Source organism: Scyliorhinus torazame, chromosome 30, assembly GCF_047496885.1.
Source record: "Scyliorhinus torazame isolate Kashiwa2021f chromosome 30, sScyTor2.1, whole genome shotgun sequence".
NCBI lineage: Eukaryota > Metazoa > Chordata > Chondrichthyes > Carcharhiniformes > Scyliorhinidae > Scyliorhinus > Scyliorhinus torazame.
Window position 1 is genome coordinate 34,351,520 of NC_092736.1, and position 72,089 is coordinate 34,423,608.

A 72,089-nucleotide genomic window follows, 5' to 3' on the forward strand; every position below is an offset into this window, starting at 1 on the left:
GACAAGTGGCCTGGTTGTTAAATACAGAATTCAGGGGTAAAACCATTCTTAATTGGCTTTTTTTAACTGCTTTAATTTCGTGCACAACAGGTTCACAGGGATCCCCCCCCCCCCCCCCCCCACCCCCCCCAAACAATCACCCCCTTCCGCAACCCCACAGAAACCCAGAAGAGGGCCGGGAGGTGCTGTGACCTTGACCCAATCTCAATTTCAGTGGCTTGATTCACCACGGGGGCACAAGCCCTTTGTCTGGGAAAACCGCCCCTATGGTGATGATCCAAAATGGAAAAGGTTCAGGGTGTAACAGGTTTTAAGCAGGAAGAGAAGGGAAGCAAGAGCGGAAAGAATGAAAGGGAAGTTCTGCAATACAGTGGCAAGAAAAAGAGATTATACAGCTCTGGAGCTGCGGGTGGACTCACTTTGGAGCAACCACGATACTGAGGACGTCGTGGATAGCACGTTTAGCGAGTTGGTCACACCGCAGGTGAAAGGTACTGAGGGAGATAGTAAATGGGTGACCAAAAGACAGAGCAAGAGTAGGAAGGCAGTGCAGGTGTCCTCTGCGGTCATCTCCCTGCAAAACAGATATACCGCTTTGGATACTGTTGAGGGAGACGGCTCACCAGGGGAAGGCAGCAGCAGCCAGGTTCATGGCACCGTGGCTGGCTCTGCTGCGCAGCTGGGCAGGAAGACGAATGGCAGGTCTATAGTGACAGGGGACTCGATCGTAAGGGGAATAGACAGGCGGTTCTGCGGACGCAATCGAGACTCCAGGATGGTATGTTGCCTCCCTGGTGCAAGGGTCAAGGATGTCTCGGAGCGGCTGCAGGACATTCTGGGGGGGGGGGGGGGCTGAACAGCCAGCTGTCGTGGTGCACATAGGCACCAACAATATAGGTAAAAAACTGGACACGGTCCTACAAGCTGAATTCAGGGAGTTAGGAGTTAAACTAAAAAATAGGACCTCAAAGGTAGTAATCTCAGGATTGCTACCAGTGCCACGAGCTAGTCAGAGTAGGAATGTCAGGATAGAGAGGATGAATACGTGGCTCGAGAGATGGTGCAAGAGGGAGGCTTTGGAGCGGGTGCAGAGGAGATTTACCAGGATGTTGCCTGGTATGAAGGGAAAATCTTATGAGGAAAGGCTGATGGACTTGAGGTTGTTTTCGTTGGAGAGAAGAAGGTTAAGAGCAGACTTAATAGAGGCATACAAAATGATCAGGGGGTTGGATAGGGTGGACAGTGAGAGCCTTCTCCCGCGGATGGAAATGGCTGGCACGAGGGGACATAGCTTTAAACTAAGGGGTAATAGATATAGGACAGAGGTCAGAGGTAGGTTCTTTACGCAAAGAGTGGTGAGGCCGTGGAATGCCCTACCTGCTACAGTAGTGAACTCGCCAACATTGAAGGCATTTAAAAGTTTATTGGATAAACATATGGATGATAATGGCATAGTGTAGGTTAGATGGCTTTTGTTTCGGTGCAACATCGTGGGCCGAAGGGCCTGTACTGCGCTGTATTGTTCTATGTTCTATGTTCTATGATTCAAATTCCTGGGGCATTGGAACCGGTTCTGGGGAAGGTGGGACCAGTACAAACCGGACGGTCTGCACCTGGGCAGGACTGGAACCGATGTCCTAGGGGGGTGTTTGCTAGAGCTGTTGGGGAGGGTTTAAACTAATGTGGCAGGGGGATGGGAACCGATGCAGGAAGTTGGAAGGTAGTAAAACAGGGACAGAAACAAAAGGCAGTAAGGGGGAAAGTGTAAGGCAGAGAAGCTATAGTCAAAAATCAAAAAGGGCGACAGTACAAGGTACAGTGACTGAGGGGAGCTCAGTGAATAGGACCAGTAATACTAAAAGGAATAAAATGGGAAATAAAACATTAATGGTAAGCGACGCAGCAGGTTGTTACAAGATATGGGTTCAACGACAAGGAAAATTAGGAGAAAAGTTAAGAGGAAATATAACTTAGGAGAGGTTACTGATCGAGGTGTTAAGATTCAAAACAGAGGTAAAAAAGCCAACATACTTTACCTGAATGCTCGTAGTATTCGGAATAAGGTAAATGAGTTGATGGTGCAAATCATCGTGAATGACTATGATTTAGTGGCCATTACTGAAACATGCTTAAAGGATGGTCACGAGTGGGAGTTAAATATCCAAGGCTATCAAACTATTCGGAAGGATAGAGTGGATGGTAAGGGAGGTGGTGCAGCTCTGTTATTTAAGGATGACATCCGGGCAATAGTAAGGGATGACATCGGTGCTATGGAGGATAAGATTGAATCCATTTGGGTGGAAATCAGGAATAGTAAGGTGAAAAAGTCACTGATAGGAGTAGTCTATAGGCCACCAAATAGTAACATTATGGTGGGGCAGGCAATACGGCAGCACGGTAGCATTGTGGGTAGCACAATTGCTTCACAGCTCCAGGGTCCCAGGTTCGATTCCGGCTTGGGTCACTGTCTGTGCGGAGTCTGCACGTCCTCCCCGTGTCTGCGTGGGTTTCCTCCGGGTGCTCCGGTTTCCTCCCACAGTCCAAAGATGTGCAGGGTAGGTGGATTGGCCATGATAAATTGCCCTTAGTGTCCAAAATTGCCCTTAGTGTTGGGTGGGGTTACTGGGTTATGGGGATAGGGTGGAGCCGTTGACCTTGGGTAGGGTGCTCTTTCCAAGAGCCGGTACAGACTCGATGGGCCGAATGGCCTCCTTCTGCACTGTAAATTCTATGATAAACAAAGAAATAACGGATGCATGTAGAAATGGTACAGCAGTTATCATGGGGGATTTTAATCTACATGTCGATTGGTTTAACGAGGTTGGTCAAGGAAGCCTTGAGGAGGAGTTTATAGAATGTATCCGCAATAGTTTCCCAGAACAGTGTGTAATGGAACCTACGAGGGAACAAGCGGTCCTAGATCTGGTCCTGTGTAATGAGACAGGATTGATTCATGATCTCATAGTTAGGGATCCTCTCGGAAGGAGCGATCACAATATGGTGGAATTTAAAATACAGATGGAGGGTGAGAAGGTAAAATCAAACACTAGAACAAATAACAAAGAACAAAGAAAATTTACATCACAGGAACAGGCCCTTCGGCCCTCCCAGCCTGCGCCGATCCAGATCCTTTGTCTAAACCTGTTGCCTATTTTCCAAGGATCTACTTCCCTCTGTTCCCCGCCCATTCATATATCTGTCTAGATGCATCTTAAATGATGCTATCATGCCCGCCTCTACCACCTCCGCTGGCAAAGCGTTCCAGGCACCCACCACCCTCTGCGTAAAAAACTTTCCACGCACATCTCCCTTAAACTTTCCCCCTCTCACCTTGAAATTGTGACCCCTTGTAATTGACACCCCCACTCTTTGAAAAAGCTTGTTGCTATCCACCCTGTCCATACCTCTCATAATTTTGTAGACCTCAATCAGGTCCCCCCTCAACCTCGGTCTTTCCAACGAAAACAATCCTAATCTACTCAACCTTCCTTCATAGCTAGCACCCTCCATACCAGGCAACATCCTGGTGAACCTCCTCTGCACCCTCTCTAAAGCATCCACATCCTTCTGGTAATGTGGCGACCAGAACTGCACGCAGTATTCCAAATGTGGCCTAACCAAAGTCCTATCCAAAAAGTACCATGACCTGCCGACTCTTGTACACAATACCCCGTCCGATGAAGGCAAGCATGCTGTATGCCTTCTTGACCACTCTATCGACCTGCGTTGCCACCTTCAGGATACAATGGACCTGTACTCCCAGATCTCTCTGTACATCAATTTTCCCCAGGACTCTTCCATTGACCGTATAGTCTGCTCTTGAATTGGATCTTCCAAAATGCATCACCTCGCATTTGCCTGGATTGAACTCCAACTGCCATTTCTCTGCCCAACTCTCCAATCTATCTATAAAAAAAATGAAAATCGATTATTGTCACAAGTAGGCTTCAATGAAGTCACTGTGAAAAGCCCCTAGTCGCCACATTCCGGCGCCTGTTCGGGGAGGCTGTTACGGGAATTGAACCGTGCTGCTGGCCTGCCTTGGTCTGCTTTCAAAACCAGCGATTTAGCCCTGTGCTAAACAGCCCCTATATTTTGCTGTATTCTCTGACAGTCCTCCTCGCTATCTGCAACTCCACCAATCTTAGTATCATCTGCAAACTTGCTAATCAGACCACCTATACCTTCGCCCAGATCATTTATGTCTATCACAAACAACAGTGGTCCGAGCACGGATCACAGTGGAACACCACTAGTCATCTTTCTCCATTTTGAGACACTACCTTCCACCACTACTCTCTGTCTCCTGTTGCCCAGCCAGTTCTTTATCCATCTAGCTAGTACACCCTGAACCCCATACGACTTCACTTTTTCCATCAACCTGCCATGGGAAACTTTATCAAACCCCTCACTGAAGTCCATGTATATGACATCTACTGCCCTTCCCATCCGGACCTGGGGACTTGTCCACATTAATGCCTTTTAGAATACCCAAAATCTCCCCCTTCCTTATGCCGACTTAACTTAGAGTATATAACCATTCACTTCCGGGTGCGGCTATGCAGGGCTAGGTCGCATATTCGGCAGCTCCTGCTTGGAACAGACTTTTGGGCTCTTTTACAGGGCCCCCACGGCATTTGTTTGAAATTTCCCGGTGTGGGAAGAAGGCTGCAGCATTCCCCTGACAGTGTCCCCCAGGAATGTTGTGTCTTTTGGTTACCAGACCCGGCAGAAACAGTAAAAGATTTGGCTTGAGCTGCAGCATTAGACAAAAGCCTCTTCCAGCATGCAGGCGGGGGAAGGACAAGCTTAAAGCTGCAATCTGACTTGACTCTATCAAAGGTGAATTCTAGCAGCAGAGGGAACAACTGTGAAAAGATCTACCAAGGCCATTGAAGAAGCAGGGACGAGGCTTCCAGTGGCGGCCATGGAGGAGTACAAAGAACAAAGAACAAAGAAATGTACAGCACAGAAACAGGCCCTTCGTCCCTCCAAGCCCGTGCCGACCATGCTGCCCGACTAAACTACAATCTTCTACACTTCCTGGGACCGTATCCCTGTATTCCCATCCTATTCATGTATTTGTCAAGATGCCCCTTAAATGTCACTATCGTCCCTGCTTCCACTACCTCCTCCGGTAGCGAGTTCCAGGCACCCACTACCCTCTGCGTAAAAAACTTGCCTCGTACATCTACTCTAAACCTTGCCCCTCTCACCTTAAACCTATGCCCCCTAGTAATTGACCCCTCTACCCCGGGGAAAAGCCTCTGACTATCCACTCTGTCTATGCCCCTCATAATTTTGTATACCTCTATCAGGTCTCCCCTCAACCTCCTTCGTTCCAGTGAGAACAAACCGAGTTTATTCAACCGCTCCTCATAGCTTATGCCCTCCATACCAGGCAACATTCTGGTAAATCTCTTCTGCACCCTCTCTAAAGCCTCCACATCCTTCTGGTAGTGTGGCGACCAGAATTGAACACTATACTCCAAGTGTGGCCTAACTAACTAAGGTTCTATACAGTAGGTCGCGCATTCGGCAGCTCCCGCCTGGAACCGACTCTCAGACCTTTTTCAGGAGTTTCCATAGACTTTTTGGGGCAGACTGGTGAAGCGAACACTGCCAAAAGGATTCCCTCTCGACGTCCGGTTGTGGCTATGCGGAGCTAAGTCGCACGATTTAGCAGCTCATGGGGAAGGGAAGAGAGAGGTCCCCCTCCAACTACTATGAAACGGACCAGAATTGTAACGGCCAAAGGAGCGGCACTGGAGCAACGGGAGAAGCGAGGGAAAGAAAACAAAATGGCGGCGGCCAGAGACAAAGGGGAGCTGCAGGAGTTCATCAAGCGCTGCTTCGAGGAGCAGCACGAGGAGATGCGCAAGGAGATGTTGGCACCCATGCTTTCGGCAATTGAAGGACTCGGGATCACCCAGAAGGCCCACGAAGCTAAGATCCAGGAGGTACAGAAAAGAATCAGTCAGAACGAGGACGAGCTCGTGGGCCTGGCGGTGAGAGTGGAGCAGAACGAGGCGCTACACAAGAGGTGGGCGGGAAGACTCGAAGACCTGGAGAACAGGTCGAGGAGAAAGAATCTGCGAATCCTGGGTCTCCCTGAGGGAGTGGAGGGGGCTGATGCCGGGGCATACGCGAGCACGATGCTCGAGGCGATGATGGGCACGAAGGCCCCTTCGAGGCCGCTGGAGTTGGACGGGGCACATCGGGTGCTGGCGAAGAAGCCCCAGGCAAATGAGCCGCCAAGGGCAATGGTGGTGAGGTTCCACCGGTTCACGGACAGAGAGTGGGTCCTGAGATGGGCCAAGAAGGAGCGGAGCAGTAAGTGGGACAATGCAGAGATCCGAATATACCCGGACTGGAGCACGGAGGTTGCAAAGCGGAGAGCGGGTTTCAACCGGGCCAAAGCGGCGTTGTACCGGAAAGAAGTGAAATTCGGAATGCTGCAGCCAGTGCGACTGTGGGTCACATACAAGGGCCAACACTATTACTTCGAAATGCCAGAATAGGCGTGGGCCTTTGTACAAGCCGAAGGTTGGACTCTAATTGAGGGTTTGTGAGGGTGGGGGGGATGTTTTGGGGATTGATGTGTGATGGTTGTTGTATATAGGGGGTCAATCACGCGCAGGAAATGTTACATGGGCTGGGGGAGAGAGACAAGGCCGCGACAGGAGCTGCGCCAGAGGGGGCGGAGCGGGCTTTGGAAAGCGCGCGGGAAGAAAGGCGGGAAGGGGAACGAAGGAATGCATATGGATTGGGAGACTCCCACGCGGGGAGGTCAATGGGACGGCGGGGGAAGCCGGGGTCAGCAGGCGTCAGCTGACTTACGGGAGTGACATGGGGGGAGCAAAAAAGCTAGACAGGGGTCTAGCGGGGGAGAGGGGAGGGGGGGAAGGGGGGGGGAAAAGGGTTGCTGCTGCACTGGCCGAAAGGGAATGGGACACAGAAGAGGTGGTCGGGACGGGGATCCCCCCTTTGGGGGACTGGAGGGTGAGGGAGGCGTGGACGCGGGACTGGCCCAGAAAAGGAGATGGCTAGTCGGCGGTTGGGAGGGGGGGGTGAGAGCCCCTCCAATCCGGCTGATAACGTGGAATGTGAGGGGCCTGAATGGGCCGGTGAAGAGGGCTCGAGTGTTCGCGCACTTAAAGGGACTGAAGGCGGACGTGGCCATGCTCCAAGAGACACACCTGAAGGTGGTGGACCAGGTCAGGTTAAGAAAGGGATGGGTAGGACAGGTATTCCACTCGGGGCTGGACGCGAAGAATAGAGGGGTGGCAATATTGTTGGAAAAGCAGGTGTCATTTGAGGCTAAGACTATTGTAGCGGACAATGGAGGGCGATATGTAATGGTGAGCGGTAGGCTGCAAGGGACGTGGGTGGCGTTGGTAAACGTATACGCCCCGAACTGGGATGATGCAGGATTCATGAAGCGCATGTTGGGGCGCATTCCGGACCTGGAGATAGGAGGCCTGATAATGGGAGGGGACTTCAATACAGTGTTGGATCCAGCACTGGACCGCTCCAAATCAAGGACTGGAAAGAGGCCGGCGGCGGCCAAGGTGCTTAGGGGGTTTATGGATCAGATGGGGGGAGTGGACCCATGGCGGTTTGCAAGGCCGCAAGCCAGGGAATTTTCTTTCTTCTCCCATTACACAAAGCCTACTCCCGGATAGATTTCTTTGTTCTGGGTAGGGTGCTCATCCCGAGGGTGGAGGGGACGGAGTATTCGGCTATAGCCGTTTCGGACCATGCCCCGCACTGGGTGGAACTGGAGCTGGGAGAGGAGAGGGACCAACGCTCGCTGTGGCGGCTGGATGTGGGACTGCTGGCGGACGAGGTGGTGTGTGGGAAGGTGAGGGGGTGTATCGAAAGGTACTTGGAGGCCAACGACAACGGGGAGGTGCGGGTGGGGGTGGTATGGGAGGCGTTGAAGGCGGTGATCAGGGGAGAGCTAATCTCCATTAGGGCTCATAGGGAGAAGACAGTGGGTATGGAAAGAGAGAGGTTAGTGGGGGAGATTTTGAGAGTGGACAGGAGATACGCAGAGGCCCCGGAGGAAAGATTACTTGGGGAAAGACGACGGCTCCAGACGGAGTTTGACCTGTTGACCACAGGGAAGGCGGAGGCACAGTGGAGGAAAGCGCAGGGGGCGACCTACGAGTATGGGGAAAAGGCTAGTCGGATGCTGGCACACCAGCTCCGTAAGAGGATGGCAGCGAGGGAAATAGGGGGAGTCAAAGATGGAAGGGGAGCCACGGTTCGGATTGCGACGAAAATAAACAAGGTATTTAAGGCCTTTTATGAAGAGCTGTACAGATCCCAGCCCCCAGCGGGGGAAGAGGGGATGAGACGATTCCTAGATCAGCTGAGATTCCCGAGGGTGGAGGAGCAAGAGGTGGCTGGTTTGGGGGCACCAATTGGGTTGGAGGAGCTGAGCAAGGGTTTGGGGAGCATGCAGGCGGGGAAGGCCCCGGGACCGGACGGATTCCCGGTGGAGTTCTACAGGAAGTACGTAGACTTGTTGGCCCCGCTACTGGTGAGGACCTTTAATGAGGCAAGAGAGGAGGGGACCCTGCCCCCGACAATGTCGGAAGCGACAATTTCTTTGATCCTAAAGCGGGACAAGGACCCACTGCAATGTGGATCGTACAGGCCGAACTCGCTCCTCAATGTGGATGCAAAGTTGCTGGCAAAAGTGCTGGCCACGAGGATCGAGGACTGTGTCCCGGGGGTAATCCACGAGGACCAGACGGGATTTGTAAAGGGCAGGCAGCTAAACACCAATGTGCGGCGGCTCTTAAACGTGATAATGATGCCATTGGAGGGGGGAGAGGCGGAGATAGTGGCAGCTATGGACGCGGAGAAGGCCTTTGACCGAGGAGAGTGGGAGTACCTCTGGGAGGTGCTGCGTAAGTTTGGGTTCGGGGTAGGGTTTATCAATTGGGCTAAGCTCCTTTACAGAGCCCCGATGTTGAGTGTAGTGATGAACCGGCGGAGGTCGGAGTACTTTCGACTGTACCGAGGGACGAGGCAGGGGTGCCCCCTGTCCCCCCTGTTGTTCGCATTGGTGACCGAACCATTGGCCATGTCACTGAGGGAGTCTAATAAATGGAGGTGGTTGGTCCGAGGGGGAGAAAAGCATCGGGTGTCGCTATATGCGGATGACCTGTTGCTGTACGTGGCGGATCCAATGGAGGGGATGGTGGAGGTCATGCAGACTCTAAGGGAGTTTGGGGAGTTTTCGGGCTATAAGCTCAATGTAGGGAAGAGTGAGCTCTTTGTATTACAGGTGGGAGACCAAGAAAGAGGGATAGGGGACCTACCGCTGAGGAGGGCGGAGGGGAGCTTTCGGTATCTGGGGACCCAGATAGCCAGGAGTTGGGGGACCCTACATAAACTGAATCTGACGAGGTTGGTGGAGCAAATGGAGGAGGATTTCAAAAGATGGGACATGTTACCGCTCTTGCTGGTGGGTAGAGTGCAGTCGGTCAAAATTGTGGTCCTTCCGAGGTTTCTGTTTGTGTTTCAGTGCCTTCCCATCGTGATCACTAAGGCCTTTTTTAAGAGAGTAGGCAGGAGTATTATGGGGTTTGTGTGGGCGAATAAGACCCCGAGAGTAAGGAGAGGGTTCCTGGAACGCAGTAGGGACCGAGGAGGGTTGGCGCTGCCAAACCTGGGGAGCTACTACTGGGCAGCAAATGTGGCGATGATCCGCAAGTGGGTTATGGATGGAGAGGGGGCGGCATGGAAGAGGATGGAGATGGCGTCCTGTAAAGGAACGAGCCTGGGGGCATTGGTGACGGCACCGCTGCTGCTCTCGCCGACAAAGTATACCACGGGCCCGGTGGTGGCGGCAACGCTAAGGATCTGGGGCCAGTGGAGACGGCACCGGGGTGCAATGGGAGCATCGGTGTGGTCCCCGATCAGGGGTAACCACCGGTTTGTCCCGGGGAAGATGGACGGGGGGTTCCAGAGCTGGCATCGGGCGGGGATTGGAAGAATGGGGGTAACTCGAACTTCTCCTCCAGTGCCCCTAGGCTCGCAAACGTCCCGTCGATGAACAGGTCCCCCATTCTTCCAATCCCCGCCCGATGCCAGCTCTGGAACCCCCCGTCCATCTTCCCCGGAACAAACTGGTGGTTACCCCTGATCGGGGACCACACCGATGCTCCCATTGCACCCCGGTGCCGTCTCCACTGGCCCCAGATCCTTAGCATTGCCGCCACCACCGGGCCCGTGGTATACTTTGTCGGCGAGAGCAGCAGCGGTGCCGTCACCAACGCCCCCAGGCTCGTTCCTTTACAGGACGCCATCTCCATCCTCTTCCATGCCGCCCCCTCTCCATCCATAACCCACTTGCGGATCATCGCCACATTTGCTGCCCAGTAGTAGCTCCCCAGGTTTGGCAGCGCCAACCCTCCTCGGTCCCTACTGCGTTCCAGGAACCCTCTCCTTACTCTCGGGGTCTTATTCGCCCACACAAACCCCATAATACTCCTGCCTACTCTCTTAAAAAAGGCCTTAGTGATCACGATGGGAAGGCACTGAAACACAAACAGAAACCTCGGAAGGACCACCATTTTGACCGACTGCACTCTACCCGCCAGCGAGAGCGGTAACATGTCCCATCTTTTGAAATCCTCCTCCATTTGCTCCACCAACCTCGTCAGATTCAGTTTATGCAGGTGAGGGCTTTTGTGAGGCGACAGGTGAGGGAATTCCCATTGCTCCCGGCACAAGAAGTTCAAGATAGGGTGATCTCGGGTGTATGGGTCGGGGAGGGCAAGGTGTCGGAAATACACCAGGAGATGAAAGTAGAGGGGGAAGCGCTGGTAGAAGAGTTGAAGGGTAAATGGGAGGAGGAGCTGGGGGAGGAGATCGAGGAAGGTCTGTGGGCTGATGCCCTAGATAGGGTTAATTCCTCCTCCTCCTGTGCCAGGCTCAGCCTGATACAATTTAAGGTGGTCCACAGAGCGCACTTGACGGGGGCGAGGTTGAGTAGGTTCTTTGGGGTGGAGGGCAGATGTGGAAGGTGCTCAGGGAGCCCGGCAAACCATGTCCATATGTTTTGGTCATGCCCGGCACTGGAGGGGTTCTGGAGGGGAGTGGCGGGAGCAATATCTCAGGTGGTGAAAGTCCGGATCAAGCCAAGCTGGGGGCTAGCGATATTTGGAGTAGTGGACGAACCGGGAGTGCAGGAGGCGAAAGAGGCCGGCATTCTGGCCTTTGCGTCCCTAGTAGCCCAGCGAAGGACCTTGCTAATGTGGAAGGAGGCGAAGCCCCCCAGACTGGAGGCCTGGATAAATGGTATGGCTGGGTTCATAAAGTTGGAGAGGATTAAGTTCGCCTTGAGAGGGTCTGCGCAGGGGTTCTACAGGCGGTGGCAATCATTCCTAACGCGGAGCGTTAGAGAAAGGTCGGTCAGCAGCAGCAGAAACCTTGGGGGGGGGGGGGGGGCGGTGGAGGGGACGTCCTGGGAGGGGGGGGCGGAGGAGGGGGGGGGGGAAGGGAGGAGTGCCTGGGAGGGTGGATGAGCAAGAGATAACATGAAGGGTTGGGGAAACTGGCACGTACGGGTGAGGGCCAGTGTACAAAGCTGTGTAAATATATCATTTTGCCATGTATATATCTTGCTCTGCGCGATTTCTCGTTTTTGTTTGTTACGACGGGGGGGGGGGGGGGGGGGGGGTTATTGTTTGTAAGGGAGAAAAATTGTGTTAAAAAACTTTAATAAATATATATTTTTTTTAAAAAGAGAGTATATAACCATCCATCCCTAACCTCAACATCCGTCATGTCCCTCTCCTTGGTGAATACCGATGCAAAGTACCCATTAAGAATCTCACCCATTTCCTCCGACTCCACGCATAAATTCCCTCTTTTGTCTTTGAGTGGGCCAATCCTTTCTCTAATTACCCTCTTGCTCCTTATATACGAATAAAAGGCTTTGGGATTTTCCTTAACCCTGTTAGCCAAAGATATTTCATGACTCCTTTTAGCTTTTTTATTGCGCCTTTGAGATTTGTCCTAGGTTCCCGATATTCCTCCAAAGCTTCATCAGTTTTAAGTCGCCTAGATCTTATGTATGCTTCCTTTTTCATCTTAGCTAGCCTCACAATTCCACCCTGTGGTAGTATGCATTAGGGGTCATGTGGGACTGTGAAGCCGTGATGTCATTGGCTGACAGATCCCGGGTCCTGGTTGGCTGTTGATCTCTAGCTCCGCCCTGAAGGCGGAGTATAAGAACCAGGAGTTCTCCCCCGCAGGCCAGTCTGTTGCTGAACTGCGGGGAACAAGTCACGCTTAATAAAGCCTCATCGACTTCATCTCTATTCGTCTCTCGTGAGTCTTTGTGCGCTACACACCCGTCATCCATGGTTCCCTAATCTTGCCATTTGTATCCCTCATTTTCACAGGGACATATCTGTCCTGCACTCTAATCAACCTTTCCTTAAAAGACTCCCACATTTCAAATGTGGATTTACCCTTAAAGAGCTGCTCCCAATCCACATTCCCTAGCTCCTGCCGAATTTTGTTATACTTGGCCTTTCCCCAATTTAGCACTCTTCCTTTAGGACCACTCTCGCCTTTGTCCATGAGTATTCTAAAACTTACGGAATTGTGATCGCTATTCCCAAAGTAATCACCAACTGAAACTTCAACCACCTGGCCGGGATCATTCCCCAATACCAGGTCCAGTATGGCCCCTTCCCGAGTTGGACTATTTACATACTGCTCTAAAAAACTCTCCTGGATGCTCCTTACAAATTCTGCTCCATCTACGCCTCCAACACTACATGAGTCCCATTCAATGTTGGGGAAGTTAAAATCTCCCATCACGCCCACCCTATTGATTCTACATTTTTCTATAATCTCTCTACATATTTGTACCTCTACTTCACGCTCGCTTTTGGGAGGCCTGTAGTAAAGTCCCAACAATGTTACTGCACCCTTCCTATTTCTTAGCTCTACCAATATTGCCTCAGTGCTCGAATCCTCCATCGTGCCCTCCTTAATCACAGCTGTGATATCATCTCTGACCAGTAATGCAACTCCTCCACCCCTTTTACCTCCCTCTCTATCCCTCCTGAAGCATCTATACCCTGGGATATTTAGTTGCCAGTCTTGCCCTTCCCTCAACCAAGTCTCAGTAACACCAATAACATCATATTCCCAGGTACTAATCCAAGCCCTAAGTTCATCTGCCTTACCTGCTACACTTCTTGCAAATGCACCTCAGACCACCTGTCCCTTTGCGTTCATCATCTCTTCCCTGTCTACTCTTTCCCTTAGTCGCATTGAGTTTATTATCTAGTACCTTACTGGCTTTAGTTGATGCCTCTTTACCGACCTCTAACTTCCTAAACTGGTTCCCATCCCCCTGTACATTAGTTTAAAACCTCCCCAACAGTGTTAGCAAAAGCACCCCCTCGGACATTGGTTCCAGTCCTGCCCAGGTGTCGACCATCCGATTTGTAATGGTCCCACCGCCCCCAGAACCGGTTCCAATGTCCCAAAAATCTGAACCCCTCCCTCCTGCACCATCTCTCAAGCCACATATTCATTCTGACTATTCTTGAATTTCTACTCTGACTGTCTCGTGGCACTGGTAGCAATCCTGAGATTACTACCTTTGAGGTCCTATTTTTTAACCAATCTCCTAACTCCCTAAATTCTGATTGTAGGACCTCATCCCGTTTTTTACCTATATCGTTGGTGCCTATATGCACCACAACAACTGGCTGTTCACCCTCCCTCTTCAGTATGTCCTGCAGCCGATCTGAGACATCCCTGATTCGTGCACCCGGGAGGCAACATACCATTCGGGAGTCTCATTTTCGACCACAGAAACGCCTGTCTACTCCCCTTACGATTGAATCCCCTATGACTATAGCCCTGCCAGTCTTTTTCCCGCCCTTCTTTGCAGCAGAGCCAGCCACGGTGCCATGAGCCTGGCTACTACTGCCTTCCCCTGGTGAGTCATCTCCCCCAACAGTATCCAAAACGGGATACCTGTTTTGGAGGGAGATGACCGCAGGGGACACCTGCACTGCCTTCCTGCTCTTTCTCTGCCTTTTGGTCACCCATTCCCTGTTTCCCTCACCAATCCTAATCTGCGGTGTGACCAACTCACTGAACGTGCTATCCACGACCTCCTCAGCATTGCGGATGCTCCAAAGAGAGTCCATCCGCAGCTCCAGAGCCGTCATGCGGTCTAACAGGAGCTGCAGCTGGACACACTTATAGAACATAGAACATAGAACAATACAGCGCAGTACAGGCCCTTCGGCCCACGATGTTGCACCGAAACAAAAGCCATCTAACCTACACTATGCCATTATCATCCATATGTTTATCCAATAAACTTTTAAATGCCCTCAATGTTGGCGAGTTCACTACTGTAGCAGGTAGGGCATTCCACGGCCTCACTACTCTTTGCGTAAAGAACCTACCTCTGACCTCTGTCCTATATCTATTACCCCTCAGTTTAAAGTTATGTCCCCTCGTGCCAGCCATATCCATCCGCGGGAGAAGGCTCTCACTGTCCACCCTATCCAACCCCCTGATCATTTTGTATGCCTCTATTAAGTCTCCTCTTGACCTTCTTCTCTCCAACGAAAACAACCTCAAGTCCGTCAGCCTTTCCTCATATTCCTCACTTCCCGCACATGAAGGAGTCAGGGACATCGGCCGCGTCCCTGAACTCCCACATTGAGCACGAGGAGCATAACACGGGTCTGGGATCTCCTGCCATTTTTACACTTTACCTTATCTGATTACAAATATAATATCAAATAATGAATAAGTAAAAGGAATAAAGATTTTACTTCCCAATCACAATACTTACCAACACACGAAGAATTAAATTTCTCCCAGCTACTGCGAATTGGAGCACTTTCCTTACCAGCCAATCAGGTCACTGCTTTGTTGTGATGTCACTCTTCAAGGTAAGTTTTTAAAGAGGAAAACTTATCTTCCCGACAGACCCCTGGCCACTGCTCCCGCCGAAAATCTGAAGGCCGCTTCTCCGGCCGCTCTCCTCGCGCTCTTTCACTGAGTCCCCGCCGCTCTCTTCGCGCTCTTTCACTGCAGGCTGTGATGTCACGGTTCAACTTGATGTGTTGGGCATTTTGAAAAACTTGAGGATAGACAAGTCCCCCGGGCCTGACGGGATATATCCAAGGATTCTATGGGAAGCAAGAGATGAAATTCTTGAGCCGTTGGCAATGATCTTTTCGTCCTCACTGTCAACAGGGGTGGTACCAGGGGATTGGAGAGTGGCGAATGTCGTGCCCCTGTTCAAAAAAGGGACTAGGGATAACCCTGGGAATTACATGCCAGTTAGTCTTACTTCGGTGGTAGGCAAAGTAATGGAAAGGGTACTGAAGTAGGATTTCTGAGCATCTGGAAAGACACTGCTTGATTAGGGATAGTCAGCATGGATTTGTGAGGGGTAGGTCTTGCCTTACAAGTCTTATTGAATTCTTTGAGGAGGTGACCAAGCATGTGGATGAAGGTAAAGCAGTGGATGTAGTGTACATGGATTTTAGTAAGGCATTTGATAAAGTTCCCCATGGTAGGCTTCTGCAGAAAGTAAGGAGGCATGGGATAGTGGGAAATTTGGCCAGTTGGATCACGAACTGGCTAACCGATAGAAGTCAGAGAGTGGTGGTGGATGGCAAATATTCAGCCTGGATCCCAGTTACCAGTGGCGTACCGCAGGGATCAGTTCTGGGTCCTCTGCTGTTTGTGATTTTCATTCATGACTTGGATGAGGGAGTTGAAGGGTGGGTCAGTAAATTTGCAGACGATACGAAGATTGGTGGAGTTGTGGATAGTAAGGAGGGCTGTTGTCGGCTGCAAAGAGACATAGATAGGATGCAGAGCTGGGCTGAGAAGTGGCAGATGGAGTTTAACCCTGAAAAGTGTGAGGTTGTCCATTTTGGAAGGACAAATATGAATGCGGAATACAGGGTTAACGGTAGAGTTCTTGGCAATGTGGAGGAGCAGAGATATCTTCGGGTCTATGTTCATACATCTTTGAAAGTTGCCACTCAAGTGGATAGAGCTGTGAAGAAGGCCTATGGTGTGCTCGCATTCATTAACAGAGGGATTGAATTTAAGAGCCGTGAGGTGATGATGCAGCTGTACAAAACTTTGGTAAGGCCTCATTTGGAGTACTGTGTACAGTTCTGGTGACCTCATTTTAGGAAGGATGTGGAAGCTTTGGAAAAGGTGCAAAGAAGATTTACCAGGATGTTACCTGGAATGGAGAGTAGGTCTTACGAGGAAAGGTTGAGGGTGCTAGGCCTTTTCTCATTAGAACGGAGAAGGAAGAGGGGCAACTTGATAGAGGTTTATAAGATGATCAGGGGAATAGATAGAGTAGACAGTCAGAGACTTTTTCCCCGGGTGGAACAAACCATTACAAGGGGACATAAATTTAAGGTGAAAGGTGGAAGATATAGAACATATAGAACATAGAACAATACAGCGCAGTACAGGCCCTTCGGCCCACGATGTTGCACCGAAACAAAAGCCATCTAACCTACACTATACCATTATCATCCATATGTTTATCCAATAAACTTTTAAATGCCCTCAATGTTGGCGAGTTCACTACTGTAGCAGGTAGGGCATTCCACGGCCTCACTACTCTTTGCGTAAAGAACCTACCCCTGACCTCTGTCCTATATCAATTACCCCTCAGTTTAAGGCTATGTCCCCTCGTGCTAGCCATTTCCATCCGCGGGAGAAGGCTCTCACTGTCCACCCTAATAGGAGGGATATCAGAGGTAGGTTCTTTACCCAGAGAGTAGTGGGGCACGGAATGCACTGCCTATGGATGTAGTTGAGTCGGAAACATTAGGGACCTTCAAGCAGCTATTGGATAGGTACATGGATTATGGTAGAATGATATAGTGTAGATTTATTTGTTCTTGAGGGCAGCACGGTAGCATTGTGGATAGCACAATTGCTTCACAGCTCCAGGGTCCCATGTTCGATTCCGGCTTGGGTCACTGTCTGTGCGGAGTCTGCACATTCTCCCCGTGTGTGCGTGGGTTTCCTCCGGGTGCTCCGGTTTCCTCCCACAGTCCAAAGATGTGCAGGTTAGGTGGATTGGCCATGATAAATTGCCCTTAGTGTCCAAAATTGCCCTTAGTGTTGGGTGGGGTTACTGGGTTATGGGGATAGGGTGGAGGTGTTGACCTTGGGTAGGGTGCTCTTTCCAAGAGCCGGTGCAGACTCGATGGGCCGAATGGCCTCCTTCTGCACTGTAAATTCTATGATAAACTAATGAATGAAAAACTTCAACAACACCAAAAATGACCCTCCCCCACCCCACGCCACTCCCCAACCACCCTCCATGCCACCCCAACATGTCCGACCGCCCCCCACCCTACCCACCCGACCCTTCCAAACTCCCCCACCACTAAACCTTCTAACACCCCCTCCCCTCCAAATTACCCCAATCCCACCCCTCCAACCTCCCTTAACCATTAACCAACCCCCTCTTGCACACAACACACCACCAAACTAGAGATTCCACGTCCTATTTTCAAGCTGGAACACCCCCTGTTGCTGCACTGCTGCTGTCGACCTTTGGGCAGCTTTATGGTTTTCTTGGTGGTGGTGGTGGTGGGGGGGGGGGGGGGGGGGGGGGGCTTTAAAAAAATATCAGAGCAATAAGGCTGCCCGAAGGTCAGAAGCAGCAACCATGGCAGCACAGTGAGCCTGACAGGCCGGCTTTAACAAAATCACAACTCCCAGGCTTCCGATTATTTTAAAGCCTCTCTCTGCTCAGGATGGGGAAAATAAATTCTGAGCATATAGGGGCTAAGTTTACACCAAAGGACTGAGGCTGGGGCCTGGGTATTCGGGCCTCGGGCCTGTTGCTGGGGCCTGGGCCCTGGTGCTGGGGCCTCGGGCCTGTTGCTGTGGCCTGGCACCTGGTGATGGGGCCTCAGGCCTGGTGCGGGGGCCTCGGGCCTGTTGCTGTGGCCTCGGGCCTGTTGCTGGGGCCTAGGGCCTGTTGCTGTGCCCTGGCGCCTGGTGATGGGACCTGGGCCCTGCTGATGGGGCTTCAGGCCTGGTGCTGTGGCCTTGGGCCTGTTGCTGGGGCCTCGGGCCTGTTGCTGTGGCCTGGCGCCTGGAGATGGGACCTGGGCCCTGTTGCTGGGGCCTCGGGCCTGTTGCTGTGGCCTGGCGCCTGGTGACGGGACCTGGGCCCTGCTGATGGGGCCTCAGGCCTGGTGCTGTGGCCTGGTGCTTGGGCCTAGGGCCTGTTGCTGTGTGCTGGGGCCTGGTGCTGGGGCTAGGTGGGGGGAGGGGAGCCTGGTGTTGGGGTTGTGGTGGGTGGTGGGGATGTGTTTGGGGCTTGAGGTTAGGATTTGCTCTCTTCCCTACATGATCCCTGATCCAATATTTTTAACGTATTTCCAATATCCTGAGGTTATTGGATGCTGATACCTCCTGTCAAACCTGCTCACCTCTCACCTGATGGAGTGGGGAACAGGGAGATGAAAGGGTTCCAGGAGATTTGCCGCCAAACCCATGCCTGTCATCTGGAACACATTCCAGCAGGAACGCCTGACTTGGATCCTCACCGTAAACAACACCTCAGTCTTAAGGAATATTAATCCCTGGCCAGGTAGCCAGGGCTCGTCAAAGCATTTTCAGCTGTTTAATTGGGTCCTTAACGGCTAAGAGTTGAGCTGATTGCCTCTGCTGCCCCTTTCAATGGCCCTCTGTGCACAGACTCAAGTGTGACACCAGGAAAGAGCTAAATGCTGCGGAGGATTAACAAGCTCACTAATAACCCGCAGTGAAACATGAAGAGACACAGATCAGTTACCTCCTCGACATTGCTGAGACAGTCATTTCAAGCTTCTGGAGTTTTATTAATAGATCGAGGCATCAAATGATGCTTTGATGCCAAGATATCGCTCCCTCTGATGCTTCCCAGTTTCCCTGCAGTGGGTATGTTTCAATTTATTGAGGACTTTTTGATGTCTGTTTCTTGTTTTGCTTCCATGGTGTGTAGAATAATTTGCCTCCGACTTGCTGTGCCTTTATCTTGAACAAACGTCTATACCACCTCCATAAAATTAAGTGGCCCTTATGAGGTGAACGTGTTGACAGGTGAGATGTTCAAAGTGTATCTAACATCACAAAGAGCTGAGTAACAAACACTGAGAGATCTGCTGCATAGAATTTGATTAGAAATATTCCTGTCACTGCCTGCTTGGAGCCAGAGAATTCCTGCCGTGCAGAAGGAGGCCATTCGGCCCATCGAGTCTGCACCACTCTCCAAAACAGCACCCTACCCAGGCCCACTCCCCCGCCCCATCCCCGTGCATGGATCATGGCCAATTCACCTAACCTGCCATCTTTAGACTGGGTCAAAGCCGGGGTACCCGGACAAATCCCACGTTATGAGTTCATTTGATATGTGTGCGGCCCACAAAGGTATCTTCTCTAAACATGTCCCGCGGGGTCAGTGTAAAGATGCACTTTCAGAGACGCCATCAATGAACACAAAAGGTATTTATTTATAAGATGTCCGCACCTAGCTGCTTACGTGCCTCCTTACCTAGCAGAGCTCCACCTCCTGCTGTGATTACCCACTCTGAGTCCCAATTGGTTACCCAAGTCAGGTGACCCTTACTCTGCTGTGTTACCCTTAAAGGGACAATGACTCAGTCAGACTGAAGAAATATATTGGATCTGCCACACCGCAGCTTAGCCAGTGGAGCTTTAAAGGCTGCAGCAGTGAGGGCCTGTGCATGGGGGCTAGGGATAGGCCTGGGTGTGGGGGTGGGAGCTGGGGGGCATGGTCTGTGTTGGGGCTAGGGATAGGCCTGGGTGTGGGGGTGGGAGCTGGGGGGCATGGTCTGTGTTGGGGCTAGGGATAGGCCTGAGTGTGGGGGTGGGAGCATGGTGTGTGCATGGGGGCTAGGGCTAGGGATGGGCTGGGGGCTAGGAGTGGGGGTAAGATCTGGGGACCAGTGTGGAGGCTGAGTCTGGCGTCTGGAGGTGGGTTTTAGGTTTGGGGCTATGGTCTGGGGATGGAGCTAGGGGCTTGTGTTGGCACCTAGGGATGGGTCTGGGTTGGGGCTGGTGATGGGGCTAGGGTCTGGGGGGTGGCTGGAGTGGGGCGAGGTTGGCACCTGGGGTTGGGGCAGGGGCTGTAGGTGGGTGGATAGTTACTGGGATTGGTGGGGGGAACATTCGGCCCATCGAGTCTGCACCGACCCACTTAAGCCCTCACATCCACCCTATCCACGTAACCCAATAACCCCTCCTAACCTTTTTGGACACTAAGGGCAATTCAGCATGGCAAATCCACCTAACCTGCATGCCTTTGGACTGTGGGAGAAAACCGGAGCACCCGGAGGAAACCCACGCACACACGGGGAGAACGTGCAGACTCCGCACAGACAGTGACCCAGTGGAGAATCGAACCTGGGACCCTGGCGCTGTGAAGCCACAGTGCTAACCACTATGCTACCGTGCTGCCCATAAGGACTGAGAGTGCGGAATGGGGGTTGAGAGTGGGGGGGGGGGGGGGTAGAGTCCATTGGTGGGGTGGGGTTGGGCCTATTTCTTTACACCAATATGCGGGTCTGTCTGCTCTGTGGAGCTGCCACACTTGATGTATGATCTCCCTGTGCATTGTGTCTTGTGCCACCGATACAGGGGCCCAGTGGGAGGCTGTGATAATGAGACTATTGGCACCATCCTTGAAGACACAGCAGGGCCAATTTGAGGAGATTTAAGGTCTATTTATAGGGTGTCATGCTCGTCTGCAACACTCGATATTAAATTCCCCAGGATGGTACTTTCTTCGCACTCGATCCAGTGGAGGAAGAGGAAAGAAAAATTCAATTAACAATTGGTTAATGTAACCCAGTCAGAACGGAACAATACACTGACTATTCGTAACCTGTTCGTTCAAGATCTAATCATTCCAATTGGCAATTATTCAAATCTACCAATCTCTCACATTCTGGCAAAGTTGTCTTTGGAAAAAAAAAGCCACAAAAATTTGATTAAATATTAAGTAAAGGAAAGTCCCAGATATAGACATTTTCAGCTTCCCAGCTTTGCTGCAGGAATCCATTCAGTGAAGCGAAGATGAACATCCCCAGTAAATCATCCCGACTTTTTGGCACCTTCTAACAATTCCATCTTCAAACACAGTAGTGGGAGGTGAAGCAGTAATTTGTCAAACTCGGCAGCAAGTTGGTAATGATCGTGTGAAACTCAAAGGGCCGCACTCAGTGGAACTGAGAAATCCGCTGGGCTGTGCTGTCAGGTTAATGGAGATGGACTTGTCGGTGCCTGTGACCACTGCTGTAGCTGCCAGAGGTGGGCCCGACGCAGGAGCAATAGAAAAAGCGAAGGCTTGTCAGATATTCATCCTGTGTAACACTGAGTGACAGAGACATCACATTATTGTAATAAGTAAAGACGTACTTCTGTGGTAATCTTCACAGGACCTCCCGAAGCACTTTACGGCGCATTAGGCACTCTGAGAATGTGGTCACCGCTGTAATGTAGGAGACCCAGCAGCTAACTTTCACCCAGTGACATTTTGTAAACAGCAAGCGGTGTGATGTATGACCGGATAATGGCCATCCATTTTATCTGATCTCTTACAGTACAACGTTCCCCCAAATCAGCCAAATCGACACAAAAGATCGCGGAAGTTTAATGGAGAATTTGTCACAAATCAAGTTTAATCATTGGAGGGGCGGCATTGGTTAGCTCTGCTGCCTCGTGGTGCCAAGGTCCCAAGTTCGATCCCGGCCCCAGATTACTGTCCATGTGGAGTTTGCACATTCTTTCCGTGTCTGCCTGGGGCTCACCCCCGCAACATAAAGAGCACACTAAATTGCGCCTTAATTGGAAGAAAAGAATTGGGTATTCTAAATTTTTTTTAAAAAGTTTAATCATTGGGAGCTTCCACTATTCGCAAAGAGCCTATGAGGAAGCTACAAAAAGTTAACTGATAGGCTCGGGGGGCGTGGGGGGTGGGTGGGGGGTGGGGGGGCTAGGCCACGTTTTGAAGGCTTTGAAATATAATTCTTTATAAGTTGCCAAGAGGTTGACCAGTGTAACTAACGGGTCATTTTGTAGAGACTTTTAAAGCCATTTTCACTTTTTAAATTTCAAATCGAGTTACTCACAGGTGATGGGCTAGTTGTTCGGGTTTAAGTCGCTTATTTTTTTTTTTGCGACAAGCCCATTACAACTGCACCACATCATTATTCTTAAGTATATCAAGGAATATTTTTAAACTAACATTCTTTTAAAATGCATTCTAACATTTCCACCATCGCACGAGTTCATGGCAGATTCAAAATGTGCAAATGAGTGGAAAATTACTTTTTTAAAAAGATTTTCTAAAACTGTTTTGAGCACAATTTGTGTCCAGGTCACCGTCTGACCCCAGAGTAGTAGCTCTACCCTCATGTGCTGTTGACGGAGGTAGGAATATTGAGCGGAACAACAGGAAGAAATCTCGTGCTATTCTTCGAAATGGGATCTTCCATGTTGCTAGGAAAATAAAGGTATTTTTAAGGGATTTATATTTGTATTGGTAAACATTAGAAATAAGGTATAGTTTTAAGTGGGATTCATGTAATGTTTCTGTGCCTAGAAGGTGTTTGTATGTGTGGGGGTTGGTTAGGTTCCAACTGTGTTTCTATTGTGCTTAGAGAGGGCTATGGCATAAAGAATAAATAGTAGTAGCAGGAGTGTTGCTTAGCAACAGGAGCCCATTTCCCAGAGGGAAGGATATTCCCTTGTTCTAAGTTTTAACTGGAAGCCAGGGCTCCCCTTGCTCACTCTCTACAGGACCAACATTCACTCTGCTCACTCTTTTCCTTTTTAAATGCCTTTGGAAACTCTTGCTCCTCGTTTTTACATTTTGCGCTAGTTTCCTCTCCTACTCTAATTTCTCTCTCCTAATTAGCCCTTGAGCCATTCTCTGCTGTTCTTTATATTCTAATCAAAATCATCTGACTTGCCACTCATCTTTGTGCGGTTAAATGCTTTTTCTTAAGTTTTATGCTTTCCTTAACTTTGTTAGTTTATCACAGCTAGTGGGTCCTCCCCTTAGAATATTTCTTTACAGTAAGAATATACTTACTCAGATCATTCTGAAATATTCCCTTAAATGTCTATCATTGCTTCTCTATTGATCTATCCACTAGCCTAGTATCCCAGTTCATTTTACCTAGCTCAGCTTTCATGCCCACATAGTTGACCTTATTTAAGTTTGAGATGCTAGACTTAGACCCACACTTCTCCCCTTCAAGCTGGATGTGAACTTCAATGATATTGTGGTCGCTGCTACCTGGGGGGGGGGTGCCTTTACTTTGAGATCATTAATTAATCCTGTCACTTTACACAATACCAAGTCTAATATAACCGTCTCGGAGTGGGAAGTCCATCACCATCTGCTTCTGTCTTTCCCTCACCCACAGGAGACCTGAAGTCTCAGATTCTACCTGCCTGTTTATATATGGACACATGAATTGTACACGTGATATCACTGTGAACAGAAGAGGCCTGGGATAATTCACGGGAAAATCTCAGCCAGGAACTCATATCGAACCAATCGGCTACAGTGCTCTATGCACTCAAATATGTGGCAGCATTCAGCCACATCGGATAATCAATGCTGATTACTTTTGAAAGCATTTGCAACATTTTCTCATTTCCCTCAAGCAAACTGGACCAAGGATTAAAGAATCAATTTTATACTATCAACATTACATTGTTGACAGAAAGCTGGTGGTGCATAATGGAAACGGCCTCAATCCACTCCTTTAAACTGGGGCCTCCGTCTCCTCATGAGGCCATTCTCACTGGGCCGAGAAGCCATGGTAAGAAGGGGCCCAGTTAGGTACGTTTTTATATTCCTCGGAGAAGCAAGACTCACATTGTAATGTTCTTGTCGGATGGCCTGATTTATATTACAAGAACACTTGTTGTTAAAGCTATAAGAACATAAGAACATAAGAACTAGGAGCAGGAGTAGGCCATCTGGCCCCTCGAGCCTGCTCCGCCATTCAATGAGATCATGGCTGATCTTTTGTGGACTCAGCTCCACTTTCCCGCCCGAACACCATAACCCTTAATCCCTTTATTCTTCAAAAAACTAACTATCTTTATCTTAAAAACATTTAATGAAGGAGCCTCTACTGCTTCACTGGGCAAGGAATTCCATAGATTCACAACCCTTTGGGTGAAGAAGTTCCTCCTAAACTCAGTCCTAAATCTACTTCCCCTTATTTTGAGGCTATGCCCCCTAGTTCTGCTTTCACCCGCCAATGGAAACAACCTGCCCGCATCTATCCTATCGATTCCCTTCATAATTTTATATGTTTCTATAAGATCCCCCCTCATCCTTCTAAATTCCAACGAGTACAGTCCCAGTCTACTCAACCTCTCCTCGTAATCCAACCCCTTCAGCTCTGGGATTAACCTAGTGAATCTCCTCTGCACACACTCCAGTGCCAGTACGTCCTTTCTCAAGTAAGGAGACCAAAACTGAACACAATACTCCAGGTGTGGCCTCACTAACACCTTATACAATTGCAGCATAACCTCCCTAGTCTTAAACACATCCCTCCAGCAATGAAGGACAAAATTCCATTTGCCTTCTTAATCATCTGTTGCACCTGAAAACCAACTTTCTGCGACTCATGCACGAGCACACCCAGGTCTCTCTGCACAGCAGCATGTTTTAATATTCTATCATTTAAATAATAATCCCTTTTGCCGTTATTCTGACCAAAATGGATAACCTCACATTTGTCAACATTGTATTCCATCTGCCAGACCCTAGCCCATTCACTTAGCCTGTCCAAATCCCTCTGCAGACTTCCAGTATCCTCTGCACTTTTTGCTTTACCACTTATCTTAGTGTCGTCTGCAAACTTGGACATTGCCCTTGGTCCCCAACTCCAAATCATCTATGTAAATTGTGAACAGTTGTGGGCCCAACACTGATCCCTGAGGGACACCACTAGCTACTGATTGCCAACCAGAGAAACGCCCATTAATTCCCACTCTTTGCTTTCTATTAATTAACCAATCCTCTATCCATGCTCCTACTTTCCCCTTAATGCCATGCATCTTTATCTTATGCAACAACCTTTTGTGTGGCACCTTGTCAAAGGCTTTCTGGAAATCCAGATATACCACATCCATTGGCTCCCCGTTATCTACCGCACTGTTAATGTCCTCAAAAAATTCCACTAAATTAGTTAGGCATGACCTGCCCTTTATGAACCCATGCTGCGTCTGTCCAATGGGACAATTTCCATCCAGATGCCTCGCTATTTCTTCCTTGATGATAGATTCCAGCATCTTCCCTACTACCGAAGTTAAGCTCACTGGCCTATAATTACCCACTTTCTGCCTACCTCCTTTTTTAAACAGTGGTGTCAGGTTTGCTAATTTCCAATCCGCCGGGACCACCCCAGAGTCTAGTGAATTTTGGTAAATTATCACGAGTGCATTTGCAATTTCCCTAGCCATCTCTTTTAGCACTCTGGGATGCATTCCATCAGGGCCAGGAGACTTGTCTACCTTCAGCCCCATTAGCTTGCCCTTCACTACCTCCTTGGTGATATCAATCCTCTCAAGGTCCTCACCTGTCATAGCCTCATTTCCATCAGTCACTGGCATGTTATTTGTGTCTTACACTGTGAAGACCGACCAAAAAAACCTGTTCAGTTCCTCAGCCATTTCCTCATCTCCCATTATTAAATCTCCCTTCTCATCCTCTAAAGGACCAATATTTACCTTAGCCACTCTTTTTTGTTTTATATATTTGTAGAAACTTTTACTATCTGTTTTTATATTCTGAGCAAGTTTACTCTCATAATCTATCTTACTCTTCTTTATAGCTTTTTTAGTAGCTTTCTGTTGCCCCCTAAAGATTTCCCAGTCCTCTATTCTCCCACTGATCTTTGCTACTTTGTATGTTTTTTCCTTCAATTTGATACTCTCCCTTATTTCCTTAGATATCCACGGTCGATTGTCCCTCTTTTTACCGTCCTTCCTTTTTGTTGGTATAAACCTTTGCTGGGCACTGTGAAAAATCACTTGGAAGGTTCTCCACTGTTCCTCAACTGTTTCACCATAAAGTCTTTGCTCCCAGTCTACCTTAGCTAGTTCTTCTCTCATCCGATTGTAATCTCCTTTGTTTAAGCACAAAACACTAGTGCTTGATTTTACCTTCTCACCCTCCATCTGTATTTTCAATTCCACCATATTGTGATCGCTCCTTCCGAGAGGATCCCTAACTATGAGATCCTGAATCAATCCTGTCTCATTACACAGGACCAGATCTAGGACCGCTTGTTCCCTCGTAGGTTCCATTACATACTGTTCGAGGAAACTATCGCGGATACATTCTATAAACTCCTCCTCAAGGCTGCCTTGACCGACCTGGTTAAACCAATCAACATGTAGATTAAAATCCCCCATGATAACTGCTGTACCATTTCTACATGCATCTGTTATTTCTTTGTTTATAGCCTGCCCCACCATAATGTTACTATTTGGTGGCCTATCGACTACTCCTATCAGTGACTTTTTCGCCTTACTATTCCTGATTTCCACCCAAATGGATTCAACCTTATCCTCCATAGCACCGATGTCATCCCTTACTGTTTCCCGGATGTCATCCTTAAATAACAGAGCTACACCACCTCCCTTACCATCCACTCTGTCCTTCCGGAAAGTTTGATACCCTCGGATATTTAACTCCCAGTCGTGACCATCCTTTAACCATGTTTCAGTAATGGCCACTAAATCATAGTCATTCACGATGATTTGCGCCATCAACTCATTTACCTTATTCCGAATACTACGAGCATTCAGGTAAAGTACACTTATGTTGGCTTTTTTACCTCTGTTCTTAATCTTAACACCTCGATCAGTAACCTCTCCTAAGTTATATTTCCTCTTAACCTTTCTCCTAATTTTCCTTGTCGTTGAACCCACATCTTCCTGTAACAACCTGCCGCATCGCTTACCATTAATGTTTTCACTTCCCGTTTTATTTCTTTTAGTATTCCTGGTCCTATTCACTGAGCTCCCCTCAGTCACTGTACCTTGTACTGTCGCCCTTTTTGATTTTTGACTATGGCTTCTCTGCCTTACACTTTCCCTCTTACTGCCTTTTATTTCTGTCCCTGTTTTACTACCTTCCAACTTCCTGTATCGGTTCCCATCCCCCTGCCACATTAGTTTAAACTCTCCCCAACAGCTCTCGCAAACATCTAGGACATCGGTTCCAGTCGTGCCCAGGTGCAGACCGTCCGGTTTGTACTGGTCCCACCTCCCCCAGAATCGGTTCCAATGTCCCAGGAATTTGAATCCCTCCCTCTTGCACCATCTCTCGAGCCACGTATTCATCCTCTCTATCCTGACATTCCTACTCTGACTAGCTCGTGGCACTGGTAGCAATCCTGAGATTACTACCTTTGAGGTCCTACTTTTTAGTTTAACTCCTAGCTCCCTAAATTCAGCTTGTAGGACCTCGTCCCGTTTTTTACCTATATCGTTGGTGCCTACGTGCACCACGACAGCTGGCTGTTCACCCTCCCCCCCCAGAATGTCCTGCAGCCGCTCCGAGACATCCTTGACCCTTGCACCAGGGAGGCAACATACCCTGGAGTCTCGATTTCGTCCGCAGAACCGCCTGTCTATTCCCCTTACAATTGAGTCCCCTATCACTATAGCCCTGCCATTCTTCTTCCTGCCCAGCTGCGCAGCAGAACCAGCCACGGTGCCATGAACCTGGCTGCTGCCGCCTTCCCCTGGTGAGCCATCTCCCTCAACAGTATCCAAAGCGGTATATCTGTTTTGCAGGGAGATGACCGCAGAGGACACCTGCAATGCCTTCCTACTCTTGCTCTGTCTTTTGGTCACCCATTTACTATCTCCCTCAGTGCCTTTCACCTGCGGTGTGACCAACTCGCTAAACGTGCTATCCACGACGTCCTCAGCATCGCGGACGCTCCAAAGTGAGTCCATCCGCAGCTCCAGAGCCGTCAAGCGGTCTAACAGGAGCTGCAACTGGACACACTTCTTGCACGTGAAGGAGCCAGGGACTGGACGTGTCCCTGAGCTCCCACATCGCACACGAGGAGCATGACACGGGTCTGAGATCTGATGCCATGTCTTAAACCTTCGGTTAACTTGAACAATTTCAATTTCCCCCCCAAAAAATTTAACTAAATAAATAAACAATGAAGAAAAAAAAAATATATATATATATACCAATGAAAAGAAACAGAAAAACAGAAACACTACTTACCAGTCACAAAAAGCACTTCCGCCCCACCCAGCTTTGAATTCCCACCTCGATTCAAATTCCCAAACTCACTCTTTGCTGTCTCACTCCTGGCTGTCTTCTCTGTCTCACTGGGAGAACTCACCTGTAGCTGATTGATGATTGATTAACATTAACTGTGGGTCAAATATACACAAGCAACAGACGAATAACAGTATGAACATGCACAAATCACTATCTCTCTCCCAGCTCTCCAGTCAGTCTGAGGTCACCTGACTCCAACATTCACTTATATACTAATGAGACTCCTAGTCTCCACGGTAGGCTATTGCAGAAAATACGGAGGCTGGGGATTGAGGGTGATTTAGAGATGTGGATCAGAAATTGGCTAGCTGAAAGAAGACAGAGGGTGGTGGTTGATGGGAAATGTTCAGAATGGAGTACAGTCACAAGTGGAGTACCACAAGGATCTGTTCTGGGGCCGTTGCTGTTTGTCATTTTTATCAATGACCTAGAGGAAGGCGCAGAAGGGTGGGTGAGTAAATTTGCAGACGATACTAAAGTCGGTGGTGTTGTCGATAGTGTGGAAGGATGTAGCAGGTTACAGAGGGATATAGATAAGCTGCAGAGCTGGGCTGAGAGGTGGCAAATGGAGTTTAATGTAGAGAAGTGTGAGGTGATTCACTTTGGAAGGAATAACAGGAATGCGGAATATTTGGCTAATGGTAAAGTTCTTGAAAGTGTGGATGAGCAGAGGGATCTAGGTGTCCATGTACATAGATCCCTGAAAGTTGCCACCCAGGTTGATAGGGTTGTGAAGAAGGCCTACGGAGTGTTGGTCTTTATTGGTAGAGGGATTGAGTTCCGGAGTCGGGAGGTCATGTTGCAGCTGTACAGAACTCTGGTACGGCCGCATTTGGAGTATTGCGTACAGTTCTGGTCACCGCATTATAGGAGGGACGTGGAGGCTTTGGAGCGGGTGCAGAGGAGATTTACCAGGATGTTGCCTGGTATGGAGGGAAAATCTTATGAGTAAAGGCTGATGGACTTGAGGTTGTTTTCGTTGGAGAGAAGAAGGTTACGAGGAGACTTAATAGAGGCATACAAAATGATCAGGGGGTTGGATAGGGTGGACAGTGAGAGCCTTCTCCCGCGGATGGAAATGGCTGGCACGAGGGGACATAACTTTAAACTAAGGGGTAATAGATATAGGACAGAGGTCAGAGGTGGGTTCTTTACGCAAAGAGTAGTGAGGCTGTGGAATGCCCTACCTGCTACAGTAGTGAACTCGCCAACATTGAGGGCATTTAAAAGTTTATTGGATAAACATATGGATGATAATGGCATAGTGTAGGTTAGATGGCTTTTGTTTCGGTGCAACATCGTGGGCCGAAGGGCCTGTACTGCGCTGTATCGTTCTATGTTCTATGTTCTAGTGGTCAGTCAGTGAATTACAACACAACCACAATATCACTACACATATCGTTAGGCTTCATCAACCCTGAGCTTCCTTCCTTCCTTCCCCAAATCAGGATTCCTCTTGTACCCATTCCCCTTGTGGCTAGAACTCCCCTTGGAGATAAGGACCGGAATTCCCTAGCTGTTCGGATTCACCCCCACCAGCGGGTTTCCCGGTGACGTGGGGCGGTTTCGATGCGAGATTTCCTTGATAAGCGGCGGGAAGATAGAATCCCGCCGCCGGCGAATGGCGCGTCGGCGAGAAACACGCGGCTGGGGGACCGGAGAATCGTGCCCAGGATTTGAGCCCATTGTTTATGTGACTGTTCCACAGGATGTGGAAGCAGCGAGGGGGGCCTTGCTATCAATTTTGCCACAGGTGAACAATGAGCAGCAACCAAAGGCCTAGCTGGGAGCTCCTATATCAATGCTGCTGACACATTGCAACTGAGGGCTAACACATCAGTCAAACATCCCTGTCATTGTACTGGCTGGAGATTAGCATGGACCAGCCAATCACAAACCAGAAAGGCTTTGGGGGTCGTGGCAGATCCAGCAACATGAGGTGACGTTTCCCTTTCACTTGCATCGTGGGATTCTGGATAGACACATAGAAAATAGGAGCAGGAGCCGGCCATTCAGCCCTTCGAGCCTGCTCCGCTATTCATCACGATCATGGCTGATCATCCAATCAAATAGCCTAATCACACCCTCTCCCCATATCCTGTGGCCTCTTCGCCCCAAGTGCTATATCTAACATGAAATGAAATGAAATGAAAATCGCTTATTGTCACAAGTCGGCTTCAAATGAAGTTACTGTGAAAAGCCCCTAGTCGCCACATTCCGGCGCCTGCTCGGGGAGGCTGGTACGGGAATGGAGCCGTGCTGCTGGCCTGCCTTGGTCTGCTTTCAAAGCCAGCGATTTAGCCCTGTGCTAAACAGCCCACGGAGCTGTAGGAAACACTGAACGTACCAAGATGATGATATGTTGGAGCAAGAGTTCTTGAGGATTCACACCATTAATTACCCTGGCTGAGCTTGGCTGCTATATTCTGGATGGAGGATTGCAACAGGCACTGTAACCGTTTGGCGGCTGCAGTTTCCTGGCATAACCAGCGGCCAAGGCCCCCCGTGAGGAATTACCGATATTGATTTCTTCATTTGCTGTCTGGTTGATTCTGCCAGCACCATCTTGAAGAGGAGGAGGTGGGTGCTATGTCAAGGCAGGGAGAAGAATACCATTTTTACAAACGTTGATGAAACTAAGAAATATTAAACGGAGTCTGGAATATAGCGCCGATTGAGCAGGCCTGGCACACTGCAGCGAAATGTCCCTTCTTGCCACAGGCCTTGCAGAGCGCGCTCCGCGCCGGGCAGCGCTACCGGGAGTGTTTTGTCTATCCGCAGAAGTAGCACTTGGGTCTCCCGGGGTTGGCTGGCTGCCGCGCGGCGCAGGCGTGGGGTTGGCTGAGGACGGTCGCTGATGGGGTCCACGATGGGGTGGCCGCTGGAGGGGTCCATGATGCACAGGGGGGATGGGCCGTGCGGTCGGGGGGCATAAGCCTGTACTTTGCCTGAGGCGACCGTGAGCGAGAGCGCTAGTTTCTTGGTCGCCGCGAGGTCAAGCGTGGCCCCTTCTAAGAGGCGCTGGAGGATGTAGTCAGACCCTATGCCCGTAACGAATGCGTCTCTCATTGGCAGGTTTGAATATTCAGTTGCGAAACGTCCTGGCAGTCACAGTCTCTCACCAGGGCGAGCAGGGCACGCCGGAAATCTTCCACAGACTCACCGGGAAGTTGGTGCCGCGTGGACAGGAGCTGCCTGGCGTAGATCTTGTTGGTCTGCTGAGCGTAATTCTCCTTCAGTAGCGCCATGGCCTCTGCGTAGGTCCTTGCGTCCTGGGCGAGGGGAAAAACGTTGGAGCTCAGCCGCGTGTACAGAATCTGGAGCTTCTGTGTTTCTGGGATTGGGTCTGTCGCAGATCCGATGTAAGCTTCAAAGCAAGCTAGCCAATGTGTGAAGTCCTTTTTGGCGTTGTCTGCTTGAGGATGCAGCTGCAGGCGATCCGGCTTGATGCGGAGATCCATCTCTGAAAAATCTCTGTGTAATAAATTGATGCACTATCAATTACGATGAGACGAGAGTAGAATGTAATCGAGGCTTTATTACACAGAGATGTGTGGCCTCCTACAGCAGCTTACAAAATGGCTGCTGTTCGGAGAGCACACACATTTATACTCCGTCTCCTGGGCGGAGCCAGCAGGCAGGGATCTACTCGGTACCTGTAGTACAGGGGCCTTACCGTAATACCCATATATACAATATAATGCAACAGTGGTGACTACCACCCCCCCCCCCCAACATACCCCCTCCCCCGCCCTCACCCCCCCACACCCCCCGGCCCGCTGTCTGATGATACATGTCAACTTGAGTCTTACAGGACCAGCTGGAGATGGGGCCAGTCCATCCGGAGCCCCCCGCCCTCAGCCCGTGCCGGAGCCGGTTCCCCTCAGGCGGCCAAGCACTAATGGGGAGAGCAGCTGAACACCAGCCCTCGGCCCGAGACCCAGGACACCCCGGGGCTCGGGTCGGAGGAGGACACTGACTTTCCGTCACAGCTGTCTCCACCACCCTCCACCATCCCGGAGACTATAACCTCGGTCAGGTACATTAGTGAAGAGGCTCCTGGGACTTCCGGTGCCGACTAGTGAGTGAGTGGTCGCTTATTTGGTAGCTCCCACTCATGGTGGACCTTTGAGATCTTTTCCTGACTTATGAGGGATTTGATCGGCAAAATAGGAGATTGGAGAGGTCGAGGAGAAGAATCCAGTTTATGGATTCGTGAACCAGAAGTGGGTCTGAAAAGGAGAGATCGTTGGTCAAAGAAGGGGGTGGAGTCTGCAGCCACAGGAAAACATGGCGGAGGCTCGGGGACTGGGTTTGCCGGCCCAGTGGTCAATGGGGCAGCTGGTGAACTTCCTCCCGGAAAGCTTTGCTAAGCAAAGACAAGAGTACCTGGACCCGATTAAGATGGGGATTGATCATATGGAGCAGAGATTGGAAGCCTAGGACCAGGCGATCCAGAGGGTGGGCCGGTGCAGACTCAGGGGGCCGAATGGTCTCCTTCTGCATTGTAAATTCCATGATAATCTATGATTAATCTAGGACAAAGGTTCGGCACAACATCGTGGGCTGAAGGGCCTGTTCTGTGCTGTATTTTTCTATGTTCTATGTTCTATGTTCATCCAAATATGGTAAGGCGCTGCTCCCTTAAGGTACACCCTACCAATCAAAGTATCTCCCTGGCCTCCGGATCCCATCGCGTCGTGATCCGGGGGTACTGCACGGTCACGCTAACAGTCCAAGGCGTAGAGTTCCACGGTTTTCGCCTCTACGGCCTCCCTAACCACTGCGCTGCACTTATCCTTGGCCTGGATTTTCAGTGCAACCTCCAGAGCCTGACCCTTAAATTCGGCGGACCCTTACCACCCCTCACTGTGTGCGGCCTCGCGACCCCAAAGGTCGATCGTCCTTCCCTCTTTGCCAATCTAACTCCAGATTGCAAACCCGTCGCCACCAGGAGCAGACGGTACAGCACCCAGGATAAGGCCTTCATCAGGTCCGAGGTCCAGCGGTTGCTTCAGGAGGGAGTCATCGAGGCCAGCAACAGCCCCTGGAGAGCTCTAGTGGTTAAGTCTGGGGAGAAAAACCGAATGGTCGTGGACTACATCCAGACCATCAACAGGCACACACAGCTTGACGCGTACCCCCTCCCACGCATATCTGACATGGTTAACCAGATTGCACAGTACCGGGTCTTCTCAACGGTGGACCTTAAATCCGCCTACCACCAGCTCCCCGTCCGTAACTCGGACCATCCATACACCGCCTTCGAGGCAGATGGCCGTCTATATCACTTCCTTAGGGTCCCCTTCGGCGTCACCAATGGGGTTTCGGTCTTCCAAAGGGAGATGGGCTGAATGGTCGACCGGTACGGTTTGCGGGCCACGTTTTCATACCTAGACAATGTGACCATCAACGGCCACGATCAGCAGGACCACGATGCCAGCCTCGCTAAATTTCTCCGCACTGCCACTCTCCTCAACCTCACGTATAACAAGAAGTGTGTGTTCCGTGCAAACCGCTGCGCCATCCTCGGCTACGTGGTCCAGAACGGAGTTCTGGGGCCCGATCCCGACCGCATGCGCCCTCTCATGGAGCTTCCCCTCCCCCACTGCCCCAAGGCCCTCAAACGCTGCCTGGGGCTCTTCTCGTATTACGCTCAGTGGGTCCCAAACTTTGCTGACAAGGCCCGCCCACTCATACAGTCCACTCATTTCCCCCTGACAGCAGAGGCCCAACAGGCCTTCGCCCGGATCAGAGCTGATATTGCCAAAGCTGGAATGCACGCTGTAGATGAAACACTTCCTTTCCAAGTAGAAAGCGACGCATCGGACGTCGCCCTTGCCGCCACCCTCAACCAGGCAGGCAGGTCCGTGGCATTCTTTTCCCGCACCCTCCATGCCTCCGAAATTCGGCACTCATCTGTCGAAAAGGAGGCCCAGGCTATCGTTGAGGCTGTGTGACATTGGAGGCATTACCTGGCCAGCAGGAGATTCACTCTCCTCACTGACCAACGGTCGGTTGCCTTCATGTTCAACAACACACAGCAAGATCAAAAATGACAAAATCTTGCGGTGGAGAATCGAGCTCTCCACCTATAACTACGAGATTAAGAATCGCCCTGGCAAACTCAACGATCCCCCAGATGCCCTATCCCGAGGTACCTGTGCCAGCGCACAGGTAGACCGACTCCGGGCCCTGCACGACAGCCTTTGTCACCCAGGGGTCACTCGGTTGTACCACTTCATTAAGGCACAAAATTTGCCCTACTCCGTCGAGGAAGTAAAGACGATCACCAGGTCTGTGCGGAGCGCAAACCGCACTTCTACCGGCCGGACCGCGCGCACCTGGTGAAGGCCTCCCGCCCCTTTGAACGCCTCAGCGTGGATTTCAAAGGCCCCCTCCCCTCCTCCGACCCACACACATATTTCCTCAGTGTGATCGATGAGTACTCCCGGTTTCCCTTCGCCATGCCCCGACATGACGTCTGCCACCGTCATTAAAGCCCTTAATTCTATCTTCACTCTGTTCGGCTTCCCCGCCCACATCCACAGTGACAGGGGATCCTCATTCATGAGTGATGAGCTACGTCAGTTCCTGCTCAGCAGGGGTATCGCCTCCAGCAGAACGACAAGCTACAACCCCCGGGGAAACGGACAGGTATGGAGGGCCGTCCAGCTGGCCCTACGGTCCAGGAACCTCCCGGCCTCCCTCTGGCAAGAGGTCCTCCCTGATGCACTACATTCCATTCGCTCATTACTCTGCACTGCTACTAACAGTACACCGCATGAACGTTTTTTTGCCTTCCCCAGGAAATCCACATCCGGGGTATCGCTCCCAACTTGGCTCACAGCTCCAGGAACCGTGCTTCTCCGTAAACATGTGCGGCTCCACAAGGCGGATACGTTGGTGGAAAGGGTGCACCTGCTCCACGCAAACTCACAGTACGCCTACGTGGCGTTCCCCGATGACCGCCAGGATACCATCTCCCTCAGGGACCTGGCACCAGCAGGTTCCACCCCCACACCACCCCCGTCGCCCCCGGTGCCACCCTCCCCTCCCCCGCCGCCCCCATCACCCCCCCCCCAATACTGTCCATCCTCCCCTGCCCACCCCCGTTGATGAAGAGGATTTCGGCACGCTCCCGGAGTCAACTTCGACCACGACAGCACCAACATCGCCGGCTCCACTTCGTCGATCCCAGAGGACGATCAAGGCTCCGGACCGGCTGAACCTCTGACCGGCCCGCCGGATGACCAGAGACACTTTTTTACTGTTCTGTAAATATTGTATATAATTATCCACCACCCCCGCCGGACTCAATTTTAACAGGGGGTGAATGTGGTAAACCACTGTGTTCTTATATTAAGGGTTGTACGGTAGAACCTGCACTACAGGTTCACCTGGGCCCCTGCATGCTAGCTCCGCCCAGGAGCCGGGTTATAAATATGCGTGGCCTCCAGCTCGCAGCCATTTCGTCAGCTGCTGTGGGAGGCCACACATCTGATACTAATAAAGCCTCAGTTTGAATTCAACTTCGTCTCCAGCCAAATTGATCGTGCCTCAATGGGACGATAGCAAGCTGCGCATTAACCAGGGCTTGGGTGCGGAACTGGCCAAAAGAAGGGCGAGGTTCAACAAAGTTAAATCGGCCCTCTTTAAGAGGGGGGTGAAGTTCAGCATGTTGTACCCAGCTCGTTTGTGGGTCACTTACGAGGGTAAAGAACTTTATTTCGGATCGCCAGATGAGGCGATGAACTTTCTAAGGACCAGGGACTGGCAAGTGATTGAGGACGTTGCACTTCGGGGCGAGTAACTCTGTAACCATGCTGCTAAACTTCTTTTCTCTTTAGGTTCTGTGTGTATTAATATTGTACCAATTTTGGGGCCTTTGCTCCGTTTTGTATGCGGGTTAACTTTGTTCTTATTGGGGGATGGTGGGTGGAATTTTCTTCTTTGTTTGTTGGGGATTGTTACGTTTTGCATATGTATGTTCGAGCGGGGGGGGTGAAGGAGATCAGTGGGGGATAGGATGCTTGGCACCATAGGCGGGGGCTCCCAGGCTAGCTGGGCAGGCTAGCTGATGGAAGCGCACTGGGGGGCGAGCAGGTGATAAGTTTGTTGTGGGGAGTTGGGATTGCTATTGGAGAGGGGAAGGGAGGGGGGGACTGGCATTGGGAAACAAATTAGACGTCAAGGACAGTAGGCGGCCGAGGGCAGGCACGAGGAGTCATGGGATGCTAGCAGGAGGCTGATCGGGCGGGGGGGGGGGGGTGCGACCAGGCTGATCACATGGAACGTGAGAGGGTTGAATGGGCCAGTCAAGAGGGCTCGCGTGTTCGTGCATTTGAAGAGTTTGAAGGCGGACGTGGCAATGCGAGAGGGGACACACCTGAGGATAGTGGTTCAGACTAGGCTGAGGAATGGGTGGGTTGGGCAGATATTCCATTCGGGGCTAGACTCTAAAATTAGGGGGGTTGCGATCTTGATCAATAAGTGGGTGTCATTTGAGGTAGGGAGTACAGTAGCGACCTCGGCGGGGGGGGGTGTATATCATGGTGAGTGGGAAGCTGGAGGGGATGCCGGTGGTATTAGTGAATATTTACGCACCAAACTGGGATGACGCGGAGTTTATGAGGCGAGTGTTGGGAAGATTCCAGACCTGGACTCGCATAGGTTGATCATTGGGGGGGACTTCAATACGGTCATTGATCCGAGGTTGGATCGGTCGAGTTCAAGGACATGGAGGGTGCCAGCCGCGGCGAAGGAACGAAAAGGGTTTATGGAGCAGATGGGAGGGATGGATCCGTGGAGGTTCGGACGGCCAAGAGCGAAGGAGTTTTCTTTTTTCTCCCATGGTCACAAAGTGTACTCCAGGATTGATTTTTTTGTTTGGGACAGGGCTTTGCTGGTGGGGGTGATGGATGCCGAGTATTCGGCGATTGTTGTGTCGGACCATGCCCCACACTGGGTGGATTTACGGGTGAGCAAGGAGGGGGGTCAGCGTCTGCAATGGAGATTGAGTGTAGGACTCTTAGCGGATGAGGGGGTATGCGGGCGGGTGAGGGAGGCCATCCAGAACTATTTGGAGATAAATGACACGGGAGGTTTCGGCAGCAACTGTATGGGAAGCGTTGAAGACAGTAGTTAGGGGGGGGGGGGGTCGCGCTGATTTTGATACGGGCTCATAGGGAGAAGGTGTAGTGGGCAAAGGTGGATAGGCTGGTTCGGGAGATATTCCAGGTGGACAGAAGGTATTCTGAAGCCCGGAGGCGGGGTTGTTGAAGGAGCGACAGGAGCGGCAGATGGAGTTTGGGTTGTTATCCCAGTTGGGGCAGTTGAGGAAGGCGAGGGAGGCGGTTTATTAGTATGGGGAGAAGGACAGGAAGATGCTTGCACACCAGCTCAGATAAAGGGAGGCGGCCAGGGAGATAGGAAGAGTGAAGGACAGAGGGGGAAACACGGTCTTGGACCCAGCGGGGGTGAACGGGGCGTTTAAGGAGTGTTACAGTTGGCTGTATGAGTCGGAGCCCCCAGCTGGGGTGGAGGGCATGAGGCAGTTTTTGGAGGGGTTGGAGTTTCCGAAGGTGGAGGAAGGGTTGGTGGAGGGGTTGGGAGTCCCGATCGGTATTGTAGAAGTAGTCAGGCAAGGCCTCTGGACCGGACGGCTACCCAGTGGAATTTTACAAGACGTTTTCTGGGACGCTGGCCCTGCTGCTGGTGAGGGCATTTAATGGGCCAAGGGAGCGGGGTGTCCTTCCCCCAACAATGTCACAGGCTTCGATCTCATTGATCCTGAAGCGGGAGAAGGACCCAGAGCAATGCTTGTCATACAGACCAATCTCCCGACTGAATGTCGATGCCAAATTGCTGGCCAAAATTCTGGCCTTGAGGATAGAGGATTGTGTTCCGGGGGTGATAGGGGTAGACCAGACGGGGTTTGTCAAAGGCAGGCAGTTAACGGTCAACGTTAGAAGGCTCTTGAATGTAATCATGATGTCCTCCAAGGGGAGGAGGGTGGAGATGGTGGTTGTTATGGACGCGGAGAAGGCCTTCGATCGGGTGGAGTGGAATTATCTGTGGGAGATCCTGGGACAGTTTGATTTTGGGCAGGGCTTTGTTGACTGGGTTCGGTTGCTGTACCAGGCACCGGTGGCGAGTGTGCAGACGAACCGGGTCAGTTCGGACTACTTTAAACTGCACCGGAGTCAAGGCAAGGATGTTCCCTCTCCCCACTGTTGTTTGCCTTGGCTATAGAGCCATTGGCCATGGGGCTGAGAGCGTCAAAGGACTGGAAGGGGCTAGACCTGGGGTGGGAGGGGTGGAAAACAGGGTCTCGTTATATGCAGACGACCTACTCCTATATATTTCTGACCAGTTAGGGGGGATGGGGGACAGTATGTGGACCTTAGGGGAATTTGGCCGGTTCTCGGAGTACAAATTGAATCTGGGTAAAAGCGAGGTTTTTGTGATCCAGGCGAGGGGACAGGACAAGAGGTTGAGGGAGTTGCCATTCAGAGTGGTGGGAGGGAGTTTTCACTACTTGGATATTCAGGTGGCACGGGGATGGGAGCAGTTACATAAACTAAATCTGGCCAGGCTAGTTGAGCAAATGAAGGAGGGCTTTCGGAGGTGGGACTTGCCTACCCACAACTGCAGAAAAGGAGGTAGTTGAGGAGGGTTTGTCTAGTGAGTCAGTATGGGTGGAAGTCAGAAACAAGAAAGGAACAGTCACTTTATTGGGAGTTTTCTATAGATCCCCCAATAGCAGCAGAGAGATAGAGGAACAGATTGGGCGGCAGATCTTGGATAAGTGCAGAAGTGACAGAGTTGTTGTCATGGGTGACTTCAACTTCCCGAATATTGACTGGAACCTCCTTAGTGCAAATGGTTTGGATGGAGCAGATTTTGCCAGGTGTGTACAGGAAGGATTCCTGACACAATATGTAGATAGGCCGACTAGGGGGGAGGCCATATTGGACTTGGTGCTCGGCAACGAACCAGGCCAGGTGTCAGGTGTCTCGGTGGGAGAGCATTTCGGTGACAGTGACCACAACTCCTTGACCTTTACCATAGTCATGGAGAGGGATAGGAACACAGTATGGGAAGGTATTTAATTGGGGGAGGGGAAATTATACTGCTATTAGACAGGAACTGACGAGCATGAAGTGGGAACAATTGTTCTTGGGGAATTGCACAACAGTAATGTGGGGATTGTTTAAGGAGCACTTGCTGCGAGTGCTGGATAGTTTTGTCCCACTGAGACGAGGAAGGAATGGTAGGTGAAGGAGCCTTGGATGGCAAGAGAAGTGGAGCTTCTCGTCAAGAGGAAGAAGGAAGCTTACGTAAGGTTGAGGAAGCAAGGATCTGGCTCGGCTCTAGAGGGTTACAAGGTAGCCAGGAAGGAACTCAAAAATGGACTGAGGAGAGCTAGAAGGGGGCATGAAAAAGCCCTGGCGGAAAGGATTGGGGAAAACCCCAAGGCGTTCTACACTTATGTGAGAAATAAGAGGATGATTAGAGTGAGAGTAGGGCCGATCAAGGATAGTGGAGGGAACTTGTGCCTCGAGTCTGAGGAGATGGGGGAGGCCCTAAATGAATACTTTGCTTCAGTATTCACTAGAGAGGCAGCACGGTAGCATGGTGGATAGCACGATTGCTTCACAGCTCCAGGGTCCCAGGTTTGATTCCGGCTTGTGTCACTGTCTGTGCGGAGTCTGCACGTCCTCCCCGTGTGTGCGTGGGTTTCCTCCGGGTGCTCCGGTTTCCACCCACAGTCCAAAGATGTGCAGGTTAGGTGGATTGACCGTGATAAATTGCCCTTAGTGTCCAAAATTGCCCTTAGTGTTGGGTGGGGTTGCTGGATTGTGGGGATAGGGTGGAGGTGTTGACCTTGGGTGGGGTGCTCTTTCCAAGAGCCGGTGCAGACTCGATGGGCCGAATGGCCTCCTTCTGCACTGTAAATTTTATGACATCTATGAGAGAGGGACCTTGTTGCTCATGAGAACAGTGTGAACCAGGTTAATAGACTCGAACAGGTTGATATTAAGAAGGAGGATGTGCTGGAAATTTTGAAAAGCAGCAGGAGAGATAAGTCCCCTGGGCCAGACGGGATACACCCAAGGTTACTACGGGAAGCGAGGGAGGAGATTGCTGCGCCGTTGGCGATGATCTTTGCGTCCTCATAGAACATAGAACATAGAACATAGAACAATACAGCGCAGTACAGGCCCTTCGGCCCACGATGTTGCACCGAAACAAAAGCCATCTAACCTACACTATGCCATTATCATCCATATGTTTATCCAATAAACTTTTAAATGCCCTCAATGTTGGCGAGTTCACTACTGTAGCAGGTAGGGCATTCCACGGCCTCACTACTCTTTGCGTAAAGAACCTACCTCTGACCTCTGTCCTATATCTATTACCCCTCAGTTTAAAGTTATGTCCCCTCGTGCCAGCCATATCCATCCGCGGGAGAAGGCTCTCACTGTCCACCCTATCCAACCCCCTGATCATTTTGTATGCCTCTATTAAGTCTCCTCTTAACCTTCTTCTCTCCAACGAAAACAACCTCAAGTCCGTCAGCCTTTCCTCATAAGATTTTCCCTCCATACCAGGCAACATCCTGGTAAATCTCCTCTGCACCCGCTCCAAAGCTTCCACGTCCTTCCTATAATGCGGTGACCAGAACTGTACGCAATACTCCAAATGCGGCCGGACCAGAGTTCTGTACAGCTGCAACATGACCTCCCGACTCCGGAACTCAATCCCTCTACCAATAAAGGCCAACACTCCATAGGCCTTCTTCACAACCCTATCAACCTGGGTGGCAACTTTCAGGGATCTATGTACATGGACACCTAGATCCCTCTGCTCATCCACACTTTCAAGAACTTTACCATTAGCCAAATATTCCGCATTCCTGTTATTCCTTCCAAAGTGAATCACCTCACACTTCTCTACATTAAACTCCATTTGCCACCTCTCAGCCCAGCTCTGCAGCTTATCTATATCCCTCTGTAACCTGCTACATCCTTCCACACTATCGACAACACCACCGACTTTAGTATCGTCTGCAAATTTACTCACCCACCCTTCTGCGCCTTCCTCTAGGTCATTGATAAAAATGACAAACAGCAACGGCCCCAGAACAGATCCTTGTGGTACTCCACTTGTGACTGTACTCCATTCTGAACATTTCCCATCAACCACCACCCTCTGTCTTCTTTCAGCTAGCCAATTTCTGATCCACATCTCTAAATCACCCTCAATCCCCAGCCTCCGTATTTTTTGCAATAGCCTACCGTGGGGAACCTTATCAAACGCTTTGCTGAAATCCATATACACCACATCAACTGCTCTACCCTCGTCTACCTGTTCAGTCACCTTCTCAAAGAACTCAATAAGGTTTGTGAGGCATGACCTACCCTTCACAAAGCCATGCTGACTATCCCTGATCATATTATTCCTATCTAGATGATTATAAATCTTGTCCCTTATAATCCCCTCCAAGACTTTACCCACTACAGACGTGAGGCTCACCGGTCTATAGTTGCCGGGGTTGTCTCTGCTCCCCTTTTTGAACAAAGGGACCACATTTGCTGTCCTCCAGTCCTCTGGCACTATTCCTGTAGCCAATGATGACATAAAAATCAAAGCCAAAGGTCCAGCAATCTCTTCCCTGGCCTCCCATAGAATCCTAGGATAAATCCCATCAGGTCCCGGGGACTTATCTATTTTCAGCCTGTCCAGAATTGCCAACACCTCTTCCCTACGTACCTCAATGCCATCTATTCTATTAGCCTGGGGCTCAGCATTCTCCTCCACAACATTATCTTTTTCCTGAGTTTCCTGAGTTTCCTTTCACTCTCCACTGGAGTAGTACCGGATGATTGGAGGGAGGCAAATGTTATTCCCCTGTTCAAGAAAGGGAATAGGGAAATCCCTGGGAATCACAGACCCATCAGTTTTATGTCTGTGGTGAGCAAAATATTGGAAAGGATTCTGAGAGATAGGATTTATGATTATTTAGAAAAACATAGTTTGATTAAAGATAGTCAGCATGGCTTTGTGAGGGGCAGGTCATGCCTCACAATCCTCATTGAATTCTTTGAGGATGTGACGAGATACATTGATGAAGGTCGGGCAGTGGATGTGGTGTATATAAAAACATAAGAACTAGGAGCAGGAGTAGGCCATCTGGCCCGTCGAGCCTGCTCCGCCATTCAATGAGATCATGGCTGATCTTTTGTGGACTCAGCTCCACTTTCTGGCCCGAACACCATAACCCTTAATCCCTTTATTCTTCAAAAAAACTATCTTAATATGGATTTCAGTGAGGCATTTGATAAGGTTCCCCATGGTAGGCTCATTCAGAAAGTTAAGGGGCATGGGGTACAGGGAAATGTGGCTGTCTGGATACAGAATTGGCTGGCTGAAAGAAGACAGCAAGTGGTAGTGGATGGAAAGTATTCCGCCTGGAGGTCGGTGACCAGTGGTGTCCCGCAAGGATCTGTTCTGGGACCTCTGCTCTTTGAGGTTTTTATAAATGACTTGGATGAGGAAGTGGAAGGGTGGGTTAGTACGTTTGCTGATGACACGAAGGTTGGGGGAGTTGTAGATAGTGTTGAGGGCTGTTGCAGGTTACAACAGGACATTGACAGGATGCAGAGCTGGGTTGAGAAGTGGCAGATGGAGTTCAACCTGGATAAATGTGAAGTGATTCATTTTGGAAGGTCAAATTTGAATGCTGAATACAGGGTTAAAGGCAGGATTCTTGGAAGTGTGGAGGAACAGAGGGATCTTGGGGTCCCCGTACGTAGATCCCTCAAAATTGCCACCCAGGATAATAGGGTTGTTAAGAAGGCGTATGGTGTGTTGGCTTTCATTAACAGGGGGATTGAGTTTAAGAGCCGCGAGGTTTTGCTGCAGCTTTATAAACTCTAGATAGACCACACCGCCCACCGATCGGTAGGCCCCGATCGCGGGCCAGGCCACCGTGGGGACCCCCCCCGCGGTCGGATTCCCCCCCCCCCTCCAGGACGGCCCCCGCAGACACACCTGCCAGGTCCCGCCGTGTAGGGCAGCACGGTAGCATTGTGGATAGCACAACTGCTTCACAGCTCCAGGGTCCCAGGTTCGATTCCCGGCTTGGGTCACTGTCTGTGCGGAGTCTGCACATCCTCCCCGTGTGTGCGTGGGTTTCCTCCGGGTGCTCCGGTTTCCTCCCACAGTCCATAGATGTGCGGGTTAGGTGGATTGGCCATGCTAAATTGCCCATAGTGTCCAGAAAAGGTTGGGTGGGGTTACTGGGTTATGGGGATTAGGTGGGGTTACTGGGTTATGGGGATAGGGTGGAGGTGTGGACTTTGGGTAGGATGCTCTTTCCAAGAGCCGGTGCAGACTCGATGGGCCGAATGGCCTCCTTCTGCATTGTAAATTCTATGTAATCTATGTAGGACCTGAGTAACCCACGCCAGTGGGACTCGGCCGAACTCGGCGGCCACTCTGTCGGGGCCTGGAGAATCGCCGGGGGGGGGGGGGGGGGGGGGGGCTTTCAACGGCCCCCCGACCGGCGCAGCGGTGATCCCATCTGCACTGGAGAATAGGTAAGCCTGGTCAGTCACCCCTGGTATTTTCCGACTCGGTGCGGAGTCGGAGAATCCCGGCCATGTGTCCTTTTGCCCCTTTAGCTTTAAAAGAAAATGGTAACGGCGACCAAGGCAGATCCCATGGATTTCTCAGCAACTCATCTACACGTCACCTTTTCAAATGAGATCAAATACCTCTCCACTCAGTCTTCAGTGAATTTGGGGAGTGTGGAAAGACTTCAATATATCAAATTTCCATAGGCTCCCTTCCATCCAATCACTTTTCTCTAAGTTTGTGCTTTCTGAGTTATTCCTCTCTCTGAAACTTTCTTTCCTATCCTTATCTCGGTGCTCTTTTGCTAAACTCTCTCGCTCTCACTGTGGAGTTTAATCATTTTTGCGTTTCTCCGTCTCCGATTATCTCCAGCTGCTGCACCTGCAACTGAATTCTAACTAATACAACTGAATTACTGAATTAGCATCGCCTTCTTTCAAATGTTGTGCAATTACCTCAATCATTTCTGCTTTCTCAGCACCTGCTTTTAATTCGAGCTGTAATCTTTCTGCAAATGCGATTGAATCCAGCCTTGTTGCAAACCACTCGGGGATTAATCTTCCCCTTCCAGGAGAGTCACAGCAAATTCCAAAACCCTTCTGCTTGTCAAACAGTGCGTTAAAATGTTACTTTGGAAATCGTATCAACCTTAACCTCAGCAAGTAACACTGGTGGATTAAATGTCCCACATGAGTCTGCACGCTCTCCCAGTGTGTGCGTGGGTTTCCTCCGGGTGCTCCGGTTTCCTCCCACAGTCCAAAGATGTGCGGGTTAGGTGGATTGGCCATGCTAAATTGTCCTTAGTGTCCAAAACTGCCCTTAGTGTTGGGTGGGGTTACTCGGTTATGGGGATAGGGTGGAGGTGTGGGCTTGGGTAGGGTGCTCTTTCCAAGAGCCGGTGCAGACTCGATGGGCCGAATGGCCTCCTTCTGCACTGTAAATTCTATAAAATGTTGTGGTATGATGCTAGGCCAGACATCCAGATATTAGCAAGATCTGATTCGGGATCAATAACCCTTCCTGTTAAAAGTAGACAACGTTTAAAATCCAAGACACTTGCTCAGTGAACAAAATCCACAACATTCCACAGGTTTTGAACAACCCAAAATACATTTTATTGTACAGGGTCAGAAAGATAAAGCAATTTACAATATCCATCATATGCTATTTAATTTAGGGTTAATATGAGGTGTATGTGAATTAACATGTGTATTCAAACTGCACAGTAAATGGCAAATGTGACCAAGGCGGATCCCATGGATCTTTCAGCAACCCATCTCAACGTCCGTAAACATTATGAGTCAACCAATATCGTTGCAGCATTGTCACCCAGGTGACTCCAGCTTTTCACTTTCAAAGATCAACACTCTGAATTATTTCAAAACCACTCGAATGCCATCTGCCTCCATTCCTGCACATCTCTCAAGGTTTTAATCCCCTCTCACGAGATTTCATTCCCCTGGGTTTCTGAGACTGCACTGCAGCTTCCACTTAGAACATAGAACAATACAGCGCAGTACAGGCCCTTCGGCCCACGATGTTGCACCGAAACAAAAGCCATCTAACCTACACTATACCATTATCATCCATATGTTTATCCAATAAACTTTTAAATGCCCTCAATGTTGGCGAGTTCACTACTGTAGCAGGTAGGGCATTCCACGGCCTCACTACTCTTTGCGTAAAGAACCTACCCCTGACCTCTGTCCTATATCTATTACCCCTCAGTTTAAGGCTATGTCCCCTCGTGCTAGCCATTTCCATCCGCGGGAGAAGGCTCTCACTGTCCACCCTATCTATCCCTCTGATCATTTTGTATGCCTCTATTAAGTCTCCTCTTAACCTTCTTCTCTCTAACGAAAACAACCTCAAGTCCATCAGCCTTTCCTCATAAGATTTTCCCTCCATACCAGGCAACATCCTGGTAAATCTCCTCTGCACCCGTTCCAAAGCCTCCACGTCCTTCCTATAATGCGGTGACCAGAACTGTACGCAATACTCCAAATGCGGCCGTACCAGAGTTCTGTACAGCTGCAACATGACCTCCTGACTCCGGAACTCAATCCCTCTACCAATAAAGGCCAACACTCCATAGGCCTTCTTCACCACCCTATCAACCTGGGTGGCAACTTTCAGGGATCTATGTACATGGACACCTAGATCCCTCTGCTCATCCACACTTTCAAGAACTTTTCCATCAGCCAAATATTCCACATTCCTGTTTTTCCTTCCAAAGTGAATCACCTCACACTTCTCTACATTAAACTCCATTTGCCACCTCTCAGCCCAGCACTGCAGCTTATCTATATCCCTCTGTAACCTGCTACTTCCTTCCACACTATCGACAACACCACCGACTTTAGTATCGTCTGCAAATTTACTCACCCACCCTTCTGCGCCTTCCTCTAGGTCATTGATAAAAATGACAAACAGCAACGGCCCCAGAACAGATCCTTGTGGTACTCCACTTGTGACAGAACTCCATTCTGAACATTTCCCATCAACCACCACCCTCTGTCTTCTTTCAGCTAGCCAATTTCTGATCCACATCTCTAAATCACCCTCAATCCCCAGCCTCCGTATTTTCTGCAATAGCCTACCGTGGGGAACCTTATCAAACGCTTTGCTGAAATCCATATACACCACATCAACTGCTCTACCCTCGTCTACCTGTTCAGTCACCTTCTCAAAGAACTCGATAAGGTTTGTGAGGCATGACCTACCCTTCACAAAGCCATGCTGACTATCCCTGATCATATTATTCCTATCTAGATGATTATAAATCTTGTCTCTTATAATCCCCTCCAAGACTTTACCCACTACAGACGTGAGGCTCACCGGTCTATAGTTGCCGGGGTTGTCTCTGCTCCCCTTTTTGAACAAAGGGACCACATTTGCTATCCTACAGTCCTCTGGCACTATTCCTGTATCCAATGATGACATAAAAATCAAAGCCAATGGTCCAGCAATCTCTTCCCTGGCCTCCCAGAGAATCCTAGGATAAATCCCATCAGGTCCCGGGGACTTATCTATTTTCAGCCTGTCCAGAATTGCCAACACCTCTTCCCTACGTACCTCAATGCCATCTAATCTATTTACCTGGAGCTCAGCATTCTCCTCCACAACATTATCTTTTTCCTGAGTGAATACTGACGAAAAATATTCATTTAGTATCTCGCCTATCTCTTCAGACTCTACACACAACTTCCCATCCCTGTCCTTGACTGGTCCTACTCTGTCCCTAGTCATTCGCTTATTCCTGACATACCTATAGAAAGCTTTTGGGTTTTCCTTGATCCTTCCTGCCAAATACTTCTCATGTCCCCTCCTTGCTCGTCTTAGCTCTCTCTTTAGATCCTTCCTCGCTACCTTGTAACTATCCATCGCCCCAACTGAAACTTCACACCTCATCTTCACATAGGCCTCCTTCTTCCTCTTAACAAGAGATTCCACTTCTTTGGTAAACCACGGTTCCCTCGCTCGGCACCTTCCTCCCTGCCTGACCGGTACATACTTATCAAGAACACGCAGTAGCTGATCCTTGAACAAGCTCCACTTATCCAGTGTGTCCAAAACTTGCAGCCTACTTCTCCACCTTATCCCCCCCAAGTCACGTCTAATGGCATCATAATTTCCCTTCCCCCAGCTATAACTCTTGCCCTGCGGTGTATACTTATCCCTTTCCATCCTTAACGTAAATGTCACCGAATTGTGGTCACTGTCCCCAAAGTGCTCACCTACCTCCAAATCCAACACCTGGCCTGGTTCATTACCCAAAACCAAATCCAATGTGGCCTCGCCTCTTGTTGGCCTGTCAACAAACTGTGTCAGGAAACCCTCCTGCACACACTGTACAAAAAACGACCCATCTAATGTACTCGAACTATATCTTTTCCAGTCAATATTTGGAAAGTTAAAGTCTCCCATAATAACTATCCTATTACTTTCGCTCTTATCCAGGATCATCCTCGCCATCCTTTCCTCTACATCCCTAGAACTATTTGGAGGCCTATAGAAAACTCCCAACAGGGTGACCTCTCCTTTCCTGTTTCTAACCTCAGCCCATACTACCTCGGAAGATGAGTCCCCATCTAGCATCCTCTCCGCCACCGTAATACTGCTCTTGACTAGCAGCGCCACACCTCCCCCTCTTTTGCCTCCTTCTCTGAGCTTACTAAAACACCTAAACCCCGGAACCTGCAACATCCATTCCTGTCCCTGCTCTATCCATGTCTCCGAAATGGCCACAACATCGAAGTCCCAGGTACCAACCCATGCTGCCAGTTCCCCTACCTTATTTCGTATACTCCTGGCATTGAAGTAGACACACTTCAAACCACCTACCTGAACACTGGCCCCCTCCTGCGACGTCAAATCTGTGCTCCTGACCTCTATACTCTCATTCTCCCTTACCCTAAAACTACAATCCAGGTTCCCATGCCCCTGCTGCATTAGTTTAAACCCCCCCAAAGAGCACTAACAAATCTCCCCCCCCCCAGGATATTTGTGCCCCTCAGGTTCAGATGTAGACCATCCTGTCTGTAGAGGTCCCACCTTCCCCAGAAAGAGCCCCAGTTATCCAGACCAGTTATCCAGTTATCATTACTGGAGCAATGTAAAACCTTTAATTTCCAGCTGGCTTCACTGGGCTGGCAGTATCCCTGAATCGCACTCAGCTGGTGACTGACAGTTAACTGCCAAGCTTCATTTACACTCAACCCACCCAGGTTGACTCTTATTGGTCAAGGCATTTCTTTGGGAGCCAGAAAATGTCTGGTACCTATTTTGTTTGGTTGAAAATGCGCGATGCGCGGACATACTCACAGTGGTTAGCACTGTGGCTTCACAGCACCAGGGTCCCAGGTTCGATTCCCCGCTGGGTCACTGTCTGTGCGGAGTCTGCACGTTCTCCCCGTGTCTGCGTGGGTTTCCTCCGGGCGCTCCTGTTTCCTCCCACAGTCCAAAGATGTGCAGGTTAGGTGGATTGGCCATGCTAAATTGTCCTTGGTGTCCAAAAAGGTTAGCAGGGGTTATTGGGTTACGGGGGGAAGGTGGAAGTGAGGGCATAAGTGGGTCGGTGCAGACTCGATGGGCCAAATGGCCTCCTTCTGCACTGTATGTTCTATGTTCTACTCCTTCTGTCTGCAAAGGACAGAGCCCTGTGTGTGAATATTGGCCTGTAACACAGATAGCTAAACCACACTGCAAGCCTGACTGACAATCTTAAATTGGTTGTCAGTCTAATTCTTAGCACAATTAGGATTATTTAGCAAACGTTGTCCAACCGAGGAATCACATCTAATTTTGGACACTTGTGTTTTGAGTTTCACAAGCACGCGCTGATGGGGTATGGTCTGTGTTTGCGTGTTGCAAACAGCATTCGTGCTGTTTGATACGATCCGCCAGTCTTTGGGAAATTAGGGACGGGATTCTCCGACCCTCCGTGCCGGATTCGCGCCCGGTGCGCGTCGTAAATCCAGCGCAACGGCGTTTCCGCGATTCTCCCCGGACCCGCCAGTCGCACGTGCACGGTCGACACACGCCGGTCATGGCCGTTGGAACAGGCCTCCACAGCAATTCTCTGCGGTCAACCGGCCGAACACCTGCTGCTGTGGTTTACATCCCGGCGGGAGCTCGGACCCACGGCCACGATGGCAGTCCTGGTGGGCGGCAGGGAGAATCTGACTCCTGGGGGGGGGGCCTCAGCGGTGGCCAGGCCCGCGATCGGGGGCCACCGCAATCTGGGGGGGACTTAACTTCCTCCGCGCTGTGTGGCTCCGCCATGTCGGCGGTACCTGCGCCGAAGTGAGCCGCCGCGCGGACCCGCTTGCGGCTGCCGTGCACATGCGCGGCCCTGCAGTCTGGAAAGCAGGGCCCCGCTGTCAGCCAGAGGGGCGGGGTGCATGCTGGGGCTCTGCTAGCCCCTGGGAAACAGAGAATCACCCCGGACTTTCGAGGAAAATGTCCGGAGTGATTCTCGCCCATTTTCCGGTGGGCGTGGGGACTTAGTCCCCAAAAGGGAGAATCCCGCCCACAGCCTCTGTACCTGGCATCACACTGTCATTGAAATTCATATAGCACATCACTCATTTGTGTGATAGGCAGAACCTCTTTTTCGCTTGCTAGCAGTGTTCTGTTGGCTGTGAATACCACGTGTGCTACTGCTGCAGAGTAGCAGCACCAAGCAGCTACTTCACCTGTTTCTCAAACCTTTGAGATCCCTTGCCCTTGACAGGGTAATCTGAGGTAGACTGAGCACTTTCAGGACCGAAAGTGATGGCCATCGCCCATTCATGAGTTTGTGTGATATACAGAGAGCAATGATCTGATCAGTCCAGCCTGCTTTTGATGCCCTATTTCAACATCAAATTTGCATGGTGAACAAATGGCTAAGGCCTGATTTACAAGGTTGCTGATAAGGCCAATCTTATAGCGTGCGGAACTGTGGGAATCCCAATGTGTGTATTCCCAGTGAAGGTAGACCTACAGTAGACAGTAGCAAAGGCCCCCCCACCCCCCGGCAGATTCCTCAATGAGCACATCAAGGAAAGGGTGCTCATTTGACTGCTCCAATCAAACCTGCAGTGTAGCTCACTATTGTATGCTAAAAGCTACATATATGAACACACAGGGTCCTGTCCTTTACAGACAGAAAGAACATGTACACACATTGCACCTGTTTCAACTGAACAACTGTTCATTTCCCCAGGGCAATGCCTTGAGCAAACAATGTAAGCCTGTCTGATTTGAATTTAAATAACACCTGGCAGTGAATGTCAGTCATTAGTTAACTTATGCATTCTCCATGGCAATGCCTCTACCAATCAGAGTCCACTTGCCATCCAATCAGCAATCTCTTTTCGTGCAATATAAATTTTGGGGGGGATAGGTTGGAGAAGTAGGCTGCAAGTGTTGGACACACTGGATAAGTGGAGCTTGTTCAAGGATGAGCTACTGCGTGTTCTTGATAAGTATGTACCGGTCAGGCAGGGAGGAAGGTGCCGAGCGAGGGAACCGTGGTTTACCAAAGAAGTGGAATCTCTTGTTAAGAGGAAGAAGGAGGCCTATGTGAAGATGAGGTGTGAAGTTTCAGTTGGGGCGATGGATAGTTACAAGGTAGCGAGGAAGGATCTAAAGAGAGAGCTAAGACGAGCAAGGAGGGGACATGAGAAGTATTTGGCAGGAAGGATCAAGGAAAACCCAAAAGCTTTCTATAGGTATGTCAGGAATAAGCGAATGACTAGGGACAGAGTAGGACCAGTCAAGGACAGGGATGGGAAGTTGTGTGTAGAGTCTGAAGAGATAGGCGAGATACTAAATGAATATTTTTCGTCAGTATTCACTCAGGAAAAAGATAATGTTGTGGAGGAGAATGCTGAGCTCCAGGTAAATAGATTAGATGGCATTGAGGTACGTAGGGAAGAGGTGTTGGCAATTCTGGACAGGCTGAAAATAGATAAGTCCCCGGGACCTGATAGGATTTATCCTAGGATTCTCTGGGAGGCCAGGGAAGAGATTGCTGGACCATTGGCTTTGATTTTTATGTCATCATTGGATACAGGAATAGTGCCAGAGGACTGGAGGATAGCAAATGTGGTCCCTTTGTTCAAAAAGGGGAGCAGAGACAACCCCGGCAACTATAGACCGGTGAGCCTCACGTCTGTAGTGGGTAAAGTCTTGGAGGGGATTATAAGAGACAAGATTTATAATCATCTAGATAGGAATAATATGATCAGGGATAGTCAGCATGGCTTTGTGAAGGGTAGGTAGGTCATGCCTCACAAACCTTATCGAGTTCTTTGAGAAGGTGACTGAACAGGTAGACGAGGGTAGAGCAGTTGATGTGGTGTATATGGATTTCAGCAAAGCGTTTGATAAGGTTCCCCACGGTAGGCTATTGCAGAAAATACGGAGGCTGGGGATTGAGGGTGATTTAGAGATGTGGATCAGAAATTGGCTAGCTGAAAGAAGACAGAGGGTGGTGGTTGATGGGAAATGTTCAGAATGGAGTACAGTCACAAGTGGACAGCACGGTAGCATAGCGGTTAGCGCAATTGCTTCACAGCTCCAGGGTCCCAGGTTCGATTCCCGGCTGGGTCACTGTCTGTGCGGAGTCTGCACGTTCTCCCCGTGTGTGCGTGGGTTTCCTCCGGGTGCTCCGGTTTCCTCCCACAGTCCAAAGATGTGCAGGTTAGGTGGATTGGCCATGCTAAATTGCCCTTAGTGTCCAAAATTGCCCTTAGTGTTGGTTGAGTGGGGTTACTGGGTTATGGGGATAGGGTGGTGTGGGCTTGGGTGGGGTGCTCTTTCCAGGAGCCGGTGCAGACTCGATGGGCCGAATGGCCTCCTTCTGCACTGTAAATTCTATGAAGTCTATGGAGTACCACAAGGATCTGTTCTGGGGCCGTTGCTGTTTGTCATTTTTATCAATGACCTAGAGGAAGGCGCAGAAGGGTGGGTGAGTAAATTTGCAGACGATACTAAAGTCGGTGGTGTTGTCCATAGTGTGGAAGGATGTAGCAGGTTACAGAGGGATATAGATAAGCTGCAGAGCTGGGCTGAGAGGTGGCAAATGGAGTTTAATGTAGAGAAGTGTGAGGTGATTCACTTTGGAAGGAATAACAGGAATGTGGAATATTTGGCTAATGGTAAAGTTCTTGAAAGTGTGGATGAGTAGAGGGATCTAGGTGTCCATGTACATAGATCCCTGAAAGTTGCCACCCAGGTTGATAGGGTTGTGAAGAAGGCCTATGGAGTGTTGGCCTTTATTGGTAGGGGGATTGAGTTCCGGAGACAGGAGGTCATGTTGCAGCTGTACAGAACTCTGGTATGGCCGCATTTGGAGTATTGTGTACAGTTCTGGTCACCGCATTATAGGAAGGACGTGGAGGCTTTGGAGCGGGTGCAGAGGAGATTTACCAGGATGTTGCCTGGTATGGAGGGAAAATCTTATGAGGAAAGGCTGATGGACTTGAGGTTGTTTTCGTTGGAGAGAAGAAGGTTAAGAGGAGACTTAATAGAGGCATACAAAATGATCAGGGGGTTGTATAGGGTGGACAGTGAGAGCCTTCTCCCGCGGATGGAAATGGCTGGCACGAGGGGACATAACTTTAAACTGAGGAGTAATAGATATAGGACAGAGGTCAGAGGTAGGTTCTTTACGCAAAGAGTAGTGAGGCCGTGGAATGCCCTACCTGCTACAGTAGTGAACTCGCCAACATTGAGGGCATTTAAAAGTTTATTGGATAAACATATGGATGATAATGGCATAGTGTAGTGTAGGTTAGATGGCTTTTGTTTCGGTGCAACATCGTGGGCCGAAGGGCCTGTACTGCGCTGTATCGTTCTATGTTCTGTGTTCTAAATTGTTGTTCCCTTCACACTTTGTTCGAATTGTCCTGATGAGTGCACGATAAATAGCTTCTTTTTTTAGCAATGTTCCTATTCTGTATGACCAAACGAATATTGGCAGAATGATTAAAATTGCGTTGCTCAAGAGGCCATAATTACAAGAGTGACGGCCTCTTGAAGGATTGTGGGGCTGGACGAGATGACCGAGTGAGGGAGGGACAAGACCTTGTTGGGGTTTGAAAACAAAGGTAACCATTGTAGAGTTATGAAATTGCTTGTCAGTGTTTCCCCGAGCACACGGTTGATAGGAGAATGAGATTTGCAGGTTAAAGCAGAGACAATAGAGCTCTTGATGACCTCAAGTTTATTGCGTTTAGAATATGGGAGACAAGCCAGGAATGCATTGGACTCGCAAAGTGGGATAACAATGAGGGATTCAGCCGCAGGTGAGGTGAAATAGGGATAAAGTCGAACGATACAGCAGGATTTAGATTGTTTGGAGACTTGGGCGGAGAGATGGCAGATGGAGTTTAATCCGGACAAATATGAGGCAATGCATTTTGGAAGGTCTAATGCAGGTAGGGAATATACAGTGAATGGTAGAACCCTCAAGAGTATTGAAAGTCAAAGAGATCTAGGAGTACAGGTCCACAGGTCATTGAAAGGGGCAACACAGGTGGAGAAGGTAGTCAAGAAGGCATACGGCATGCTTGCCTTCATTGGCCGGGGCATTGAGTATAAAAATTGGCAAGTCATGTTGCAGCTGTATAGAACCTTAGTTAGGCCACACTTGGAGTATAGTGTTCAATTTTGGTCGCCACACTACCAGAAGGATGTGGAGGCTTTAGAGAGGGTGCAGAAGAGATTTACCAGAATGTTGCCTGGTATGGAGGGCATTAGCTATGAGGAGCGGTTGAATAAACTCGGTTTGTTCTCACTGGAATGAAGGAGGTTGAGGGGCGACCTGCTAGAGGTCTACAAAATTATGAGGGGCATAGACAGAGTGGATAGTCAGAGGCGTTTCCCTGGGGTAGAGGGATCAATTACTAGGGGGCATAGGTTTAAGGTGAGAGGGGCAAGGTTTAGAGTAGATGTACGAGGCAAGTTTTTTACGCAGAGGGTAGTGGGTGCCTGGAACTCGCTACCGGAGGAGGTGGTGGAAGCAGGGACGATAGTGACGTTTAAGGGGCATCTTGACAAATACATGAATAGGATGGGAATAGAGGGATACGGACCCAGGAAGTGTAGAAGATTGTAGTTTAGTTGGGCAGCATGGTCGGCACGGGCTTGGCGGGCCGAAGGGCCTGTTCCTGTGCTGTACATTTCTTTGTTCTTTTGATGTCATAGAGGTGGTCCTAGTGATGATGTGAATATGAGGTCAGAGCTCATCACAGGCACCAAGATTGAGAACAGACTGGGTTGAAAACACTGGGCGGGATTCTCTGGCCTGCCAGCTGCGTTTTCCTGAGCGCTGCTTCCTCGGCGGCAGCGGGATTCTCCTTACCGCCACCTGCGAATGGGATTTCCCATTGTGCCCACCCCGTGCCAATGGAGTGCGTGGCCTTGGGCCATGACCATTCACCTTTCCCGCCGGCAAATGCACCCATGCCCGCAGGTTTCCCAGCGGTGGGGGGGTGGCCTAAATGGGAAATCCCATTGACAAGCGGCGGGAAGAGAGAATCACGTCGCGAAGCGAACGGCGGGCCCCCGAGAAACACACGGCTGGCGGTCCGGAGAATCCCGCCCCTAATCTCTGTTTCCTGGCACTTGGCCAACCTCATATCAATGCTGCCACTAACCCTTCCATTCCACTGGCTTCAAATCTGCTGACAAGCTCGTAGCACTGCAACAATTACTTTTGAAAACCAGATGCACCACATCAACTGCATTGCCCTCATTAATCCTCTCTGTCACCCCACCAAAGAAAATCTCAGTCAAGTTAGTTAAACGGAAGTTACATTTATAAATCTGTGCTAGCCTTCCTTAGGAAATCCACATTTGCCTTAATGACTGTTGATTTTCCCCTCGGGTCTCGACCAATTCCCTTTTACAAGCGTCAATTGAATCTGCCTCCACCACGCCCTCAAGCAGTGCTTTCCAGATCCTCTACACCCACTGGGCAAAAACGTTTTTCCTCCAGTCACTTTTGATTCTTAACTCTGTTCCCTCTGCTTTTTGACCATTCTGCTAAATGGGAAGAGGTTCTCATCATTGATTCTGTCTGAACACCTCGTAGGTTTAAACCCCGCAGTCAAATCTGCTCTCAATCTGCACCCTGGGAAGGTAGGTGATATAAAATCTTACCCCCAGGTTCCAGCGGCCTTCATTTTCGGGAGCGAGAAAGAGAGAGAGAGCCGGGGAGCAGCTTGGGAACAGCTAAGTGATAAATATTCTGCTATTCTGAGTGATCCGACTGGGGGTGGGGTGGGGGAGTGGGGGGGGAATGAAAAGTGACTTCACAGGAAAGCTGTGACCTGATTGGCTGATAGGGAATCTGCACTAAATTAAAAAATTAAACATTGTTAAACTAATTAAACATAATTAATGAATTACTTAAGCATGATTTAGAGTATCTAAGCCAGAGATCGGAGAGTACTGTATTTAGCATTTACATTTATAGTAGAAATCTAGTGCTAGGAAACATATAGTTAACAGTAACTTTTATTTTAAATTTTAAATTTAATTTACGAATTAATTGCCGCAATGTCAATTAGAGGGGTGCAGTGCTCTGACTGTGAGATGTGGCAGGTCCGGGAGGCTTCCAGCGTCCCAGATGGCTTCATCTGCAGAAAGTGCACCCAACTGGAGCTCCTCACAGACCGCAAGGTTTGGTTGGAGCAGCAGTTGGATGCACTTAGAAGCATGCAGGTGGCGGAAAGCATCATAGATAGCAGTTATATAAATGTGGTCAAACCCAAGGTGCAGGCAGAGAAATGGGTGACCACCAGAAAGGGCAGGCGGTCAGTGCAGGAATCCCCTGTGTTTGTCCCCCTCTCGAACAGGTATACTCCTTTGGATACTGTCGGGGGGGGTAGCCTATCAGGGGAAAACAGCAGCAGCCAGAGCAGTGGCACCACGGCTGGCTCTGATGTTCAGAAGGGAGGGTCAAAGCGCAGAAGAGCAATAGTCATAGGGACTCTATAGTCAGGGGCACAGATAGGCGCTTCTGTGGACGTGAAAGAGACTCCAAGATGGTATGTTGCCTCCCTGGTGCCAGGGTCCAAGATGTCTCCGAACGGGTAGAGGGCATCCTGAAGGGGGAGGGCAAACAGGCAGAGGTCGTTGTACATATTGGTACTAACGACATAGGCTGGAAGGGGGATGAGTTCCTGCAGCAGGAGTTCAGGGAGCTAGGCAGAAAGTTAAAAGACAGGACCTCTAGGGTTGTAATCTCGGGATTACTCCCTGTGCCACGTGCCAGTGAGGCTAGAAATAGGAAGATAGAGCAGCTAAACACGCGGCTAAACAGCTGGTGCAGGAGGGAGGGTTTCCGTTATCTGGACCACTGGGAGCTCTTCCGGGGCAGGTGTGGCCTATATAAGAAGAACGGGTTGCATCTAAACCGGAGAGGCATAAATATCCTGGCCGCGAGGTTTGCTAGTGTCACACGGGAGGGTTTAAACTAGTATGGCAGGGGGGTGGGCACGGGAGCAATAGGTCAGAAGATGAAAGCATTGAGGGAGAACTAGGGAATAGGGACAGTGTGGCTCTGAGGCAGAGCAGACAGGGAGAAGTTGCTGAAAACAGCGGGACTGGTGGACTGAAGTGCATATGTTTTAATGCAAGAAATATAACAGGTAAGGCAGATGAACTTAGAGCTTGGATTAGTACTTGGAACTATGATGTTGTTGCCATTACAGAGACCTGGTTGAGGGAAGGACAGGATTGGCAGCTAAACATTCCAGGATTTTGATGTTTCAGGCGGGATAGAGGGGGATGTAAAAGGGGTGGCGGCGTTGCGCTACTGGTTAGGGAGAATATCACAGCTGTATTACGGGAGGACACCTCAGAGGGCAGTGAGGCTATATGGGTAGGGATCAGGAATAAGAAGGGTGCAGTCACAATGTTGGGGGTTTACTACAGGCCTCCCAGCAGCCAGCGGGAGATAGAGGAGCAGATAGGTAGTCAGATTTTGGAAAGGAGTAAAAGCAACAGGGTTGTTGTGATGGGAGACTTTAACTTCTCCAATATTGACTGGGACTCACTTAGTGCCAGGGGCTTAGACGGGGCAGAGTTTGTAAGGAGCATCCAGGAGGGCTTCTTAAAACAATATGTAGACAGTCCAACGAGGGAAGAGGCGGTACTGGACCTGGTATTGGGGAATGAGCCCGGCCAGGTGGTAGACGTTTCAGTAGGGGAGCATTTCGGGAACAGTGACCACAACTCAGTAAGTTTCAAAGTGCTGGTGGACAAGGATAAGAGTGGTCCTAGGATGAATGTGCTAAATTGGGGGAAGGCTAATTATAACAATATCAATAGGGGCTGGTTTAGCATAGGGCTAAATCACTGGCTTTTAAAGCAGACCAAGGCAGGCCAGCAGCACAGTTCAATTCCCATACCAGCCTCCCTGAACAGGTGCCAGAATGTGGCGACTAGGGACTTTTCACAGTAACTTCATTTGCAGCCTACTTGTGACAATAAGCGATTTTCATCAGGCGGGAACCGAAGAACCTAGATTGGAGGCGGATGTTTGAGGGTAAATCAACATCTAACGTGTGGGAGGCTTTCAAGTGTCAGTTGAAAGGAATTCAGGACCGGCATGTTCCTGTGAGGAAGAAGGATAAATATCTCAAATTTCGCGATCCTTGGATAACAAGGGATTGTAGGCCTCGTCAAAAAGAAAAAGGAGGAATTTGTCAGGGCTAAAAGGCTGGGAACAGACGAAGTCTGTGTGGAATATAAGGAAAGTAGGAAGGAACTTAAGCAAGGAGTCAGGAGGGCTAAAAGGGGTCACGAAAAGTAATTGGCAAATAGGGTTAAGGAAAATCCCAAGGCTTTTTACACGTACATAAAAAGCAAGAGGGTAGCCAGGGAAAGGGTTGGCCCACTGAAGGATAGGCAAGGGAATCTGCTTGTGGAGCCAGAGGAAATGGGCGAGGTACTAAATGAATGCTTTGCATCAGTATTCACCAAAGAGAAGAAATTGGTAGATGTTGAGTTTGGAGAAGGGTGTGTAGGTAGCCTGGGTCACATTGAGATCCAAAAAGACGAGGTGTTGGGCGTCTTGAAAAATATTAAGGTGGATAAGTCCCCAGGGCCTGATCGGATCTATCCCAGAATACTGAAGGAGGCAAGAGAGGAAATTGCTGAGGCCTTGACAGAAATCTTTGGATCCTCACTGTCTTCAGGTGATGTCCCGGAGGACTGGAGAATAGCCAATGTTGTTCCTCTGTTTAAGAAGGGTAGCAAGGATAATCCAGGGAACTACAGGCCGGTGAGCCTTACGTCAGTGGTAGGGAAATTACTGGAGAGAATTCTTCGCGACAGGATCTCCTCCCATTTGTAAGCAAGGGGGCGTATCAGCGAGAGGCAGTATGGTTTTGTGAAGGGGAGGTCGTGTCTCACTAACTTGATAGAGTTTTTCGAGGAGGTCACTAAGATGATTGATGCAGGTAGGGCAGTGGATGTTGTCTATATGGACTTCAGTAAGGCCTTTGACAAGGTCCCTCATGGCAGACTGGTACAAAAGGTGAAGTCACACGGGATCAGAGGAAGCTGGCAAGGTAGATACAGAACTGGCTAGGTCATAGAAGGCAGAGAGTAGCAATGGAAGGATGCTTTTCTGATTGGAGAACTGTGACTAGTGGTGTTCCGCACGGATCAGTGCTGGGATCTTTGCTGTTTGTAGTATATATAAATGATTTAGAGGAAAATGTAACTGGTCAGATTGGTAAGTTTGCGGACGACACAAATGTTGGTGGAATTGCCGATCGCGATGAGGACTGTCAGAGGATACAGCAGGATTTAGATCGTTTGGAGACTTGGGCGGAGAGATGGCAGATGGAGTTTAATCTGGACAAATTTGAGGTAATGCATTTTGGAAGGTCTAATGCAAGTAGGGAATATACAGTGAATGGTAGAACCCTCAAGAGTACTGACAGTCAGAGAGGTCTAGGTGTACAGGTCCACAGGTCACTGAAAGGGGCAACACAGGTGGAGAAGGTAGTCAAGAAGGCATACGGCATGCTTGCCTTCATTGGCTGGGGCATTGAGTATAAGAATTGGCAAGTCATGTTGCAGCTGTATAGAACCTTAGTTAGGCCACACTTGGAGTATAGTGTTCAATTCTGGTCGCCACACTACCAGAAGGATGTGGAGGCTTTAGAGAGGGTGCGGAAGAGATTTACCAGGATGTTGCCTGGTATGGAGGGCATTAGCTATGAGGAGAGGTTGAATAAACTTGGTTTGTTTACAGTGGAACGAAGAAGGTTGAGGGGCGACCTGATAGAGGTCTACAAAATTATGAGGGGCATAGACAGAGTGGATAGTCAGAGACTTTTTCCCTGGTAGAGGGATCAATTACTAGGGGGCATAGGTTTAAGGTGCGAGGGGCAAGGTTTAGAGTAGATGTACGAGGCAAGTTTTTTACGCAGCGGGTAGTGGGTGCCTGGAACTCGCTACCGGAGGAGGTGGTGGAAGCAGGGACGATAGTGGCGTTTAAGGGCACCTTGACAAATACATGAATAGGATGGGAATAGAGGGATACGGACCCCGGAAGTATAGAACATTTTAGTTTAGACGGGCAGCATGGTTGGCGCAGGCTTGGAGGGCCGAAGGGCCTGTTCCTGTGCTGTACCTTTCTTTGTTCTTTGTTTTGTTCTTTGTTCAACCAACCTTACAACTTTCAATAATTTGTGCACATATACCTCCATGTCTCTCTGTTTCTTTAGAATTGTATGCTTTGTTTTATATTGTCTTCCTTTAATCTTCCTACCAAAATGTATCCCTATGCATTTCTCTTCATTAAATGTCGCACTCATCCTGTCTATTGATGTTCTCTTGAGGTCTCTCACTCTGCTTCACATCGTTTACTACAGTTCTGTTTTGTGCCATCTGTAAGTTTTGGAATAGCTCCCTCCACATCCAATAATGTAGATCAGGAAAAGCACTGGTCCTATGACCATCCCATGGTCCACTCCATACTTTCCTCCAGCCTGAAAAAGAATTCCTCACTCCATGGCTGGAATTCTTCGGCCGTTATGATTCACTTTTCCTGCCGGAAAGAGCACCCACAGGTTTCCCAGCGGAGTGGGGATAGTTTCAATGGGAAATCCCATTGACAGGCAGCAGGGAGAGAGAATCCCGCCGCCAGTGAATGGCGTGCTGCCGAGGAACACGCGGCTGGGGGGGTCGGGGGAATCCCGCCCCTACTCTCTGTTTCCTGGCACTCAGCCAACCTCATGTCCACGCTGCCACTAACCCTTCCATTCCACGGGCTTCAAATCTGCTGACAAGCTTTGTGTAGTGATCTCTGTATATGCATGTACATAAGGAGTTAATGCGCAGGGTAAACAGGACCTCCTCTTGTGCAAGGCTGAGCCTGATACAGTTGATGGTGATGCACAGGGTGCATATGACTCGGGCGAGAATCAGTGGGTTCTTTCAGGGAGTAGCAGATGAGTGTGAGAGGTGTGGGCGGGGCCAGCGAATCACGCGCACATGTTCTGGGGTTGCGAAAAATTGGGAAGATTCTGGGCGGGAGTGTTTGCGGTCTTAGCCAGGACAGTGGAGGAGAAGGTGGACCCAAGCCCTTTAGTGGCGATGTTTGGGGTTTCAGAGAAGCCGGAGCTCATGGAGAGGAGGAAGGCCGATGTCTTGGCCTTCGACTCTGATTGCACGGCGGTAAATTTTGCTGGAGTGGCGGTCGGCATCGCCACCGGGGGTAGCTGCTTGGTTGGTTGACTTCCTGCAGTTGGAGAAGATAAAGTATGAGTTAAGGGGCTCTTCAAGGGGGTTTGAGGAAGGATGGGGGATGTTTGTGACCGTGTTTGAGGGGCTGTTTGTCGCGGGGGAGGGGGGGTGAAAAATCTGTGCAGACTGGATAGTTGATTGTTGGGAAGTATGTTTCCCGGGGTGTTTGTTCACTGTAACCTGTTTTGATACATGTTTGGAATAAAATACATTTTTTTAAAAAGAAAACTACCGGTAACTTAAGTAGTAACTGGAGAATGTTTAAACAGCAGTTCCAAATATATATGGAAGCTAATGATTTAAACACAGCCTCTGAAGCAAGAAGATTAGCACTGCTACTGTCCCTGGCAGGTCAGCAAGCTATGGAGATCTATAAATACTTTTATTACTTGGAAGGTGAAGACAAAATTATATTTAATGTTATAATCGCAACATTTGAAGCTCACTGCAAAATGCAGACTAATGAGATCCTGAAAAATTCAAATTTCCTCATAGGTTCCAGAGAAACGGCGAGCCAATCACTAATATTGTTACCGACCTCAAGTCACTAGCACAAGCCTGCAATTTTGCTGATTAACGAGACTCAATAATCAGGGATTATGGACTATGTGATGAAAGTTTAAGGGAATCACTTCTACAACAAAATGATTTAACTCTAAAAACTGACAGAAAAGTGCATATCGCAAGAACAAAAAAAAAATCAGTGCCTTGAGTTTTTACAACAAAAGAACGGCACGAAAATCCTCCACGGGGTTGAGGATGTTAAAATGGTATCGCAGGCAGCAAAACGGCTTCTTCAAAACGGCAGCTACCTTGCGCGCACACATTCCAGCCCGGGACATGCCCAGTTCGCTCCGAAATTCGAGACTCGAGAAATGAAGTCTGCACATGTGCGAACGTGCTCCCTGCATCAGAGAGACAACATCATGACGTGCCATCGCTGTGGCAACGCCCATTTAAAAGGGCAATGTCCTGCTTAAGGGAAAAGATGTTCAAAGTGATCCAAACTTAATCATTTTGCCTCCCAGTGTAAGTCAAAATATTACTGTCCAACACAGAAACAAGCAAACTTCAATGTTCGCAGTGTTGATAAAATGGAGAATCAAACACCCAAAGAAAATTTTTCCGACCAGGAATATTTTAATTCCTTGGAGAACACATTCTTTGTCAGAATAATAAATTCAGCCGAGGAACTTCAAGCGACGACCAAGGATCCTCAACAAATCAACGTCATTGACTCCAACAGTGTTTGTACTGTGAAAAAATCCAGAAAATGCAGCAGCCAAAAGACAAGAAAGCTGTGCTCAGATTTCTTGGATGCGTTAACTTCTCAGGCAAGTATATATCTAACTTGTCGATGAGGGTGTCAGCACTACAAAACTTGATAAGGAAGAACACAGAGTTTGAATGGACTCCACGCCACCAAGAAGAATGGGTGGATCTCAAACATCAATTAATGACAGCTCCAATTCTGACTTTCTTCGAACCAACTAGACCGACAAAGATCTCCACCGACGCCAGTCAAGATGGAATCGCTGCAGTGCTTCTTCAACAAGATGACCAATCAGACTGGGTTCCAGTTGTATTCAAGTCTAGAGCGATGACCGCCACAGAGTGCAGGTATGCACAGATGAAGAAGGACTGATAGGTATCACAAAATTTCACGACTATGTGTACGGGCTTTCCTACATTCATCGTAGAGATCATAGACCGTTGGTCAACATCATTAAAAAAACCTCAGTGATATGACTCCTCGCCTACAGCGCATGATGATGCAGCTGGGGAGGTATGTCTTCACACGAGTCTGCACTCCTGGAAAAGACCTCATCATAGCTGACACACTATCCATATCCATTGACACTGACAGCTCACCTCCTGTGTCCATTGACCATGTTGAAGCTCGAGTGCAGTTGTGCAATGCCAATTCGTCTGGCGACACAAAAAGATGCGACCTTGCTCCAGGTAATTCATAACCTTCAGCATGGCTGGCCGAAAGGACGGTGTCCGCAGTTTCAAAACATTCAAACTGAATTGACAGCGGTGGATGGACTAATGCTGAGAAATGACAGAATCGGCATACCGCTAACTCTCAGGTCAGAGATGCTCAGCGGGATTCACGAGGGTCATCTCGGAATCGAAAAACATAGATTACATTCAGTAGTATAACATACTACAAGGAATGTAATAAAACACACTGCAATAATGACTTTTGGAAACCAGATGCACCACATCAACTGCATTACCCGCCTTAATCCTTTCTGTTACCTCGTAAAAAAATCTCAGTCAGGTTAGTTAAATAGAAGTTACATTAATAAGTCTGTGTTAGATTACTTTAGCAAATCCACATTTGTCTTAGTGAAGGCTAACGCTGTCCCAGAATATCGTTTTTGAAAGCTACCGTACTTAAACTGGCGAATCTAGATTTGCTGAGCCGGTCTGGATACCCTTTTACGAACAAGGGTCTAACATTGCATTGTCCGGTCGGTCCACAGGCTTTGATGTCACTCATGGGAGAGCCTGGGTCGGTTTTCAGTTTCGGTTTCAGCCCTGCCCTGTGTCTATTGTTTTTAGTTTCATTTTCAGAGTTGAGCTGCTCTGGGTTCTGGGGCAAGGAGAGGTGTTTCTCAGACTGACTTCTGAAAGCTTCTCTCCCAAGGGCTTTGTGAATAAATCTGTAAACCGCTGAGTGTTACCACAAGTGGCTTTGGGCGGTATGTGGATTTTGCTCAATTGAAAGTTTCGAAGTAGATGGGGAAGTGAGCTCAAACTCTCCGGGCTGGATTCTCCGATCGGCGACGCCAAGATCGCGTCTGCCGATCGGCCGGGGAATGCATTTTTAGGCTTGAATCGGGGAGGGGTGGGCTCTGCCCCCTCAAAAATGACGTAATCGCTGATTACGCCGTGCGCCGTCGGGACGGTCTCAGGACGTCACCCGAGGCCCTCCCCCCGATGCTCCGCCCCAATGGTCCAAGTCCCCAAATGCGTGGGGCGCGTCTTCACACCTTTTGGGGACCTCGGGTGGTGACTGCGGACTGTGTCCAGCGGCTCCACAGTCGGGGAGGGGGGGGGGGGGTGGGAGTCGTTCCGCTGGCCGGGGGGGCTTCGGTGGGGGTGGTCTGGGGGTGGCGAGGGGGCGGGGGGGTTGCAGGCGGGCAGTTTTTGGCAGGCCGGGTTGACGCGTGGCCGGCGCCATGTTGTATGGTGTAACCGCCGCAGGCCGCTGATGTGCGCATGCGCGACCACAGACCCAGCCATTCCACGTCCGTATGGGCAGGTTACGCGGCGCACTGCGAGCCCCCCACCAGGCAGAGCATGGATGGGGGTCGGAGCCGATTTTTTGGCCATAAGACCAGATGGATCCTGCGGACGTAGCCACAGAATCGGGGAATCCAGCCCTATATTTTTTTAAGAACTGTTTAACTGTTAATTGAAAAGCTATTTTTTTCCTGGATGTTAGAGGGTTAATCCAGTATTCATAATAAAGTTTGTTTTAATACAAAAAATAGCCGTATTTGTCAGTGAAATCACTCCAGGAGTGAAGTATCCTTTCCTCACACTTTACAAATTGAAAAATTGTTAGGGTTTCTCCTCCGGGTCCTTCATATAAAATGGGGATCTGATCTGGTACTGTAACAATGGCCTTGGGCGATGGGATCAGTCCCAAAGCATTCCAGGATACTGCACTTTGATCCCACTGCATCCTGCACAAACACTGGATAAGGTAACAATTACAACAGAACTGTGTCTGCTTCCAGATTCACAGCAAACCACAAAAACCTGCAATTGAATAGGAAATATCAGATAATGGCATTTGACCTGCTAAATCTGTACCATTTTGTTTTGGGACTGTTTTCAGTGCTGGGCTGGATACTAACAGTAACTTGTGTGAGCTACACAAGATAGACAGTCAATCACTGGGTTGGACGTTACCAGATTTTCGACACAATGCTCTGCCCGTGTTCTCTTTGACCTTTCCATTCCATCAATAAGATACTTTCACAGATAGAGATGCTGAACTCATGTGGGTCAAACACTGGCTATATAAATCCTTCTAGCCTCGGGTGAAGGCAGACGTTGTCTTGCAGCTCAGGCTGGCCCTGGACGCCACAGAGAGAGCGGTGGGTGCGGGGGATGGTGGCATCCGTGCCAGCCTCCGTGGTCTACAGAGTTGGCTGAGCTTCCCATTGGCTGGAGGGGTAATCTCCAGTGTGGTGGCCAGTTGGTTCCTGATGGCAGTGCTGGAACAGCCCCCTTGCCAGCTGGATAACGCGCCGCGGATGGTTGAGCAGAGTTGATGCCCAGTCAGAGCAGGGAGGCTTCAAATCGGACTCAGTCCATTTATTACTTTTTAAACAAAAGTCACCACATTACCAGCAACGTAGAAGGAAAATGCAGAAGACAGAAATTTCCCGGAGCAAACGGCAGAATCTATTGGAAAACATGGTCATGTTGAGCACCATTATCATAGAACAGTACAGCACAGAACAGGCCCTTCGGCCCTCGATGTTGTGCCGAGCTTTGTCCGAAACCAAGATCAAGCTGTCCCACTCCCTGTCACTCTGGTTCGCTCCATGTGCCTATCCAATAACCGCTTGAAAGTTCCTAAAGTGTCCGACTCCACTATCACAGCAGGCAGTCCATTCCACACCCTAACCACTCTCTGAGTAAAGAACCTACCTCGGACATCTCTCCTATATCTCCCGCCCCTGAATCTTATAGTTATGCCCCCTTGTAACAGCTACATCCACCCGAGGAAATAGTCTCTGAACGTCCACTCTATCTATCCCCCCTCATCATCTCATGAACCTCTATAATGTCACCTCTCATCCTCCTCCGCTCCAAAGAGAAAAGCCCTAGCCCCCTCAACCTTTCCTCATAAGACCTATCCTGCAAACCAGGCAGCATCCTGGTAAATCTCCTTTGCACCCTTTCCAATGCTTCCACATCCTTCCTATAATGAGGTGACCAGAACTGCACACAATACTCCAAATGTGGTCTCACCAGGGTCCTGTACAGTTGCAGCATAACCCCGCGGCTCTTAAACTCAAGCCCCCTGTTAATAAACGCAACACACTATAGGCCTTCTTCATGGCTCTATCCACTTGAGTGGCAACCTTCAGAGATCTGTGGACATGAACCCCAAGACCTCTCTGTTCCTCCACATTCCTCAGAACCCTGCCGTTGACCCTGTAATCCGCATTCAATTTTTTTCTACCAAAATGAATCACCTCGCACTTATCAGGGTTAAACTCCATCTGCCATTTTTCCAATCTGCCATTATGTCCCCGGTATTTGTAATAGTTGCACAACACTCTGAAAACCTTGGGTGAAACATTGGGTGGTACTGTAGTGAATTGGTTCACTATTATTGTGGCTGGGCTGCTAATCCCGAGGGAGAGAAAATGGAAAAGGAGGGGACTTTAATCACTTCACTTCCATCAGTCCTCCTGTTGCTGAGCACCAGGCCCCAACAATGAAGAATTGACATCCACATCTTCCCTCACATCTGACAAAGAGGCGCATGTAAAATAAAAACAAAGAGAAAGAAAAATTAATGCAGGAAATAAAAGAATCTAAGTGCCACGAGGAACAAATGAGGTCATTCAGTTCTTCAGCCATCTCACCATTCAACTAGATCATAACTTAATTCTATCGACCTGCCTTAATTCTGCCATGCTTAATATCGCCAATAATATTTCAGAAATATAGCTTTCCACTACCCTAATTTGTTCCAATAAGAGGACACTAAGGAGGGACAGTAACCAGACGTGCACTGATTTCAGATTATCAGCAAAATATCAGAACAGGAAAGACGAGAATTCCTTTCAAACTTAGTGAATTGTTATTTTTAAATTTTTTATTCTCCTTTTTCACATTTTTTCCCAAATTTACACCCACCAACAATGAACCATAATTAGTAACGAATATGTCAATCCCCATATCAATAACAACGATCCCATCCTCCCACCAAACCCCCCAAACAGAGTTGTTATCTCTGGGTTGTTGCCCGTGCCACGTGATAGTGAGATGAGGAATAGGGAGAGAGAGCAATTAAACACGTGGCTACAGGGATGGTGTAAGCGGGAGGGATTCAGATTTCTGGATAACTGGGGCTCTTTCTGGGGAAGGTGGGACCTCTACAGACAGGATGGTCTACATCTGTACCTGAGGGGCACAAATATCCTGGGGGGGGGGAGATTTGTTAGTGCTCTTTGGGGGGGTTTAAACTAATGCAGCAGGGGCATGGGAACCTGGATTGTAGTTTTAGGGTACGGGAGAATGAGAGTATAGAGGTCAGGAGCACAGATTTGACGTTGCAGGAGGGGGCCAGTGTTCAGGTAGGTGGTTTGAAGTGTGTCTACTTCAATGCCATTAGACATGACTTGGGGGGGATAGGTTGGAGAAGTAGGCTGCAAGTGTTGGGCATACTGGATAAGTGGAGCTTGTTCAAGGATCAGCTACTGCGTGTTCTTGATAAGTACGTACCGGTCAGGCAGGGAGGAAGGCGTAGAGCGAGGGAACTGTGGTTTACCAAATCTCTTGTTAAGAGGAAGAAGGAGGCCTATGTGAAGATGAGGTGTGAAGTTTCAGTTGGGGCGGTGGATAGTTACAAGGTAGCGAGGAAGGATCTAAAGAGAGAGCTAAGAAGAGCAAGGAGGGGACATGAGAAGTATTTGGCAGGTAGGATCAAGGAAAACCCAAAAGCTTTCTATAGGTATGTCAGGAATAAGCGAATGACTCGGGTAAGAGTAGGATCAGTCAAGGACAGGGATGGGAAGTTGTGTGTGGAGTCTGAAGAGATAGGCGAGATACTAAATGAATATTTTTCGTCAGTATTCACTCAGGAAAAAGAGAATGTTGTGGAGGAGAATGCTGAGCCCCAGGCTAATAGAATAGATGGCATTGAGGTACGTAGGGAAGAGGCGTTGGCAATTCTGGACAGGCTGAAAATAGATAAGTCCCCGGGGCCTGATGGGATTTATCCTAGGATTCTCTGGGAGGCCAGGGAAGAGATTGCTGGACCTTTGGCTTTGATTTTTATGTCATCATTGGCTACAGGAATAGTGCCAGAGGACTGGAGGATAGCAAATGTGGTCCCTTTGTTCAAAAAGGGGAGCAGAGACAACCCCGGCAACTATAGACCGGTGAGCCTCACGTCTGTAGTGGGTAAAGTCTTGGAGGGGATTATAAGAGACAAGATTTATAATCATCTAGATAGGAATAATATGATCAGGGATAGTCAGCATGGCTTTGTGAAGGGTAGGTCATGCCTCACAAACCTTATCGAGTTCTTTGAGAAGGTGACTGAACAGGTAGACGAGGGTAGAGCAGTTGATGTGGTGTATATGGATTTCAGTAAAGCGCTTGATAAGGTTCCCCACGGTAGGCTATTGCAGAAAATACGGAGGCTGGGGATTGAGGGTGATTTAGAGATGTGGATCAGAAATTGGCTAGCTGAAAGAAGACAGAGGGTGGTGGTTGATGGGAAATGTTCAGAATGGAGTTCAGTTACAAGTGGCGTACCACAAGGATCTGTTCTGGGGCCGTTGCTGTTTGTCATTTTTATCAATGACCTAGAGGAAGGCGCAGAAGGGTGGGTGAGTAAATTTGCAGACGACACTAAAGTCGGTGGTGTTGTCGACAGTGTGGAAGGATGTAGCAGGTTACAGAGGGACATAGATAAGTTGCAGAGCTGGGCTGAGAGGTGGCAAATGGAGTTTAATGTAGAGAAGTGTGAGGTGATTCACTTTGGAAGGAATAACAGGAATGCGGAATATTTGGCTAATGGTTACGTTCTTGGAAGTGTGGATGAGCAGAGGGATCTAGGTGTCCATGTGCATAGATCCCTGAAAGTTGCCACCCAGGTTGATAGGGTTGTGAAGAAGGCCTATGGAGTGTTGGCCTTTATTGGTAGAGGAATTGAGTTCCGGAGTCAGGAGGTCATGTTGCAGCTGTACAAAACTCTGGTACGGCCGCATTTGGAGTATTGCGTACAGTTCTGGTCACTGCATTATAGGAAGGACGTGGAGGCTTTGGAGCGGGTGCAGAGGAGATTTACCAGGATGTTGCCTGGTATGGAGGGAAAATCTTATGAGGAAAGGCTGATGGACTTGAGGTTGTTTTCGTTGGAGAGAAGAAGGTTAAGAGGAGACTTAATAGAGGCATGCAAAATGATCAGGGGGTTAGATAGGGTGGACAGTGAGAGCCTTCTCCCGCGGATGGAAATGGCTGGCACGAGGGGACATAGCTTTAAACTGAGGGGTAATAGATATAGGACAGAGGTCAGAGGTAGGTTCTTTATGCAAAGAGTAGTGAGGCCGTGGAATGCCCTACCTGCTACAGTAGTGAACTCGCCAACATTGAGGGCATTTAAAAGTTTATTGGATAAGCATATGGATGATAATGGCATAGTGTAGGTTAGATGGCTTTTGTTTTGGTGCAACATCGAGGGCCGAATGGCCTGTACTGCGCTGTATCGTTAAAAAAAAACATTAGCCCGCATGTTAACATAAACAAATGACAAAAAGGAATCAGGAATCACCCATAGTCACCATTAATACACACAGCCCCCCTCCCCCCAATCCTCTCACCCATCTCCCCAACTAATGTTCGATGTAATCCAATTCTCAAAAATGAATAATGAATTGTAGAACCCCTCCATCCTTCTCCTCAGTTCAAACTTAACCTTCTCAAGAGTTAAGAATTACAGCAGGTCCCCCCGCCACGCCAGGGCACAGGGGGAGAGGCTGCTCTCCATCCCAACAGGATCCGCCTTCGGGCGATCAACAGGGCGAAGGCTACAACATCAGCCTCCGCACCCGTTTCCAACCCCGGCTGGTTTCACACCCCGAATGTGGCCTCCCGAGGGCCTGGGTCCTGTTTCACGTGCACCACTTTAGAGATTATACTAAAAACCTCTTTCCAGTAATCCTCCAGCTTGGGACAGGACCAAAACACATGAACGTGATTAGCGGGGGCCCCCCCGCAACGTTCACACATATCTTCTACCCCTTCAAAGGGCCGGCTCATCCTCGCCCTTGTGAGGTGTGCTCTATATACCACCTTCAGCTGCATCAGCCCCAACCTCACGCATGAGGTGGAGGCGTTCACCCTCCGGAGCACCTCACACCAGAACCTCTCCTCCATACCCTCTCCCAACTCTTCCTCCCACTTTGCTTTGATCCCTTCCAGCGGCACCTTCTCCTCTTCTAGGATAGCTCCGTAAACCACTGACACTACCCCCTTCTCCAGTCCCCCTGTCATCAGCACCTCCTCCAGCAATGTGGAGGCTGGCTCCATCGGGAAGCTCTGTATCTCCTTTCTGGCAAAATCTCAAACCTGCATGTACCTAAACATTTCTCCCTGCTCTAGCCCATACTTTGCTCCCAGCTCCTTCAATCCTGCAAACCGACCCCAAGAAACAAGTCTTTTAGTGTCTTAATCCCCTTTTCCTCCCATTTCCGAATATTTCCGTCCCACTTCCCTGGCTCAAATCTGTGGTTCCCCCGAATCGGCATTTCCCTTGACCCTACCCCCAACCCGAAGAAACTTAGTGAATTGTTGAGAACCGGAACGTCTTGCCTGATTGGGGGCAGATGGAGATTCAAGAGTAACTTTCAAATGGGATTTGAAGAAATGTTTGAACGGGAAACATTTGCAAGGGGAAGGAAGAGGGAGTGTGGTATTATCAGAACTGTAGGCACTGCAAGGGTTAATGAAATGCCTAGAGTAGCCACTAGAGGGAGCTACAGATACAAGTATATAAGGCATTGATGCTAAGTCTTGTGGGTGAGAGTAATCAGGAGTTAGCTGGAGAGGGTCAGAAGTATTATTAGTGGGAGATAGAGAAGATGGTAGTTTGTACTAGTATTAAGGTTAGTTGTAGATGAGTGTAGTTTGTATATTAACAATCAACTGTATTATTTAGAGGTACGTGTCGAATCCAAATTAGTAGTGTTAGTAAATGTATAGCTTTGTTTAAGTTGAAGCTATTTGTGGTCTTTGTGAACACTACGCCAACCATCCTGAATTAAGCAACACAAAGTACACCACAGGGAGCTGCACTTATTAGTTAATTCCATCAAGGAGCAGGTGCAGGATGGGCCGAATGGCCTCTCTCTCGGCTGAATGATGGCACAGTTACAGGAGCAACGAAACAGGAGGAGGAGCCTCGACCTGATCTCCTCCACCATGCGAGTGGACAATGGCCGATTTGTGTCTTGCTTCCTTTCGATCGGAATACCGTTCAACAAACCCCGGTGTACAGACCTGCAATGCTGAGTATAAGAGGGCTAGCTAAAAGCCATGCTGCAGTCCGATGTATCTGCCAGTCCTGCCACACAATCGCCTTACTGTGTCTGTGCGTCACAATGTCTAATTAAGCAATGACCTTGAACAAGATGGGCGGCACGGTGGCACAGTGGTTAGCACTGCTGCCTCACAGCGCCAGGGACCTGGGTTCGATTCCGGCCTCGGGTCACTGTCTGTGTGTAGATTGCACTTTCTCTTCTGTCTGCGTGGGTTTCCTCCGGGTGCTCCGGTTTCCTCACACAGTCCAAAGATGTCTTACAACACCAGGATAAAGTCCAACAGGTTTGTTTCAAAGTCACTAGCTTTCGGAGCGCTGCTCCTTCCTCACCTGAGTGAGGAAAGCTAGTGACTTCGAAATAAACCTGTTGGACTTTAACCTGGTGTTGTAAGACTTCTTGCTGTGCTCACCCCAGTCCAACGCCGGCATCTCCACATCATGTCCAAAGATGTG